The 60,000-nt window shown below is 36.5% G+C and overlaps 4 protein-coding genes across 7 annotated transcripts in view; 3 read left to right on the top strand and 1 right to left on the bottom strand.

Annotated features, from left to right (window-relative positions):
- The window catches only part of LOC144969887 (uncharacterized), a 16,175-nt gene extending 4,728 nt beyond the window's left edge, over positions 1-11,447 (top strand). Inside the window, exons 1-2 of one of the 2 annotated variants that reach the window (XM_078908947.1) lie at positions 7,716-7,959; positions 10,099-11,447. In XM_078908947.1, the coding sequence (XP_078765073.1) occupies positions 10,187-10,513 (327 nt within the window). In that variant the 5' untranslated portion in view covers positions 7,716-7,959; positions 10,099-10,186 and the 3' untranslated portion in view covers positions 10,514-11,447. Of the gene's footprint in view, positions 1-7,715; positions 7,960-10,098 lie in introns of those variants that run through there. The other variant, XM_078908939.1, reaches the window with a different exon arrangement.
- Positions 11,448-20,634: 9,187 nt separating this feature from the next.
- On the top strand, positions 20,635-20,967 carry LOC144963038 (uncharacterized). The gene has a single exon (XM_078896683.1). It carries the CDS (start codon positions 20,635-20,637, stop codon positions 20,965-20,967), a length of 333 nt encoding a protein of 110 aa, XP_078752809.1.
- A 9,991-nt stretch (positions 20,968-30,958) lies between these two features.
- Positions 30,959-45,766, bottom strand: LOC144969864 (delta(24)-sterol reductase-like). The gene is made up of 9 exons (XM_078908909.1): positions 45,030-45,766; positions 42,055-42,210; positions 40,443-40,548; positions 39,476-39,594; positions 38,479-38,742; positions 36,667-36,807; positions 35,879-36,076; positions 32,460-32,638; positions 30,959-31,747 (listed from the first exon to the last, which is right to left on the bottom strand). The coding sequence occupies exons 1-9, from the start codon at positions 45,270-45,272 to the stop codon at positions 31,594-31,596; spliced, it is 1,560 nt and encodes a 519-aa protein (XP_078765035.1). The 5' UTR covers positions 45,273-45,766; the 3' UTR covers positions 30,959-31,593.
- Positions 45,507-55,131, top strand: LOC144969827 (uncharacterized). Of its 3 annotated transcripts, none has more exons than XM_078908906.1 (2): positions 45,507-45,626; positions 50,456-55,131. In XM_078908906.1, the coding sequence occupies exon 2, from the start codon at positions 50,475-50,477 to the stop codon at positions 54,633-54,635; it is 4,161 nt and encodes a 1,386-aa protein (XP_078765032.1). In that variant the 5' UTR covers positions 45,507-45,626; positions 50,456-50,474; the 3' UTR covers positions 54,636-55,131. The 3 variants fall into 3 exon arrangements, with proteins under 3 accessions (XP_078765032.1, XP_078765034.1, XP_078765033.1); XM_078908908.1 differs by lacking the exon at positions 45,507-45,626 and adding an exon at positions 45,880-45,985 and having other exon boundaries at positions 50,456-54,734; XM_078908907.1 differs by lacking the exon at positions 45,507-45,626 and adding an exon at positions 47,154-47,496 and having other exon boundaries at positions 50,456-54,734.
- Positions 55,132-60,000: the final 4,869 nt, after the last annotated feature.

The following is a 60,000-nucleotide window of genomic DNA, read 5'->3' as shown; positions in this document are numbered from 1 at the left end:
CTTCTTCTTCTTCTTTCTTCTTCTTCTTCTTCTTCTTCTTCTTCTCTTCTTCTTCTTCTTCTTCTTCCTTCTTCTTCTTCTTCTTCTTCTTCTTCTTCTTCTCTTCTTCTTCTTCTTTTCTTCTTCTTCTTCTTCTTCTTCTCTTCTTCTTCTTCTTTCTTCCTTCTTCTTCTTCTTCTTCTTCTTCTTCTTCTCTCTCTTCTTCTCTCTTCTCTTCTTCTTCTCTCTCTCTTTTTCTTCTCTTCTTCTTCTTCTCTCCTCTTTTCCACCTTCTCTCACAACTTCTTCCTTCTTTTACTCTGTTCCATATCTTCACGGCTTGTCATCACAGTCACGTCCTTTTCTGTTCCATTCGCTGTGACATAATACTCTTTCGAGGGACTTAATCAGGCTTTTGGTCGCCTCGGCTTGAATAAATCGAAAATCAGCCTTGGTGTGTAGATAGGTGTGTCCAGGAATTTTAACTCGTATCCTGTTTGCATTTCAGACGATAAGAGACCCTGGCTAGTGTAGACAATTCACTTTGCCCGGACATATAAGCTTAAAGCTGTCTGTAAACAACGCATCAACACATCGACAAGGCTAAGGGCATAATATGTCAATGCCGACATATAGGGTACTTGCCCGTAAGAACAAAATCCTTTCAGAAGTGATAAGCATTGATACCAATGCTGTCAGTAATCCTATTTCGCAATGTTTTTATCTCATGAATGAGTAGTTTGAACCGGTGACCATTGATGGGCGTCGTCACAAGCAAGCACCATGATTCATTTGCTGGCGACAACGTTTGTAACCTTCGTTAACTTATAGATAGAACGAAGTTGACGTCACTCAGGTCTATCTATAGCCTGACACTAAAACTATCTAAGACCCATATTTTGACATCATAAATTGTAGATTTTTGGACCGTCTAGTGAGTTGACTTTAGTAGTGGTCAAGGAAAAAAGTGATCCCATTAGTTGAACTATAGATAGTATGCACTTGGCTAAGAAACTCATAACATTGCCATCCGGAAGTATAACGGACCAACACACAAAACTGTGTGTAACCAAAACGTTTATAGTCTGGTTATAACTGATTAGTGAGAAGTACTCATAAACGCGGATGGCAAAAAAACAATAACAAAGACCTGAGTGACGTCAACTGCATACTATCTATTGAATGCAACTCACGATTTGTTGTCTTTTGATGTCATGCTTTGGTCGGTATCAGGCCATGAGTTTATGAAGGCCACGATGCAACTCGCGATTTTGTTTTCTATAGATAGAATGAAATTAACGTCACTCGGGTCTTTGTTATTGTTTTTTTGCCATCCGCGTTTATGAGTAATTCTCATTTAACTGAATTAACCAGACCATAAACGTTTAAGGTTACATAGAGTTTTGTGTGTTGGTCCGTTATACTTCCCGACTTCCCGATGCAATGTTGTGAGCTTCTTGGCCAAGCGCATACTATCTATAAGTGGCCTAGCCTTGTATTATGACGTAATTCTTGTTTTTGGGCAGTGTCAGGCTTCGGCCAAATCCGCTTTGTCCGACACGAAATTTAATGTTAAGCGGTTAAGTAAAATACTCACAACATATGCCCACCAGCTGAAATATCTCAACTTACAAAACAATGGCTGACCTTAAACCCCCTGCGAAGGATCATCACGTTGCCGTACAGGAGCTTGTGCGCTGCCATGACCCTGAAGGTGATGATACCGGCCTCGATCCAATCTGCTGGAACAGCTGAAGATAAGTAGTAGCCAGGCCAAGAATGATTCAAACCGGCGTCCAGACAAGGTTCTTCCTTCTCCTGGACCCACACCTCCAACTCAATAAGAGACAGTTCTTAGGCGGAGAAAGACTTTCGAAGCTGGGTTGATGAAATGAATTTGGAGGTGTAGCCATGCGCTACTATTACTACTACCTTAAACATTTAAGAAGCTAATCAACAAAGAATGGCTAACACCTTAAACATTTTTAAAAGAACACGTTGCTGACGAGCGTCTGACAACCGAAATTGGATCCAATAGCCTGATGTCACGTCGCCCAGCAACTGCGGCCATCGTGGTTCTAAACAAAGAAAATCGGGTCTTTTTATTCTTCATGTTGGCTAGAACTTTTCATATGTCTTCTGATCAGAATGTGTAAAAGTCAAAACATGATCAGATTTATAATATTTTTTCCCCTCTGGATACGCTTTCATGCTCGTCGGAGAAATATTTCATAAGGGCGTCCGCCATTTTTCCGATAGTTTAGAGCCAGTTACTAAGTTACCATGCGTCATTACGAAGTGACGTTACGACTGTTGAAGTGTATTACTACTACCTTAAACATTTAGTAAGCTAATCAACAAAGAATGGCTAACCTTAAACTTTTATTTTTTTTAAAGAACACGTTGCCGACGAACGTATGATAACCGAAATGGTTATGGTCACATTGTCGTTGTGGAAATCAATGCAGAATATTCTCGGTTACACCTGAAACTAAAATGAAAACGGAGACAACGATAATATTATAGAGACGCGAAACTTCTGAAGTGGCAATAGTATGGTTATAATCGCTGATGATGCGTATCTATGCGTAGCCATCGTTATGTTGTAGCCTGACACTGAACGTAGCCATCGTTATGTTATAGCCTGACACTGAAACCCAAAAGGACTGGCAGTTTGACGTCGGTTTTTGCACCGCCTAGTGAGTTGTCGTTAGTAGAGCTCATGGAAACAAGTTATTTCATTGGTTGAACTATTGAATACAACTCACGATTTGTTTTCTTTTGTGGCCAAAGACTGGCATTTTGCCGTCATTTTTTGGTCAGTGTCAGGCCATAACTTTACGAAAGCCACGATCTATCTCGGGTCGAGTCAAGTCGGTAAACATCCTCTCACCTATAATGTTTATATTTGTGTGTAATCTACTTGAAATTTGGCACCGGTTTTTGCAGCTTTCTCTATTCGGTTGTTTGATTTCTAAATAAAGACCACCCATCCTCGCTCTTTCACGTCCCGTAATCTTAAGAATCTACCCGTACATCCCGCTACTAGAATTAACAGTAGGTAATAGTTATGCCACCTTATTATTCAGTATGTGACGTCACGACTTTTCTCTGTTCTATTGTCTTTTTTCTAGTTCATACTGTTTTGAGACGATCAGTGCGGCTATGTGGTCTAGTGGTATGACACTCGCTTTCGGATTGGAAGGTTTCGGGTTCGAGCCTCGCGCTCGGCGTATAATTGAGTCCTTGGAAAAGGCTCTTTACTCACATTCTCTCACCGTACTCAGGTGTAAAATGAGTACCTGGCCGTTAACAGCATTGTCTTTGTCCGAAAAATTGTAATATCGCCTAACTGGCGTCATGTCCCGTCCTACATGTTAAATGTTGCTGTTGAGATTGGAACCAGAAGAGTATGACGGTGTGACGCCACGACTTTTCTCTGCTCTATCGTCTTTTTCTAGTTTATTTCGATATAATACCGTTTTGAGACGATCAGTCAGATTTAATCGTCTGACTCAAAGTCATTGGTTTTGACCGACCTGTTATCAGACTGGTAAAGAACACGTTGCCGATGGATTTCTGATAACCTAGGAGCCCCGACCGTCTAGCTGATAAGCCTAAATCGCTATGGTCACGTTGTTCTTAACAAAATACTTACTTCCAAAACAACGGAAAATATTTTGGGTTAGACAACACAAAGTTTAAACAACGAAGTTGACGTCACTCTGCTCTTAATATTATATTTAGACTAGACAGTCTGTTAAAAATTAGTTGTAATACAGCACGACATAGATTTGCGTGTTGGTATTTTTAATGGATGGCGGGTGCTATGAGTTTGCTTTTGTTTGCTTTGTGTTGTATTTGTTTTGTTTTGCTTTGTTTTTTTAGGGGTTTTTTTTTTGTTTTTGTCTTTGTTCCTTGGGTGGGGGTGGGGGGGGGGGGGGGCTGGAGCTTTTTGGATAAACGCAATACATCAGTAAACAGTTAACCCGTAGATTTTTGACCAATCGGATCATGGAATTTGTGACACACCTTCACACGCGGTCGGACAAACAAAGTTGGTTGTTTATGAGCAATAAAGTGAATGAATTCGACCTTTCTCTGACCATTGTTATTGTTTTCATACCGCCAAATGGGTGACTAGTTATCATACGATTTTCTCGATCATATTATTATAAACGTTTAAGTTTTCACTTAGATTTCTGTGTTGGTTTTATTCATCATGCGGTAGGACAGTGGGCGTTTTACTTGGACATATATCATCAATGTTGTGAACTTCTTAGCCAAGCGCATACTATCTATAGATAGTATGCAGTTGACGTCACTCTCGTCTTTGTTATTGTTTTTTGCCCCCACGTTTATGAGTAATACTCACTAAACGGTGTTATCCAGTAGTGCCGCGCTGAGGACCGGTCCTTGGACCGGTCCCACGGTCTTTTAGCTGTGAACCGGGGAACGGTCCCATAGGGGACGACCGGCGGCGGTCCTCACTTCTTATCACCTTTCAACGGTCTCGCGCCATAGCCTACTACTTCCCCAGCGATTCGTTGCCTCGGTTGCCTCTCTTCCACCAATCACCACCCATCCCACTTAATTAATCGCACCCACCCCCCTTTGTCATACACTAAACGACATAGACGACCATAGAGGCAGACGACCACCTCCCTCCACTCCGCAAACCGCCCTTTCGTGTGTGAGATGGGGGGAACAGGAGGCGCACGCCTTGGACGATTCCATTATACGGGGTAAATTTCAAAATTTACTACACCATAATGATCGCAATGACAATGATCTATGATGAAGGCATGACCCCTCTTTCTAATGGGTTATTGTTTGAAATGCATGTGACTACTAAAGATGTGTGTGTTTGTGTGTGTGTGTGTGTGTGTGTGTGTCGAACCTAGCAAGTAGCAAGTCCGATTTTTTGGTTTTTTTTTGTCCATCTCTTGTCACCACTCCTTTCTATCGCATTGTTGTCATTTAAAATAATACAATAATATTAAAATTTCGTTTGGTGTTTTAACTAATCAAATAATATGAGTTTCATTATTTTCTTCCTTCCAAAAAACCCAGTTTTTACGTCTGTATTTTAAAAAAGTCCAATAGAATATTTGGGGACCCCGATAACTCAGTTGATAGAGCACTCTCTTTATACGCAAAGGGCCAGAGATCGATCCTGGGTGCAGTCGAGTTTTTTCTGAATCCCTGTCTACTCAGCAGTGAATGGGTAGCTGGGTTTGTTAGATCTGGCGAAAAGTCACCATGGACCCCACTTATTAATTATTAACTTATTACCGCATCCACCCCCTCTTATTATAACTTCACGTCTCTCTCTTACTCTTCAATGCTCGCTGCCCTCTAATGTGTGTCTGTGTGTGGGGAGGGGGGGGGGGACGGGTAGGAGTTGCGTGTGTGTATCAACGCCACGAACAACTCGATCAACGCCTTGGGCGATGCCATTATCTCCGTTAATGGGGATAAATTTCAAATTTTATTAAATTATCGAAGTAACAATGAAGTACGGTGAGCAAATAAAGAAGGCATCACCCCTCTTCTCTAATTAGGTTACAATTTGAAATGAGTGTGACTACTCCGTGTGTTTTACTCCTGTAGACCACGGTTTTCATCGTGTAGCGGTCTTTAACGGTTCAAGAATGAACGATCCCACGGTCTCAAAGGTCAAAACGGTTCGAACTTCCAACAGTCTCTCAGGAATGTTCAATGTCGAAAAGGACCGCCGGTCCTAGGACCGGTCCTTGCGGTTTTCATTTCCCAGGGACCGTAGGACCGTGGTCCTTAAGCTTGCCAAGGACCGCCCCGCACTATTATCCAGACTATAAAAGTTCATGGTTACACATAGTTTTTGTGTGTTGGTCCGTTATACTTCCGGATGGCAATGTTATGAGCTTCTTAGCCAAGGAGTTCACAACATTGCCATCCGGAAGTATAACGGACCAACACACAAACTCTGTGTAACCATGAACTTTTATAGTTTTGTTAATACAGTTCAGTGAGAACAACTCACAAACGCGGATGGCAAAAACAATAACAAAGGCCTGAGTGACGTCATCTGCATACTATCTATAGAATGACGGGAGTTTATATCCCTCTGCTCTTTGTTATAGATAGTATGCGCTTGGCTAAGAAGCTCATAACATTGCCATCCGGAAGTATAACGGACCAACACATAAAACTGTGTGTATCCATGAACGTTTATAGTCAGGTTAATACAGATCAGTGAGCATTACTCATAAACGCGGATGGCAACAAACAATAACAAAGACATGAGTGACGTCATCTTCATACTATCTATTTATTCCACCGCTAGTTGGCGTGATTAGTTTTCTCGAGATTCGCCCAATCAGACAAACGTAAAAGCTAACACAGTTTTATGTGATGGTGAGATTGATCAGGCGTTTAGAACTAGTTAGTATTTTACTTAAACGCATACCATTGATGGTAATACCGTGTTGTTTGCCGAATTGAGCTCTTACTGCCACTGTTTACACTCGCAAGACTGACCGAGGGACCTGGTTATGTTCCCTTCCACATTAGCTGGCACTAGATAACCACGCCTCTCGGATAGTCGTCATAATGTAAACAATAACAGTGGTTGGTAAACATAGCAAACTACACAGGTTTTGCAATCGATGAAATGTTTCTTTGTAAAATGCCCACTGTTCTACCGCTTGATCAATAGAACCAACACAGGAAAACTATGTGCAAACTTAAACGTTTATAATCTGATCCAGAAAATCGTGTAATAACTAGTCACTCATTTGGCGGTATAGATAGATAGTGTGCGCTTGGCTAAGAAGCTCACAACATTGCCATCCGGAAGTATAGATAGTTCGAAGATGACGTCACTCAGGTCTTTGTTATTGTTTTTCGCCATCCGCGTTTATGAGTAATGCTCACTGTACTGTATTAACCCGACTATAAACCTTCACGGTTACACACAGTTTGTGTGTTGGTTCGCGCATACTATCTATAACGGACCAACACACGACAATAAAATGTGTAACCTTAAACGTTTATAGTCTGGTTAATACAGTTTAGTGATGATTACTTCTAAACACGGATGGCAAAAAACAATAACAAAGACCTGTGTGACGTCAACTGCGTTATATCTATAAAACAATAACAATGGTCAGAGAGAGGTCGATTTCATTCAATTTATTGTTTATAAACAGCCAACCTTGCTAGTCCGAACATGTGTGAAGGTGTGTCACAAATTCCATGTTTTGATTGGTCAAAAATATATTGGTTAATTGTATTGAAGCATTGCGTTTATTCAAAAAGCTCATAACATCCGCCAGCCGTTATAACGTACCAACACACAAAACTATGATTGAATTTTTATAGTCGGATTGATACAATTTACTGAGAACAACTCGTAAAAAAGGCTGACTTAACACAATAACAAAGAGGTGAATAACGTCAACTTCGTTCTATCTATTCGGTTATCAGACCTGGTTTTTTCCTTTGCCCCCCCCCCCCCCCCTTCCCCCTCCCCCAAAGTCCAATCTGTCGATTTTCCACTTTGCCAAATCTGTATGATCGGTAATCAGATCCTTCTCCTTCAATAATGACATCTAATCAAACGCAAATTACTCATGGACGTCATCCGAAAACCATAAATACATTTATCTCTGCAATTCAGTATTGATTGGGACGATCTAAATTATTTTACCAAGTGCTGAGGCCATTTGTCACATTGCAAAAGTGTTCTCAAAATGACATATATAATAAAAAGTGTTCACAGTTTTTGGAATATTCAATTTTCACAAAATGTCGTTTGACCTACATGCATGTTTTCAACTTTCATAAACAAAGTCGCGTGTCTACGTTTATTAAGAAATATCGAATCATTTGATCGATGACTCGAATGGACGAAAATCTGAATACAGTTTGACTGGTTTTTCTGCGCCTTCCAATAAATAAAGAAAGATTATGCAACAGGTCTTGAGCCTATCAGAGGTCAGTGATATTGATCCTGGAATGTCAACAGGGTGGCACCGATGACTCAGCGGTACTGTGCCTTGTATCGTTACAATTCAAGCGATATTGGGCGTGCTTATTGACCTGACGAGCTTCAATTATTACAATTTCATTGTCCTAGCATTAAGCCCATAATTCACAATTTCCCTGTCGACTTGCGTGTCGAATGACTACCTGGTTACAGGCAGTTGCGGATATTGCGAGATTGTACAAAACTTATCTAACAGGCGTCTTGTCTTCTTCTTCAAGTACCAAATCTGTGCCAGACATCGGTGATCATGATACGCCATTCATCTCTCTGATCAGATAACCTCAGAAAACTAATATTACTCTTCTCTTTCTTTGTCACCCAGCTGTTCAAACTATTCAAATATGTTTTTCTTGGTCTACCTTTACTCTTTTTACCTTCTATCTTTCCTGTGAGAGCAAGATGTTCAATACATTTATGTCGATTTAGGTGTCCTAAAATTGCATTTGTATTTTTCTTATTGTACGAATTAATAGCCTTTTAGTTTGTTTCAGCTTGCTCTAATACTTCTTCATTAGTTTTCTTCTCTGTCCATGAGATTCTTAACATCCTTCTAAGAAACCACATTTCTGCTGCCTCCCGTTTCTTTCTAATGTCTTCTGTAATTGTCTTGTCTTCTATGAAAGGAAAATTAGATTTCATTGAATTTCGTAAGTCTACTGAAAGGCTTTATATAAATGTTTATGTATGTTGAAGTTTCATGTTTATCAACGATGCAAAGGATTATAAGAGGTTCACCTGTCTAGAGTCTACATAAGTGCATTTGGAGCTTAGAACAAAACAATAAGGGCAGCCTGGCTCAGCGGTACGGTCTTTGCTTCGTACCTGAAAAGTACCGAGTTCGAATACCAGCTGCGCTGTGTGGCCTTGCCCTAGCTCAATTTGCGGCGCTGCACTGCGGCTGACGCCTGGGTTATTCCAGTCTTCCCTTGGAATAGACCCTAGAGACACACTTCCCCTATGGGATGAATAAAGGGAATTTTGTCTAATTTAATTTTTTTTAAACACAAAACATAGTTCTTGTATGCAAAGGCGACGTATGGCTACATTATGTATAGTATAGTGTCCACCATTTGTGTATTTCTTGTTAAGCTGCTAATTTCAATATAATTTGGCGCCATGACTAATGGATATTTCTTAAATATATTGGGCAGTGTTGTTGTTTTCACTATACTAAGATAATATACTGAAATAAATAAACGTAAGTGAGAAAAGGAAATGTTTTTGACTGAAAAGAGTGAAAAACGAACTATTTACTCTATTTTGGCGAAAGACATGAGAAATGAGAACTTGTGGGTTGCTTGGTGGATTGATTTTCTTGGAGGAATTGAAGGACTAGAGAAATATCAAGGACAAAAAATGTTGATGAAAATCGTTCCAAAATAGAACGAAAGTGATCTTAGCAGCAAAACGCTTCCACATCAATTCCCTGTAATGTTTTCCGTTACCTCTCCGAGTTTCATCGACAACTCTCAACTTCGGGACTTAACCTTGTTTCATCAACATTGGATGGACAGTTACTAAGTCTTTAAATTCACTTTGATTTTAAGAAGTAACATGTTTTCATATCTGTCTATCTCGTGTTTGAAATGATGTGCCAAGCTTGGGGTAAGTAGAAGTGGCGCAGTTTCATTTTTTAAGTCATACATTCAATACGTGAACTGAAGATGTTTGATAGCGTTGTTTACCAAGAACAAAAGAAACGCTATGTACATGTTATGTTGGATTAATAGATTGCTCTCGCATTGTATTAAGTGTTCGATTATTTCACGCGTACTCTTGGCGTCCCCGCACATTCGTGAATAGATAGAACGAAGTTGACGTCACTCTGGTCTTTGTTATTGTTTTTGTTTTTTTTTTTTATTATTATTATTTATGGTTACACAGAGTTTTGTGTGTTGGTCCGTGATACTTCCGGATGGCAATGTTGCGAGCTTCTAAGCCAAGCGAATACTATCTTTGTCGATAAAATTATGAAGTGCCCCCGATAGTCTTGTCGATCGTTAGGCACTTTGCGAACTTTAATATCAATCCATTTTTCAAAGAAATAAATGACATTTTATATATACGTATATTTTTTTTCATTTCAGATCTTTACAGATCAAGCATACTGAATTTCTCTACAAACTTAACCTCAACCAGTTGATCACACCAGTGATAATATAAAAAAACCTTACCATGTCCAACGAATTCGAGCACGGTCTTTTTGGGTGTTTCGACAACTGTGGCCTTTCCATCATCACCTTTCTGTTCCCATGCTACACTTTCGGCAAAGTGGCCGAGTCTGTTGGGGACTCATGCTGTCTGTGCGGGCTCGTCTTACTCGTTCCAGTCCTGGGATTCTTCTCCATGATGTCAGTTCGTGGGAAAGTTCGAGAGACCAAAGGCATAGATGGTAGCTGCCTTGGTGACTTGTTGAAAATCATGTGCTGTCCTTTCTGTACCTTGGTCCAGGAAGCCCAAGAAGTTCAAGGACCTGGAAGACAATATATGACGAGAGCATAACTCTTTTCTTTGTATGGATTTATTTTGAGTTGCATTGACTGCAATGTAACTAGATATGTGACCCAACGTCTCAAAACTGTATTATGTCGGGATGAACCAGATGCTAAAAAGTCAAATTAAAGGTAAATTGGACAAAATTATGAATGATTGGTATTCAGCAATCTGAAATATGTTATTTATTTTCCTCAATAAAGTTTATAAACTCAATCCAAGTCTGATATTTCTGGCTACAAATTAAATTTTCAGCATCTTAGTCATCCCGGCTTAATACCGTTTTGAGACCAGGGGTCACAATTATAATAGAATAAACAAAAAACAGATAAAAACAAATCGGCTTAAAAATTTAAATATTGTTTTTAGAAAGATGTGCCAATACAGACGAAGTTCAATGAGCTTAGATGGATTTTACTGTAGTTTATTACCAATTGAAGCTTTTGTATTCCATCACTATATAATAAGAACTGTAGAACTTAACTTGGTAATCTCAAAACATGCCGCCTGAAGTCATGAGATCAAATGAAATAATATGTCTATAATTTAGTTAAAACTCCATCTTAATCCTCAGATTACTATTGCTGTGATCTCATTTGTGTTTGGTTTCAATACAGCTTTATTTATTTCTCCCTTTTACTCTTGTATACATTAATATTTAAAAAAACATTAATCATAGACCGTCATTTAATTGTTCCATACGCAATGATCATTTATATAATATTTACTTTATAACGATATTTTCTTTTGATTATACTTATATATTTGTATACACCGTATGCCTTACCAAATTTGTAACATTCCTTTATGATATGCATTTGTTTTGAAGTGGAATAATATATTCAATGCAAACCACGTTTGCCATCACCAATAATATTATGATCACCTTGTTCCATTTATCCTTTAGCGAAGATACTAAATTTCATTAAAATCGTAAGTTTTCTTCTCGTTCTTTTATTTCATTATAATAGCAGATATTATGTTTTTATCCAGAGTACGATGGTAATCTTGTGAATTTAGTTGTTTGGTACGACTGGTCTCTTGGTGGAGGACAATGAACGAGATACAGTGCCAGGCTCAGTTAGACTCCAACCTCGTTGTTAAGGATTGATAAATTTTGTGGCGTTATTATTTATTGTTCTTGGAAAAGACTCTTTACTCACATTCTCTCACCGTACTCAGGTGTAAAATGAGTACCTGGCCGTTAACAGCGTTGTCTTTGTCCGAAAAATTGTAATATCACCTAACAGGCGGCATGTCCCGTCCTACATGTTAAATGTTGCTGGCCGTTAACAGCGTTGTCTTTGTCCGAAAAATTGTAATATCGCCTAACAGGCGGCATGTCCCGTCCTACATGTTAAATGTTGCTGTTGACCAGGGACCCATTGTAAAGCGCTTTGAAAACATTTAGTGGATATTGCGCTATATAAAAGCTCAATTTTAGTTAATATAATAATTCTGTTTGTCGATTTGATTTGGTTTCAATAGTTTAACATCACTCGCAATATTTTCAGGTTTAATGAGAGAAATAATTGATGATTGAAATTTCAGCGGTTTTATAGAGTTTATAACATAGTATTTCTCCCATAGTGGGCAGGGGGTACATACTGTGTCTTCTATCCCCTTATATCGGTTCTCCAGCATGCTTTCTGTCTTTGTCTTGGAATGAGATTACTTGGTTTTGTACTGGCCCTGGCCGGATACTCTAGCTGAGAGGAAAACAGTCAAATGTATAGTTAGTTTTGGGAGATGATATTTTTTTCCTTGTAACTCATCTCTCTGTTATGAATTGTATTATGTTTTCTTTATATTATATTATACGGTTTGTCAAACATTTGATTGTATTCTTCTTAGTGGGGACCTGTGCTTGTGTCTGGATGAGACTTTTAGGTGATCTCAAACTAAGTACTTTGATGGTGTGCTATTGGAATCTACATGTTTCCTATTTGAACAAATTCCCCTTTGTCTTCCCTTTTCTTGGGTACTTTAATTGTAATTCTAGAATTCTTGACTATCCCATTTTCTTCCTTTTTACTGGCGCTGATATGACCTTAATGTGTTGCAAGCGCCGTAAAATTCTTAAAAACATAAAAATATAACATAGTATTTACTTTCAAAAACACCGACAGAAGCGAAAGACAAATTAAGTAAGATTCACGCAATTGCTTCACTTGGGAAATTCTCTCTCCTCAATCTTTCCGACAAAGTCCGTATCTGTAATGGCTTCATGTTTACAGTGTCATACAAAGCACAAGGATAGTCTGACCTTGGTGATCTAGTCCTTTTCTTAACATAGGTCCCTTGTCCTGCATTTTCATTGTAATGTCTTTGCTTTGTACTCAAATGCTGTCGGTTTTAATTACTCGCCACATTGTGTGACCTTGAACATGAACAAGTCACCACTGTCCTAGCTCAATTTGCAGCGATGCACAGCGGCTGACGCCTTGGATATTTCAGACTCCCTTGGATTAGAATTCCCTTCGGAATGAATAATCGGACTATTCTATCTATCATATTTTCTTTTGCTGATATTACGACAAAATTTGAGATTTCATGGTGTTTGGATGAACTTAAAAAGACCTATCTACTCTTGTAGAATTTATTTTGATTAAAATAAGTTTCACGAAAAAAGGGCTGACCAAAGAACACCTGGAGAAGAGATGTAGAGGCAGATTCTCGGAGTTCTGGACAGACATGGAGAAGATTAGAAGTAATGGCACTGAACAGAAAAGAATGTAAGGGCAAAAGACCAACGTAAGTAAGTAAGTAAGTTAGTAAGTAAGTAAGTAAGTAAGTAAGTTAGTAAGTAAGTAAGTAAGTAAGTAAGTAAGTTTCACACCGCTTGCAACACCTTAGGTAAGAAAAACAAAGATTGACTTCTCAGCACGCTTGATAGTTGGTAGACTGCCTCGAAAATAAATAGCACTGGATCAAAAGCGCCGAAGAAAAACATTAAGACAATGAAAATAGTTCATTCGTCTTCCTACCACACGTAAAAGAAACCGAGTTGGGTCTGTCTAAATGGTATGAATATTAAATCGCTTAGATGCCTCGGAGACGAAAAGTAGTAAATTTCAAATCATTGACCTCAGCTGGGGAAACAGTCGAATGAATATCTCAGGCCAGACAGAACTGGACTCCCTTTCTAGCTGGCCAACATGACAGCCGGTATAAAGGGCAGTAAGTAAGTAACACCTTCTCCTCTCCTCCTCCTCCTCCTCCTCCTCCCACTACACACACACACACACACACACACACACACACGCACACACCTTGAAAATGAGTTTTTAAAGATGCATTTTATTTTACGTAAGCAGCATCCCCCAAAATATCTGAAACAGAAAGTACGAACCTATTCAATGAAAATCGAATCAAAATTACAACTCGCAATAAGAAAGGAAATGTTGTTTTAGCAAATGATTACAAAAATACCTAAGATCCCCAGCAAATATTTCCCAAATCAAAACATCCCTCCAATAAGAACAATTCATCTGTACGAGGTGTAAATCCAATTCCCACAAGAAATGCCCACAGCAATGGACAACAGGAAGTTGCACCAACATCCCTTGTGGAAGAAGAATCATTTCTGTCCGACGGCATGTTTTACAAAAACAATAAACATACTGACAATGGAAGTGGCAATTAATTGGTGATTTTGTTTTGTTTTTGTTTTTTGTTTGATTTTGTTTGTTTTGTTGGGTTTTTTTTTGGGGGGTTTGGGGGGGGGGGAGCGGGGTTGTTTTTTGTTAATTTGTAGTTGTTTTTTTCTGAAGCAAATGAGACCCATTAGCCCATCTTCCAAATTCCCAGTAATGTTGTTTATGATTACTATGAACCTAGGTGTTCTCATTCTCGGTACACGTAGCTATGAACAGAATCTAAGAGCGAGTAAATTACCGCATCACAAGTGGCATCTCGGCTTCAAAAACCCCCAGTTTGATCAAAGTATTAAACATGAGTATGGAGATGCATACAGTTGTTAATTAGAGTAGATAGGCATGAATTCTGAATTCTACATCAACAGCAAAAGTCTTATTGATCCTAATGATCACAATATGTCGGCCTTTTATTTCGTACGTTGGACATAGAGATATTTACTCGGCTTTGAAACAATTGCCTTCGCCGAAACGACAAGTCCTTTTTTCGAGTCTCGCTGTGGGCATCATAAATTGAATCCTTGGCAAAAGCTCTTTACTCACATTCTCTCATCGGACTCAAGTTTAGAATGAATACATGTGTGGCAAAAGCGTGGTCTCCGTCGAAATTTTTAAAAAATCACTATAACAGCAGACTCCAGGCGCTGTGTCTCATTTCACACGATTAGTGTAGCTGTTGGCTTGTAAACCGCGTTGAGCAAATAAGTTCTTGCGCAATATGAAAGCTCACGTTTTTTTTTCCTCCTCCATTTAAAGGAATGATATTATAGGTAACCATTGATGCTAGATGTCATAAAATAGAAAATAACTCAAAATCAGTACTTTGATTGGTAATACGATTCAATAGTCTGATGTCACGCCGCCCGGCAACGGCGGCTATCTTGGTTCTAAACAAAGAAAATCATTACTTTTTATTTTTCATGCTGGCTAGAAATTTTCATATGCCTTGTGATCAGAATGTGTAAAAGTCAAAACATGATCAAATGTATGTGTTTTTATTTCCTCTGGATACCCTTTATGCTCGCCGGAGTAATATTTCATACGGGCGTCCGCCATTGTTCCGATAGTTTAGAGCCAGTGTTACTAAGTTACAATGCGTCATTAGGAAGGAAGTGACGTTACGACTGTTGAAGAGTATTGAGTAATAAAATTAAGACATTGCGCCACGGTCGACCTTTCACGGAATGACACTTCAGGCGTTCACACGGGTTCCGATTGTACCAGCGACATCTATATGTAGTCCTAGGATTGTGCCTTTATCAACAAGTCGTAATGCGTAAAATAGATTTTTGGGGGATTAATTATTTGTTTGATACTAGTTAGTAAGTCACGCACTAGAATGCCTAAAACATGTAGGCGAGTGAAGTAAAACATTACCTGTTGGCTTTAAAGATCTGAAAACTTTAGTTTCCTGGCCGAATAGGAATTTGCGGGGGGAGGGGGGGGTGGCCCAATGAAATTAGAAATGAAACTCTGAGAGAAAAGACAGATGCAATGAGCATAGCTACAGATATTATAAAGAGACGCAGGTAATGATAACTTAAACATGTTGCCATAATGGAAGAAAGAGACAGACCCAAAGAAACATGGAGACTGCCCATGGACAAAGCTAAAAGAGGCTGGCCTTACCTAGGAAACCACCGGTGTCCATACAGCCGACATACAGATATGGAAGTCCTTGATATATAATATATTATGTCTTTTGCGCCCTATGGCTCGATGAGGAATGAATAAGAAATTAAGTTTAGAGATCTGATGGAACCTCTTCTTGCTAGTCCAAGACAATCAATCGTAACGTTTCGGTTTAAGGCCTTTATTACAGCTATATTAAACAAGGAAAATAACTGCGTATATACATATATTTTCTTCATACTCATTGTATTCGGGGAAATTGGGCTAAAACCGTGCACATTGGGTAGTCTGCTATATAGAACCACTCTCGCAATTTATTATATTATAAAAGTGCGGTTTTAGCACTTTTCTTTTTTCCTATATAACATTACTTATCCAATGAAAATAACAACGAGAATACAACAATGTGCGTTCGATAACTTAAATAGTATATAGTTGACCATTTACAGTAGCTGACAATGGCTTCAGGTGGAAACAGTACAGACAATGGACGTTTCGGGGGAAAACCCTTCGTCAGCAAAGGAACGTTGAAAACATAAAACAAAATGTAGTAGGAATTGTAGCGTGCTTATTCCTGGGTGGTTGGAACATGAGACGTTAGCGTGGTGTTATCTAGTTGACGCACTAAAAACGAAGTTGCTAGCCTACTAAAAACTTGTCCCATCAGTCCCTGTGAGTTCTTTTTGCCATTGTAATTTTATCTGAAAACATGCAAACGCATTACTTTTTTAATCATTTGTAAATTCTTCTACCTCCTCTCTCTCTCTCTCTCTCTCTCTCTCTCTCTCTCTCTCTCTCTCTCTCTCTCTCTCTCTCTCTCTCTCTCTCTCTCTCTCTCTACTTTCTTTCTTTCTTTTAAAGACTCATCAACATTCATTTATGAATAATGAGAATTTCACATGGAATACACAAGTAATGCTAGAGTTTTAAAACGCTACATTAACTGCACAATGGTTCACCAGCAAGACACGTAAGACCATTTTCATACCAAACAAGCCATCAGTACATAATAATTTTTTGGACAACAACTGATAGAACAGTCGCGGGTGCTTTTAGCCGAGCACTCAATTATACCTGAACGAGCAGGCAATTTGTGTGCAGTGCCTTACACAAGGACACAACAGTACAGATAGAACATGCTCCCATTGTCACCATGCGGTCAATAACGTAACGTCAATAGCTTGATACAATGGTGCTTCGTAACTGTTGATGATTATCGTGATGATGATGCGGGTTCTCTGCTAGTTTTTGGGGGGTTTATCTATTAAAAAAAAGAACGTACGTGCCCTGTTTATTAACAAAGTCAGCTTGCTGGCATTGACAATTATTGAGTGTGAATGCACACAATCACAAAAGGAGCAAGCGGAAGCCATTATGTGAGAGTGCACGAATGTCACACTTTAAAAAACGAAGAACTTGCTGCCACTTGTTAGATGAAGACCGCAAACTCTATTAAGTTGAATTTAGGAAGGTTGTTACATTCACCAATAGGAGCCTTAATTCAAAGGTGAAAAAAAAAGTCTTTGTCATATTATATGTCACATTATCTAATCAATTTACAATGCAAAATTATGCAAATATTGACGCGTGAAGCACAAAAATTTGTTTTGTTTTCGAAATAAATTTTGAAACAATTTTTTTTTAACGGAGGATGAAAAACTTGAATTAGAGCGTCAATTTTTTCACAAGAATAAATTAATGATGTGAACATTTCGGATTTCCGTTATGTTACAAAATAGAAAATGAGTAAGGCAAAGACGAATATGATGAAAGTGAAAGGATAATGCTGTTTATACGGGGGATAAAAATAAAAACCAGTAATACTAATGCAGTAAATAATTGAAATGCTACCCCTTTAGAAAGCGTGAATTAAAATCAAAATTAAAATTAAATTATATAATGATTTTTTGTACTTCCACATGAGAGAGCAGGGCTAGAGCCCAGCCCCTCTTTGGCGTCTGGTTTTTGTTCTTGTTTTTCTCTCCTTGAGTAAGATCAAGAAACGTTGCGTCAAGTGCTCACTTTGAGGTACTGCACTGCGGATGACGCCTGTGTTTTTTTTTGTTCGATCCTATCTTAAGATAAACCTTTAAAAATACTTGCTCGGGAAGAGATAATAACATTTTAGTAATTTAAAATGAAATGATTTAATTTTTAAGTGTGATTATACTGTGGATCCAGCTACTAAAACTAAAAGTGTCAAAAACTAATTTTGGCGATAGATCTTTTTATGGAGCAGGAATTGGAATTCGCTTGCATTTGTCAATAAAGCATTCAATCGGTGTCGAGGATTTTAAGAAAAATCTGAAAACCAATATTTTCTATAATTTCCATTATCGATGTTTTCTGCTTGATTTGTCTATTATTTGTTTTATTGTTAGTTTTAATTTGTCGAATATCACATTTTCTTTATAATGTAAAACATGTATATTTAGTGTGTACGACTGCTGTATGGGTCTTTTGGCACAATGTGAGTGTATTTATTTACAGTGATTCAAGTGATTTTGTAAAGCGCTTTTTGTAAAAAATACATTTATTTTAAAAGCTTTTGATTATAACGAGCAATAGGAATAGATAGAAACAGTCACTAATCAACGTATGCATTTTAATAATAATGATGATAATAATAATATAATAATATAATAATAATAATAATAATATAATAATAATATAATAATAATAATATAATATAATAATATAATATATAATATAATACTTATAATAATAATAAGAACAGAAGAGAAGAAGAAGAAGAATTGAAAAGAAGAAGAAGAAGAAGAAGAAGAAGAAGAAGAAGTAAGAAGAAGAAGAAGAAGATAGAAGAGAAAGAAGAAGAAGAAGAAAAGAAGAATAGTAAGAAAAGAAGAAGAAAGAAGAAGAAAAGAAGAAGAAGAAGAAGAGAAGAAGAAGAAGAGAAGAAGAAAGAGAAGAAGAAAGAGATGAAGAAGAAGAAGAAGAAGAGAAGAAGGAAGAAGAGAAAGAAAGAAGAGAGAAGAAGAAGAAGAAGAAAGAAGAAAAGAAGATGAAGAAAAGAAGAAGAAGAAGAAAAGAAGAAAGAAGAAGAAGAAGAAAGAAAATGAAGAAGAAGAAAAGAGAAGAAGAAGAAGAAGAAGAAGAAGAAGAAGAAGAAGAAGAAGAAGAAGAAGAAGAAGAAGAAGAAGAAGAAGAAGAAGAAGGAAGAAGAAGAAGAAGAAGAAGAAGAAGAAGAAGAAGAAGAAGAAGAAGAAGAAGAAGAAGAAGAAGAAGAAGAAGAAGAAGAAGAAGAAGAAGAAGAAGAAGAGAAGAAGAAGAGAAGAAGAAGAAGAAGAAGAAGAAGAGAAGAAGAAGAAGAGGAAGAGAGAGAGGAGGAGAGAAGAGGAGAAGAAGAGAAGAAGAAGAAGAAGAAGAAGAGAAGAAGAAGAAGAAGAAGAAGAGAAGAAGAAGAAGAGAAGAAGAAGAGAGAGAGAAGAGAAGAAGAAGAAGAAGAAGAAGAAGAAGAAGAAGAAGAAGAAGAAGAAGAAGAAGAAGAAGAAGAAGAAGAAGAAGAAGAAGAAGAAGAAGAAGAAGAAGAAGCACATTATTTCTAATGCGCCTTTCGTCGAAACCTCAAAGCGCAGATTATTAACAAAATCAGCTTGCTGGAATCAATAAATGATTTAGACGATATGCGATCAAAAAGCACTTCTTAAATTCTTTAACTCTCGATCAATAACAATTTCGAAACGATCAATAGAACATGCATTTTGTCTTAAACTGTTCTTTATTCCAGGTAAGGACTGAATTGTTGTCCATATTACTTGTAGTATCACATCTAATTACATAGATATAAACCTTCTTCAATGAATGTTAGGGAATGCAAGTAGAAAATTGTATTAACATGTTCCTCACCATGACGAAATCAAGATAGCCCTTTTATGTTATGTTACTTTTCACATTTGAATTCCATTTCGCTGATGAGTTTTTGAATTTATAATGCGCTAGTGATATTAACAATAGATTCACAATCGTCCATGAGGACATGCCATTATATTTATAGATTATAGGGAAAAGGCTGTGACGCTACAACGTTTAGATAAAATACTCACAACATCCGCAAGTCAGATTCAATATTATACCAAGACAAAAAACTATGGTTAGCCTTTAACGATTATAGTCTGATCGATATAATTTAGGGAGAACTAATCACTAACAGGCTTTCAAAAAGATAATTAATAACAACGAGCTGAATAACCTCGGCTTAGTTTATTTCTATTCCAACGTAATAGTACAAAAGATAAATAGAAAAATAAATGAATAAATAAATGAATGAATAAATAAAGTAGAATAAATAATTTTTTTTAACGAATGAATAAATAAATAATATATGTGACGATGACACCATATTCTTATTTAGTGATTCATTTCGCAAGCAGTCATTTCGAACCAAAATAATCATTGCAAGTTGCTAGGTTGGTTTGAGCGAAGGGTACGGGGATGAGACATAATATTATGTTTTCGTAGGATCACTTTTATGATATCCACTATCCATTGATACTCGAGTCAAGTCGGGTAATATTTATAATAAATATCTTTTTCCCAGTGCTGTGGCCAGCATTTAGCCAATGTCACTTTCCAGCCACTGAGTTTGCTCCATATTGCTAGAGTTTGTAAAACAGCAAACTGTATTCACTGTAAACGTTTTTGTTTTGTTTCTTTTTTTTGTTTAAGCTATTCTTCGAAAACTGTTTATATCAAAAACCAAAGAATATATTGTGTGTTTATGCTTCTTTTCATTTCAGATATTAACAGAATTAATGCATTTTCCTCATTTGGAATACAAAAACAATTTATTGATCACGTGAGGGACAAACTAACATTATCATCATGTCCAACGATTTCACGCACGGTTTATTTGGATGTTTCGACAATATTGGCCTATGCATCTTCACCTTCCTAATCCCGTGTTACACTTTTGGCAGGACGGCCGAATCTGTGGGAGAGTCTTGCTGCCTTTGCGGGCTCTTGCTCTGCACTCCATTTCCAATCATAGATCTTATAGTTCTGATGATAATTCGTAAGAAGGTTCGACAATCTAGAGGCATTGGTGGCGGCTGTATTACCGACTTTTTGAAAATATTTTTTTGCCCTATCTGTACCGTGATTCAGGAAGCCCAGGAGATCCGAGAGCCTATGCCACAAAATGTGGCGAGAGCATAACTCTTTTCTTCGTTACCAGATTGTCCGAAATGTAATAACGTATGCTTGTTGAGGATAAATACAACGTTCGACGCTTGCACTTCAAACATCACACATAGAAATCGGCAATAAAATGCAACATCCCATAATACCGTACTCTGTGTGTTTTTATTATTAATGTATTATAGATTTTTTATCCGGAAGAGCCGTCCTCCCAAACATCGATCAATTAAAAAGGCCCACATCTTGTCAAAAAACTCACAAACATGAAACATTATTAACGTCCCAAGTTTGAGAGTTTTTTTGACAACATCGGGCTCATTTTAATCGATCGCTATTTGAAGGACAAATTTTCTGGCCAAATCTAAAATAAAATACGCGTGTCTGTTTATATCCGCGTACGTCTGCATAGATTCAACAAATGACCCAGCAACCGTAGCCATCGTTAACTTATAGCTTGACACTGACCAAAAAAGGACGTCAAAATGCCAGTCTTTGGCCACGAAAGAAAACAAATCGTGAGTTGTATTGAATAGTTCAACCAATGGGACCACTTGTTTCCAGGAGCACTACTAAAGACAACTCACTTGGCGGTGCAAAAAACAAATAATGACGTCAAAATGTCAGTCTTTTTGGGTTTCAGTGCCAGGCTATAACTTAACGATGGCTACGCTGCAACTCCACCTGGCTCGATGTCACTTTGAAGTAGTGCCGCGCTGAAGACCGGTCTAGACCGCGGTCCGACGGTCTTTTAGCTGTGAACCGAAGACCGGTCCCATAGGGGAAGATCGGCGGCGGTCCTCACTTCTTATCACCTTTCAACTAGTGCGGGGCGGTCCTTGCAAGGACCACGGTCCTACGGTCTCGCGCCATAGCCTACTACTTCCCCAGCGCAGGGTTGCCAGATTATTTTTCAACAAAATGCCAGGGGAAGACTCAAAAAATGCCAAAACACTCAAAAAGATGCCAAAGTCTGTTGACTCCCACCCCCACTAAGAAAACTACTCACTTTTGATAGACAATTTACTATCATATCCTGGTGGCTTGCGTGTTTTCTTTTCTTTTTCTTTCTTTTTTTTTTTTTTTTTTTTTTTGTTTGTTTTTTTTTTTTTTTTTTTGAATTATACTAAATTTCCTGTTGGGGTAATTATTTACCTACTGACTACTAAGTGGAGTGCTAAACCACTACACCAAGGTTGGATTTTAAGATGAAAAAGAAATGTGAAGATGTTTGTTTTTACGCGTTTAAAATAATTAAGAAAAGGTGTCATTTGAAGTATAATATACAAGAAAAGAAAATGCCAAATGAAAATGCCAAATGAAAATGCCAAATGCCAAATGATTTTTCTAATGCCAAACGGTTTTCAAAAATGCCAGATTTTTGGAATCTGTCATTTAAAATGCCAAACTGGCAACCCTGCCCCAGCGATTCGTTGCTTCGGTTGCCTATCTTCCACCAATCACCACCCATCCCACTTAATTAATCGCACCACCCCCCTTTGCCATACACTAAACGACACAGACGACCATACAGGCAGACGACCACCAACCTCCACTCCGCAAACCGCCCTTTCGTGTGTGAGATGGGGGGAACAGGAGGCGCACGCCTTGGACGATTCCATTATACGGGGTAAATTTCAAAATTTACTACACCATAATGATCGCAATGACAATGATCTATGGTGAAGGCATGACCCCTCTTCTCTAATGGGTTATTGTTTGAAATGTATGTGACTACTAAAGATGTGTGTGTTTGTGTGTGTGTGTGTGTGTGTGTGTGTGTGTGTCGAACCTAGCAAGTAGCAAATCCGATTTTTTGTTTTCTTTTGTCCATCTCTTGTCACCACTCCTTTCTATCGCAGTGTTGTCATTTAAAATAATACAATAATATTAAAATTTCGTTGGTGTTTTTACTAATCAAATAATATGAGTTTCATTAGTTTCTTCCTTCCAAAAAACCCAGTTATAACGTCTGAATTTTAAAAAAGTCCAATAGAATATTTGGGGACCCCGATAGCTCAGTTGATAGAGCACTCTCTTTATACGCAAAGGGCCAGAGATCGATCCCGGGTGCAGTCGATTTTTTTCTGAATCCCTGTCTACTCAGCAATGAATGGGTAGCTGAGTTTGTTAGATCTGGCGAAAAGTCACCATCGACCCCTCTTATTACCTCATCCACCCCCTCTTATTATAACTTCACGTCTCTCTCTTACTCTTCAATGCTCGCTGCCCTCTAATGTGTGTGTGTGGGGGGGGGGGGGGGTAGGAGTTGCGTGTGTGTATCAACGCCACGAACAACTCGATCAACGCCTTGGGCGATGCCATTATCTCCGTTAATGGGGATAAATTTCAAATTTTATTAAATTATCGAAGTAACAATGAAGTACGGTGAGCAAATAAAGAAGGCATCACCCCTCTTCTCTAATTAGGTTACAATTTGAAATGAGTGTGACTACTCCGTGTGTTTTACTCCTGTAGACCACGGTTTTCATCGTGTAGCGGTCTTTAACGGTTCAAGAATGAACGATCCCATGGTCTCAAAGTCAAACCGGTTCGAATTTCCAACAGTCTCTCAGGAATGTTCAATGTCGAAAAGGACCGGTCCTAGGACCGGTCCTTGCGGTCTTCATTTCCCAAGGACCGTAGGACCGTGGTCCTTAAGCTTGCCAAGGACCGCCCCGCACTACTTTGAAGCAAAAGACAATAAGTGAATTTGAAGTTCAACAAACAAATTTGACGGATTTCTCGTTCCAAAAGTATTTCAAATAAACAGAAATGTGAAATCCGAATCGTTTGCCGTTAAGAAAAGCACCAATAAAAAGGATTCCATTTTCAGCATCTAGTCAACCTCGGATATAATACCGTCTTTATGCGCTGGGTCACATTCATAGGGAAAATTATGTCCTGTGATTTCTCCAAGCTTCGAGGTTTTTGTCGAATGGCTCAGAACTGGAGGGTAACTTTCGTAAACTTATAGCCTGATACTGACCAAAAAATTAAGCTATAAGACAGTCTTTGGCCAGGCAAGAAACCATTCGTGAGTTGAATTCAATAGATAGTTCGAAGTTGACGTCACTTGGGTCTTTATTATTGTTTTTGCCAACCGCGTTTATGAGTAATAGACACTTAGATAACCACGCCTCTCGGACAATCGTCATCATTTAAACAATGGCTGGGATGGTAAACATAGAGAACTACACAGGTTTTACTATCAGTTGTATATATATATATATATATATATATATATATATATATATATATATATATATATATATATATATATATTATATATATATATGCGTAAAATACCCACTGTTCTATCGCCTGATCAATAGAATCAACACAGAAATTTAAACGTTTATAATATAATCGAGAAAATCGTGTGATAAGTAGTCACCCATTTGTGTTATTAAAACAATAACATTAATCAGAGATAGGTCGATTTCATTCACGTTATTGCTTATAAACAACCAACTATGTTTGTCCGAGCACGTGTGAAAGTGTGTCACAAATCCATGGTATTGATTGGTCAAAAATCTACTGGTTAATTCTCACTCAACTGTATTAACCTGACCATCAACGATCATGGTTACACATAGTTTTGTGTGTTGGTCCGTTATACTTCCGGATGGCAATGTTGTCAAGTGCATACTATCTATAGTTCAACCAATGGGATCATAATCTGTTTCCTTGAGCAAAAATAACGACAATTCACGCACAAACCTAAACATGGCGTAAAAAATATACTAAATAGTGAGTCCGTTAACTTGTAGCGTAGCCATCGTAAAGTTATAGCCTGACACTGACCAAAAAAATGACGTCAAAATGCCAGTCTTTGGCCAGAAAAGAAAAGAAATCGCTTGTATTCAATAGTTCAACCAATGAGAGAGTGAGAGAGAGAGAGAGAGAGAGAGAGAGAGAGAGAGAGAGAGAGAGAGAGAGAGAGAGAGAGAGAGAGAGTTGATGAAATGATTTTTAATTTTAATTTTTTTTATAATTAGACAAAAGTTGTAATGAATTCTATTAACAAGTTCAGAACAATCAAACAAAAACAAAAACAAACAAAAATTAAAAAGGAAGAAAATAAAAAAGACGCTTATAAAACATATAAAATCGCCAAATGTACTATCATGCTACAGATAAAAAAGTACACAAGTGTTTACACCCATTTGCTCCATCCCCTTCCCTTTCGATCATCTTCTCATCCATGGCCACCATCTGTCTTGTGATACTTTTTGACATTTGGCGCCAGTGTGTCTAGACTTACGTCATAAATAAAGGAGTGTCACGAAAATTCATGCAACTGAACAGAGGTGTCAAAAAATGATAGAAGGCATATTGTTTGGGGGGTTTTTTTCCCTGAACTACCACTTAGCAGAAAATGTTTGACATGACAAAAACAACGGAACATTTATGAAAAAACCTTAAAATCCCAGCATTCCGCGGAAGATTATCATCACTGGTCCCCACTATATTTTTAAAAAGAATAAGAAAAATTTTATTTTTTATTAATATTTTTCTCGAAAATTTGCAAAAAAAATGCAAAATTTGCGGCCGCAATGCAAATCTGCAATTTTTTGCGGCCGCGTTGCGATGCAAAAAAACTGCCATGACAGGATTCTAGTATAGCATGCGAGCCACACTACTTGTTTTGAAATTGCCGAGCAGTGATCAAGCTGTCCTCAATTCAACTCAATTTGTGTTATGTTTGATTTTGCTGGCTCATAAACTGCGCTGATGTATTCCATTATTGGTCAAACTAATGCTATGTAGCAGCTTGATTTAATTTCTTTTGGACATGTTCAGATGCCTCGGTTCAAATAGGCATTTATTTTATTGACCTTGTTTGTTACTTTGGCTATATTGTGGCCATTCCATTATAGTAGTAGTATTGTTCGGCTACACTTCTATGTTCAAGGTATCAATCCAGGTTCGGAAGTCATCATCACATTTGTTGATGGTTTCAAATCCCCCTTCAAGTTTTGTCTCTGGGCAATCTAGTACGAGGTGGTTTGCATCTTGTGGTGCTTGGTTGCACTTTAGGCATGTTGGTGATTCTTGGACCCCCCATTTGTGAATGTTGGCAGCTGTTCTTGTATGTTTTGACCGTAGTCTATTTGCAGCTACCCAGTATTTTCTTGGTTGATCCTGTAGACCTGGGAGACTTTTACAGGGATCTTCGATTAGTTCCCCTCCTGTTGGTTTATTCCTTTTCCATTCCTCGCACCAGGCTTCTTGCGTGTTGTAGTTTTCTTTCTTTGATAGGTAGAAAGGTGAACGAGATTTTAGTCTTGATGTTCCATGATAGATATTGATGTATAGTAACCCCAAAATATTTTGCCGATTGACAACATTGAGTTCTTTATTGTGTATTCTGTATGTTGTATCTATTGACTTTCGCTTGTCTATGATACGCTTGACTTCACAATTTACTGGGGTTGATCTCTATAAGCCATTCTTGTAATGAATATAAATATTTTTGTGATGAAGCCCCATATTCATCATGCCTAACTGTTTTGTAAAGTAAGCAATCATCTTTAAAAAATCGATTGGGTGTCGCCTTCACCTTTTCTGGCAGGTTGTTGCTATATCAGGATTCCACTAAGAGGAACACATTCAAATGTTTACAAGATATGTTCAAATGAAAAATATAACGATCAGTACATAACAGAGAGATGATTTACAAGGTAAAAAATATCACCTCACAAAATTAATATGATACATTTGACTCTGTTTTCCCCTCATCCAAGGACTTCGGCAAGAACCAGGACAAAACCAAGTAATCCCATTCCTAGAAATAGAAAGCAATTCAGAAAATAGATATACAGTTATAGAAGACACAGCAAGTGACCTCCTGCCTACCATGGGAGGTCAGAAGACCCCAACCAGGAAGAAGAACAGATTAAGGTACTCAGTCACCCATTGGGAGTCGAGAGCAGTCACTCATTGGGAGTCAAGAGTCCCACCAAATGAGATATTGGAATGTGTTGGCAGTACATAACAATGAAACCAATTTTTTTTTTAATTCTCAGATCCTCTCCTTTTAGTAAAAAGGCATAAGACAAAATAATTATGGAAGATACATACACAGGTACGAAATATACCCGCATATCCTCGAGAAAAATAAACAATCTAATATACTGTTTCGAATCCACATGTAAACCATTTTATTTCAAAACCAACTTCCAGGGCTTAATCCTCATAAATATGTGATATTGTAGTAATCGAAAAATGTTCAATGTTCACACAACATTCTCCTCTTCAACAATTACAATTAATAAATATTTGCTTTCCATTAACAGAATAGTGCACATGAACATGGCATCTAAACTGTGTATATTTTGTACCTTACCACAAAATAAACCTTTAAAAGATCAGCATTTTTTAAAAGAAAATAATTTTAAAATCAATGTTATCACACATTTCAAATGCAGTTTCCTATGAAAATCCTCAAATACATCGGTAGATGCTGTCGCCTAGGCAGTCCATGAGAGAATAATATAAATAGTTCATCAAACAAACGTCTGGTGTCAACAGGAATCACCCATACTGTCCAAGATGAACAAATTGGGGATTAATAATGTTGCCAAGGGAAAAAAAAAAGAAAGTGCATGAAGCACGGGTCAACAGCAGGACCTTTTGGGTCACAGTGCAATGCCTTAACAACTTGGTCACTTGAAATATATGACACATACTATATAAATACCATACCAAATCAGTAAAATATTTTTCAAGGAATAAACAGAATTCAACATAAATTTACAAAATAAGCACAGAAAGTAAGCAAAACGTTTTTTACAAATCCCCTCTTTTAAAATCATTTGCCAACTATATGTCCTTTTAGACCATAAAAGTTTTTTTTGCAAGAATCAAACATTAATATCAAAATTTTGAAAGTGAAAAAATAAATAAGCCTATGATTGTAAGTCTTTTAGATCATTCTCAAAAATTACCCGTAGAGTCGAACAATGAGATCAAAATTTTGAGATTGGAAAAGTAAATAAGCCCTTAACTGCAATATGATATCAGACCTGCAAAAAGTGCACATCACTCTAAATCAAACAAAACTGATATATATCAATTAAATTAAAAAACAAATTATGTCTTCTGAGAAACTGGAAAAAATGGTTTGGGACCCCGACTTAGAAATCAAGAATTTCATTCAGTTTTGACAATGCTTGCGATACTTTTAGGTCACAACATCGCCTATGAAAAGTTACTTGGTAAAAAGCAAACAGGATAAATTCATAGATTTAGAACCCAGTGTCTGCAAAATGTTTGGGAGAAAAAACTTAAAATAACGTAAAGACACAGATGCAGATCCATTAACAATCTGTCAAGCATGAGGCCGACCGAATTCTCAAATATGTTTGTTTTGTTTTTAAGGGTTTTACGGCGCTTGCAACACATTAAGGTCATATCAGCGCCAGTAAAAAGGAAAAAAATGGGAAAGGAAAAAGTTCCAGAATTACAATTAAAGCACCCAAGAAAAGGGAAGACAAAAGGGGAATTGGTTCAAATAGGATACAGATGTAGGTTCCAAGAGCACACTATCAAAGTACTTTGAGATCACCTAAAAGTCTCATCCAGACACAAGCACAATTCCCCAGTAAGAGGAATACACTCAAATGTTTACAAATCATATATAATATGTATACAAAACATAATACGGTGCATAACAGAGATGATTTACAAGGAAAATAAACAACATAATATGGCGCATAACAGAGAGATGATTTACAAGGAAAAAAATATCATCTCCCAAAACTAACTATACATTTGACTGTTTCCCCTTCAGCCAGGGCCAGGACAAAAACAAGTAATCTCATTCCAAGACAAAGACAAAAAGCAAGTTGGAAAACATATAGGGGCATGGCAGATAAAGTAAGTACCTCCCTGCCCGCTATGGGAGGTCAGGAACCCCACCCATAATTCTCAAATAGACACCAGAAAAGGAACCAAAGGCAAAGATGGTCACTCAAATCGCTTCTAATTTACACTCACTCAAAGAAACGATGCAAACAAGGAAAATAAAAATCCACATGCACACATACCACAACATCCCTCAATTATAATTCCCCAATGCATTCATTATCTGAGAAAAACCTTGTAATTGTAATCTAATTTGAAGTAAGGACAGAAAGCTTGAAAAAAAAGAGGAAAAATTGTATAAAGTAAAAATCTAGCAATGGACCGAACGATCATCTCTGAAAAAGGAATTAACATACCTGAAAATAGCAACTGGATGTTTCATTTGACCTTTCTGAGTAATATAAACACTATTTCCCAAACAAATTTATTCATAATCGTATGGGAATACACTTTGATAAGAAAATGATACCCACCAAAAGTTTTCAATATGAATAAATTGCAAATTCATTTTTAAAGCAAAAAGAGAGATCAGCGTCTCTTTTTTTAAAGTACCCATTTTATTCAATCAAGGCCTACCCATTATGCTGTGATCAGCAAAAAAAAAAAAAAAAAATTAAAATAATTAAATATAGTTAAATTAATTTATTTATCAATTAATATTAAAATAAAACAAATTCTCTTGATTCATCCCAAGAGAAAATACTTCTTTAGGGTTGAGCCATCCAGGCATCAGCCTCAAAGCAGCGCTGCAACATCAGTAATAAAAGCAGCTCCTTGCTCAAGAAAAAAAATGAAATGCTGACATCGGGGTTTGAACCCAGATCCTTCAGGGGGAAGGGGTAAGTGCAATACCTAAGCCACTCAGCCATCTCATTCTCAACCACTCTGATTAAAATGTTTTGTTTTGTTTTTAAGGGTTTTACGGCGCTTGCAACACATTAAGGTCATATCAGCACCAGTAAAAAGGAAGAAAATGGAAAAGTAAAAAGTTCTGAAATTACAATTAAAGCACCCAAGTAAGGTAAGACAAAGGGGAATTGGTTCAAATAGGAAACAGATGTAGATTCCAAGAGCACAATATCAAAGTACTTAGTTTGAGATCACCTAAAAGTCTCATCCAGACACAAGCACAGGTCCCCACTAAGAGGAAAACACTCAAATGTTTACAAATCATATACATAATACAGTGCATAACAGAGAGATGATTTACAAGGAAAATAATATCATCTCCCAAAACTAACTATGACTGTTTCCCTCCCAGCTAGGGTATCCGGCCAGTGCCAGGACAAAACCAAGTAATTTCATCCAAAGACAAAGGCAGAAAGCATGTTGGAAAAAAGATAAAAGGGGATAGAAGACACAGTAAGTGCCTCCCTGCCCACTATGGGAGGTCAGGAACCCACCCAGTCTGATTAATATCAAAACACGGAAATTCCCACATAATTCACAGGCAGTGGCGTAGCATGCTGACAGTATAAGGTGTTGCCAGAAACCGAAGAAAATGACTTTAAATACGCTATATTTATAAATACAAAAGAAAGAATAAAAATTAAATAAAATGCTCACTTAAATAAGTAAGAGGCGGTATATGCCATTTCTCAGTTTTATTATTTTTTTTTAATGTTGTAATCCATTTTTTAAAAGATGGGTGTGGTGCCAGGCGCCAAATCAACCAATATAGCCACGCCCCTGTTCACAGGTGAGAAATATGTGTGGTATCATGAACACAAAAGTTGGCATCATTTAGAAAGACAATTTGAGAACAGGAAACAAGTTGCTTCTTCTAGTACGTGAGCACAGTTTGTACTGGTAACCAACCTTTATGAGCGGCTCACCAATTCATCTGAGTGCATCATTCCATGGTTTCTCAAACCTCTGTATAACATTTGAGAATTTGGAAGTCATTTGCATTCTCATAATCAACAATATATTTCACAACAATATAATATATATACAATTCAATCATTCCATAGTTTCTCAAACCTCTGTATAACATTTGAGAATTTGGAAGTCATTTGCATTCTCATAATCAACAATATATTTCATAACAATAATATATATTTACGATACAAAAATTCTTATATTATAAAATATATATAAACTGGAAATTCTAAAAGAAGCAATATTGTAAAGGTTGCTGTTTTTTTTTTTTTTGTAAAGAACAATCAAAAATGACTGAATGTAAGGAAGTCTAAAGTGATTGAATGTGAAAAACAATTAAAAATGATTGAATGTAAATAATATCTGAGCATCTCCTCCTTCGTGTATAAATAAATAGTTCTTGACATTGTCACTTGTAAAGTATTCAAAAGTTCTAAACTAATCTGGTATCAAGTTAAATTATATTGACTTCATCCATTGGAATCAAAATTATTAAACATTACAGTCCACCAAACATTAAACAAACAAAATACTACTAAATATGTAAAATTTTATGACAAGTAACGTTGTTTAAAAAACAAACAACAACAAACAAAAAAACAGACAAATAGAATCTACAATTAAGGCAATGATCCTTAAATATGTTTTTTTTTCAAAAAAGAAATATTGATGAATATAATGTCAATATTATCATTGGAAATGGTCATCTGGATGTAAAACTTGATAGTAAAGCATTGTATTATACTCTTCTTAAACTTTTTAAAAATCAACAATATAAAAAAAGTGGTAGTTGTGATCACACCTCCATGCATTACGAGACAATGGTAAACGAAACAATAATATCATGTGGAAATAACAATGACAACAAAAACTTGAAGATGAAGATGGCAAAAACTAGTTCCTGGCTCTGCGATTGACTTTGTCATAGATTTCTGGGAAAGCTTTTTCACAGTTGAGCTCCTTTCTCATTTTATCATAGAGACTGTGGTCAAACATAGTACGGAACTGAGCCATGCTGAGATAGGAGTCTGCATACAGCATTTGGAATCTGATCAAAGATAAGATAATATACATTCTGTAAATACTCTCCATGAAAAGATTTAAAACATCCAGTTGCCAACAAAACAAACGAGGATCTTTGGACTAATAAATGGTATTAAAGTTAGGCTCGTTAAAGTTAAACTGCCATGACAACACTAAATCCCTCTAAATCAATGGTCTTGAAAAATTATATTTCAATGTCTTTGTTTATTTGCATTGAAAGTTCATTTCGACTAGATGAAGAAATCTTTCCACAAGTATAATTCATATTTTGAATTTCCATTCCAATCAATTTGTAAATACGCAACTAAAAATGTGTATAATTGTATATAACCGTCATATACATTGTCCATAGTTATCGGAGATCAAACAACTTCTTAAACCTGAGCTGTTTAGGCGGTTTGGTAAAATAGAGCTAGAAAATCTCTAAATGACTGTGATGTGTCTGATCTGGCCCCCTGTAATAAGTTTTATTCCCCCTTTATTATTATCATCATTTTATATAAGGCTATGTATGTAGGTGTGTGTGCCTTTGTGTGCATGTATATCATATATGTGAGTAGATATTTATTATTAGGTATGTATTGTGTATATTTGTATATAAAGTTTAATATTTAATTGTTTATAATATATGTATTATATATTGTGAAGCACCAATGAGCATTTATAATGTAAGTGGACGCTATAGAAATTTTCATTATCATCATCATTCAACTTACCCATTGGTTTTGATAACAAAATCCTCCAGACTCCGTGTTGAAGGCACTGTGCTAAAATCTTTGTTTTTCGGAGTACCATATGCTCCAATGTCAACGAACATCTCATCTCTACCAGTGCGAGGATGTACTAGCCCTGGCTGGTTAAATAGTTTGAAGGGACATAGCCATAAAGGATACATCTGTATAAATGAAATGAAAAGAATTCAAAGAGTTATTTACAAGTACATACCATAAATAATTTTAAAATAGCAGACATGCATAATACAGAGATGAATGAGGCTGCGTGAAGCAAAAATGTGACCCTCCGCCTCGAAACGGTATTAAGTCGGATTTTTCAATTTTGGGTTTTTGATACCAATCATAGCTTATTTTATGCTTTAAAATTTGATACCAAATTTATACAATTCTGATTGTTCATTGCCGAGATATGACCGTTTGAAGTAGGGAGAGTGTAAAAGCCAAGTTTTGAGAAAATCGACTTTGAAGTGAGGCACCGTTTTCACGCAGTCAAATCAATGGGCAAAGATAACTCCTTAGATACAGGCATTGAAAATTTGACGATAATAGTGAAATTTGGCATGAGCTTAGATTATACATTTAAGAATGTACCTACATATTTTTGAAACAATCCAATTATTACTTCTGTAGTTATTCATTATTATGTAAGATGTTCTTAAAATAAATAAAACACCAAAAAAAAAAAAAAAATGCCGACAATTTTATGACATTGCTCACTTTTTCAAGAATTTTTGATATCTAAATAAAGAATCAATGAAATAAGAATTATTAATGTGAAATTTTTGACTTATTTAATAGAGAAAATACGATTTCAAAATGCCAAAAGTTAAAGAAGGATTTATAATTTCAAAGTACAGTTTTGAAACTACGTGAAGCTGGGTGGGCAGGGAATTATCAAGAAAGAGGATGAGAGAGGAAGAGAAAGAATGAGAGAGTAAAATACACACAAACGCACACACACAAAACACACACACGTGAGAGAGAGAGAGAGAGAGAGAGAGAGAGAGAGAGAGAGAGAGAGAGAGAGAGAGAGAGAGAGAGAGAGAGAGAGAGAAAGAAATAGAGATGGAGAAAAAGAGGAGCGAGAGGGGAGGGGAGAGAGACTGCTTGTGCAGAGGACGGGAGGGAAATAGCGTAAAGATTGAAACCTGTATAAGTGTGTGTTTGTGTGTGTGTGTTTGTTTGTGTGAAAGAAACAAAAGGGAGACGGAGAGAGTGAGGTTGACATGAAGGAAGGGATGGAGGCGGAGCAAAGAATTGTAGGGATAGTTTAAGAAAGCATTTTGTTTCAAAGTAAGTCTTAGTCAATCGACTGGAAACATATTGACCAATGAGATTGCAATTAAAGAAATGGGCTGGTCAAATCATTCATTGCATGGTTTCCATTTTGAGTCAGATGACAGCTTGAGGAGGAAGGGTGGGGCTTATTGTGTAGTGACTTACATGAAAACATGTTATTGAATCTCTCAAATTTTCCTTTGCGTTCACCCACATTGTTGATTGTCTAAAAAGACTCCCCCCCCCCCCTCTTTCAGTATACAGAGAAAGCACGACCAAACGAACATCTCTCTCTCTCTCTCTCTCTCTCTCTCTTTTGTCTCTCTCTCTCTCCTCTTCATCTATCTATCTATCTATCTATCTATCTATCTATCTATCTATCTATCTATCTATCTATCTATCTACTTATCTATTCATTTATCTATCTATCTATTTATCTATCTAATCTCTCTTTCTATCTATCTATCTATCTACATATCTATTTATCCATTAATAGGTTTGTCTCTCTGTTTATCTATCCATTTCATTTTTTAGTTACAGTTCATTAATTGTTGAAGGCTCTGTCTATTATTCTGCTTTTGTACTTAAAATTAAATGTTTATCCTACAACAATCTCTGTAAGTGTAAGATTAGGCAACTGTTGTCCTATTAAGTCTTAGCATGTCCTATGATTTCTTGAATAAAAAAAGAGGGACAAAGGAGGACCCTAACCTCGATCACAATGCAGCTAGACAAAGAAATACATAGCACGTGGTGTGTATCAAAATGCACAAACACACACATATGTAACACACACATGCTGACGTCATGAAGCATCCCTCGAGCATTATGGGCGACAGCGCATGTGATGAGCGTTGACCAATCAGAATCATTCATTTGTTAGGTTGTCAGGGAAAAACCTAGACTTGTTTACAGTTTTTAAAGTTCATTATTGGTTGAACCATGAAATTGTGGAAACAGCCATGCTTTCTCTGAGATAGATAAAGACACGCCCTTTGCTGTGATATCTTACATCTTATTGGTGGAGAAAAAGACTCGGTATTACTAAGCCTTGGAAAGGGTGGCTATCTGAGAGAATGTCAACTCTCATTTTGAATGTTTCACTGATAGTTGCATTTTTAAACTTGAAATTTATATAACTTATCGTCAGTATTTATGTTGAATTATTATGTTTTCATGTAGAAAAATGATTGTAGTTTCTGAAACAACCAAAAACTGAAATTTGATCATTTTGACCATTTCCACTTTAAAACCGGTTTTCTTCGTTTTCCAAATCACGACTTAATACTGCTTCAAGGCGGAGGGTCACAAATACTAAACAAATATTAATACAATAACGTCAAAAAGGAACAAAGTGCACAACAAAACACTTTTCAGGTTCAAATGTGTTTCAGCCAATCAAAAGACACCCAAAGAACATAAAATTTTAACTTCTGTATGAAAGGTCATGTTCCAGTGTATTGCTCTCGATATTTCTGTTCGCCTTTTTGTCTCTTGGCTGGAGTAGCCATTTTTAAAAATTGCTCTAGAACTGGTAGGCCCAGTAGATTTCTTGATCTAACCAAAACACGGATCACAAATTTAACAAAATAAACGTAAATCTATATCTAACAGCTCACTTAAGATTAAAGAATCAGGATATCCCAGAGTGAGTGAAGTTGTGAGGAGAACACAAATAGAGGAACAAAGGCAAATATGCACAAAAGAAAGAAAATGCAATTTTAAAATGCGCGACAGGAAAAGGAAAGTAGTCACAGTCTGTAAAAAATGTCTATGGATACCACAAGACGATTCAAATCAAATCTGTGTGCATTATCACAACGTACATGACTATAGATGCTGCGCCTGGCTATGGTTATGTTTACATGACTGATTCATTACGATCTGAGACACTATTTTATCCCGCACGTGACATCCGTGATTTCATAGCCTACATTTGCTTCTTTTGAGGGATTTTCATAACACTGTGCGGGATCTGACATGCTTTTGCAGGATAGTTCCGCAAAATGCGGGATGGTAGGCAGTCCTGGAATATCAGTACCTATTTAATCTTCCAACACTGGTTACACCAACCATTTTTTTTCCTAATCAAACAAATAAATAAATGTGAATGGCCTACTCACATTCAGATGCTCATCAAAGTAGTCTAGACTTTGGCCGAGGTCCTTCATGGGCACTAGCATATCTTGTATCATCTGGTACTTCTCATACATCCTTTTCACCGTTTCTCCCATTGTAAGTTTTAGCAAAGAGACCTTAGGAGGTACCATCCAACCAAACAGCAGACGGAATAGTGGGTTGTTGCCAAATGGGATAATGTCCTGTTAGAGGGGGTATTTAATGCCATATTTTATAAATATCCAGGCCAGACAAGTAAATATGCATGTTTTATACATAATTTACATTATTTTATTTAAATAGGAATATCTAAATATTATTTCTTTGCAAAAAATCTGAATTAAAAAACAATAAAAACCAGTAACAACTCAAGATCCAATGTTATGACCTTTTTGTTTTTTAGAACTTACAGACTTTTAGGTCTTAATTATGATTTGAATAATAATATTCATGAATTATAGAATCTTCTCTGTAAATGGAGTAAGTATGAAATGAACAAAAAAATGATAGTTTATCAGAATGGATTCGGTTAATATATTCTAGATATTTGGTCGATATCGCTCTATAATTATAACAAATGTCTAGCCGGTTATAACATTTGGCTAAGTATGTAAAATATAAATAAATATGAATACCAGCATTATAATAAAGGTGAACTCCTCAAAAGTTTTGAAGCGCAAAACACTCAAATCACATTATAATGCGAGAGATGAACAAATAAACCATTATGAGAATTGTCCTAATAAGGACAACATTTTTTTTTTTCAAAGCAAAAAAGATAGCTTTTATTTACCCCCAACATCCAGAAAATGCTTCTTGTGTGTCTGTGGTAGTAATGACGCAATGGAATGTACTCCACACCAGGGCCTGTCTTCAAGTAGCTCTCAACATGCTTGAAGAACCAAGGCTTCCAATAGTGGCCTATACTGTTAATCTGTAAAGAATTAAAGCAGATGCAATTGTGACCCATCAAGTCAATCTGGTATTATACATGGGTGCAAGCAACTGGACTTCAAAAAGCCTGCAAGTCTACTTATGACCAGACATATAATCTGAAAAAGCCTGCAAGATTCACGGACTTACCTCGTCATTTGAGGTCTTGTTCTCAGCATCTAGTCTTCATAATAGTAGTCCACAATTGTTGTATGTTTAATCCAAAGGTTGTAATGCAGTAATTTGTTAAGTCTCTTGTCACAAGTTGCACAATTTTAAAATATACAAAAATAAACTAAAAAATTTAAAAAGTGTACTATCACAGTCTCAGGGGATAACATATGGTTATGTTTATTTTGGTTTTTTAGTGAAGAAGTCCATGATAGGTGTCTGGTGCTTCCTTTTCATGGACTGTCTTAGAACAGATATGGTGGGATCATTGGACCAAAAAAAAAAATAAATAAATAAAAATAAAAATCAATCCAAATCGCAAAAAGCCGGCGACGTTTTTTTCTGTAATCCAATCGGCCGGCAGGCCGGCTTTAGCCGGCACTCTTGCATCCATGATTATATCATAATCAATTAGGTGAGGAAAATTGAGTTTAAAGTAAGAACGATCAATAATACACGAATTATTAAAGTTAAGTTTTTTGTTAAGTTAAAAACAAAACAAAACTTTTTAAAAAACCTCAATCTCCATATTGGAGGTTAGATGGCATGGTCTTCCACAATTCTCTGTCTAGTGCCATCTCTGAGCTCTCCTTCATCAATCTCCCAGTCATTTCTTTAATATTTCCCAACCATTGTCTGCCTCTCCCTATTTTCCTATTAATCTCTCCTTCAAGTAATGACTTCTGGAGACTTTTGTGGCGTCGTATATAGCCATAGTACGCCAACTTTCTGTGCTTTACAGTCACCAGAAGTACTTTCTTTCTTATACTTTGTCCATCCAATACCATTCTGTTTCATTTTTTGCTCTTTCCATGACACCTTTCCCTCCGTCCATAGCACCACATTTCAAAAGCAAAAACTTTTTTTCTAGCCCAGTGTTCATTGTCCATGTCTTGCATCCATAACAAAATATAGACTAGGTGTTATACTTTAGAACCGTTAAAAAGAAAAAAAAACTTGCTTGTGGCTATGAAAGTGATTGAAATTGTTACATTTGGCTAGAGTATGAAAAAGCAGACTAGTTGAAATCTGACTGAGGTTCACAATGCCATTACTAAATAGAATATAGTTCTTGCTGACCATATGAATATTTCATACAAACAAGTACCATCACATTTTGTGGTTTAAATGGTTCAAAACACGAGAATGTATGACTCGTATTTTTATTTTTATTAATATTTTGAGTCAGCAAATAAAAGAGTTTTATTGATGGAACAGCTAATAAAAACCCTTATTTTACAAGTTTTCATTAACTTGTAGTTTTTCTGGGGGCAACTTTCCGGCCTTGCTTTTATTTGGTGAAGCGTTGATTTCATCAATTTATCCATATCATTTATTTCTTCTTTGATTTGTCTCTCGATGTCTATTTATCACAAAACAATAGAAAGGTGATCAAACTTAGACATTAGCTAACTACATTGCGGTCTTGTAGTTGCTGTGCCAAACTAACTGATTTTATCCATTACCAAATAAAAGAAATATTATTTAAAAAATCTGTTACCTTGCTATTTTCCACCTCGTCAGTCATGGTGCCCCTCATCAATACTGATGTACTTCTTGAGTAGACCAATGCCTCAACAAATTGACTTTTTGCATTTATTTCCGTATCATTCAAGGCTTGCACCAGGTCATGCTGTGTTGTCATTGGTGTATACTCCAATCTCACATATTTTTTAGCAGGCACAATGCACATTTCTGCTGAGACTAGGAAGCCTAGGGTACCATGAGACCATGGAACAGCATAAAACAAGTCTGGGTTTTCATCCTGAGAAAAGATATCAAGATTATCTAAATTGTTGCATAAGTAATGGTAAAGGAGTGTATCTGTTTGACTTTTCTTTTTCTTTTTCTTGTTTATTCCACTTTTATTTTCTCAATAAGTTGATTAAAGTTACATGTCAAGTTAAGATAATCGATATTTTCAGAAATAATCAAGACCTATTCTCTTTTAAAAGTATGTAATATTTTGTCAAAATATTACTTTAAATAAATTATAAATAATTCAATTCAATTTTATGCAATCACGATATATATTTTGTAAAAGAAGTCACAATCTCTCCCATTGTACACATACTACATTTGTTATTCCTTTCCTTCAATCCGTAATTCTACCCTTCCAACAGCTGAGACCAGTGATTATAAGATTAAACAAAGGAACTACAGTAACACCCACTATGACTTTTACTGATACGCATTACAAGATTGACACTACTGAAAAGAGCTTATTGATTCCATGGGGAGACGCCCAGATGAGTCCATCTTCTATTCTCTCTTGCTAAAGAACCCATACACACATACACACATACACACATATACACACTCTCTCTCTCTCTCTATCTCTCTCTCTCTCTCCCTCTCTCTCTCTCTCTCTCTCTCTCTCTCTCTCTCTCTCCACCAAAATGATATTCTCCATGTAGTAAACAAAAAATGTCTATTGACAACAGGAATCGTTTAGTGGTAAATATATCTTTAATCATGTACAAAAATCTTTTACCAACCTTGGAGCAAGTGACGACACTACCATCTGCCGTAACCAGTTCATAGCTAAGACAACAATGCTGAACAAGCCCATGAATATGTGACGACGTCTCTATGCCGACCCCCATGATTAATCCACCTGAGAACAACAAAGTGTATTATTTCTCTAATAAATAGAGGTGCCTAAATGAGTCAATAAATTGGAGATAAAGATAAAGGGAGTAAATCTGACTCGTGAATGAACAACACAAAACAAACGATGTTTCGGCCCTTGGCCTTTATCAATCTTTGACAATCTAATATAAATATATATGTATTCTGTGTTTACTTGATAAAGGCCAAGGGCCGAAATGTCGTTTTTTTTGTGTTGTTCATGAGTCAGATTTACTCCCTTTATCTTTATTTCCATTGTATTATTTCTCCCAAACTTACCAATGTTTCCCAGGCCTAAGACTAACCAAAAGTTAACAAAAGTCAAAAAACAAAAAGGAAATCATTTTTGTACAAAAGAGGACAACTAATTTGATTATCTCTGGAAATTTACAAAGGACGTAGAGTCCTCTTATATTTGCAATATATGGGGTCATACAAGCTATATTTATTATAATCATTATCATCTTTTCATACGTGACCTCCCGTTTCAATCTAGAATTACATGACAGTGGCCTAGACACTAAAAAGTAAATTTATGGTTGGCCAATGTTTTGTTTATTCATCTTAACTACGCCACTACCACATTATCTCAATCATCTGTGGTGTTTCATTCACCTTGTTTTGTTGATAAAGGGGAAACCCGAAACATTCATTTGATCTGTTTTTGTAATTAGATTGAAGCTTACATTCCAATTTCACATTATCATTTAGTTCTTCGAGCTTCGAGCAGTAACATTTACTTTATACCACTGAGGTAACCAAATCAATCAAGAGGGTTTAAGAGTGCTAAAGTGAAGAGGGACCGGTGAGACCTGAATTTAATTTGGTACTGACCAACAGTAAGATCGTCCAGCTCTGGCAATATGGGAAGTGTCCATCCTAGAGGATTCAAACAAGCTGTCACTTGACCCATTGTGGCCAAAGGCTCTACACGAACAATCTGTGAAATAAATTATCTTATCTTCTAAAAGGCTAACAGGTGAACATGTCCTTTCAATACCTTATACATGATATAATATTGAAGCAATCGTAATAAATTACTTTTTAAAAAATTATGCCAAACATTAATCATATTCTTATTTAAATTAATTATATAACTTTGTCAATCAATTTCAATTTCTTAAACTGATCAGAACTATCGTTTTTTGTTTTAAATTTAAGGCTATTCCAATTATTAACTTTACGACGAACTAGAGACTATTTCTGAAAAAAAATGTTTTTCTTTCTTGTGCCATATTACTTGGGATTAGAAAGAAAGAACAATATGTTATATAAAAAAAGATGTTTAGATTACAATCATTGTCAAGGGATCATTGAAAGATTTTAGTCAAATATTGAGCTGTTTCATTTATGCAGTTTCTTTCATAACTCGATTTGGTAAGTTTCTGTATTACTTGAAACAAATCATCCTTCATAAATAGCTAAACATGAAAAATGATATATCCTCTTATATATTGAGAGACAATTTCAGGAACTGTATTCAAGTACATGTGTTACACATATGGTCTTGGAGTCCTATCATAATCTAGTCAAATCCGTGGTTCAAGCATGTGATTAGATTCCTGAACACTATGCCCACGGGAAAGGCATTTTGTAGAGTTTCCCCCAAGGAGGGAAAGGAAGAAGAGGAGAAGAAGAAGAAGAAGAAGAAGAAGAAGAAGAAGAAGAAGAAGAAGAAGAAGAAGAAGAAGAAGAAGAAGAAGAAGAAGAAGAAGAAAGAGAAGAGAAGAAGAAGAAGAAAGAGGAGGAAGAAGAAGAAGAGAAGAAGAAGAAGAAGAAGAAGAAGAAGAAGAAGAAGAAGAAGAAGAAGAAGAAGAAGAAGAAGAAGAAGAAGAAGAGAGAAGAAGAAGAAGAAGAAGAAGAAGAAGAAGAAGAAGAAGAAGAAGAAGAAGAAGAAGAAGAAGAAGAAGAAGAAGAAGAAGAGAAGAAGAAGAAGAAGAAGAAGAAGAAGAAGAAGAAGAAGAGAAGAAGAAGAAGAAGAAGAAGAGAAGAAGAAGAAGAAGAAGAAGAAGAAGAAGAAGAAGAAGAAGAAAAGAAGAAGAAGAAGAAGAAGAAGAAGAAGAAGAAGAAGAAGAAGAAGAAGAAGAAGAAGAAGAAGAAGAAGAAGAAGAAGAAGAAGAAGAAGAAGAAGAAGAAGAAGAAAGAAGAAGAAGAAGAAGAAGAAGAAGAAAGAAGAAGAAGAAGAAGAAGAAGAAGAAGAAGAAGAAGAAGAAGAAGAAGAAAGAAGAAAGAAGAGAAGAAAAGAAGAAGAAGAAGAAGAAAAGAAGAAGAAGAAGAAGAAGAAGAAGAAGAAGAAGAAGAAGAAGAAGAAGAAGAAGAAGAAGAAGAAGAAGAAGAAGAAGAAGAAGAAGAAGAAGAAAAAGCGTTATTTTCAGGATATATAAATCATGTAATAATATGCTTTTCCTTACTTTTAAGACATCTTATGAGAGCATTTTTTAAATACCTGTATTTCAGTATCCACTTCCAATATGTCAATAAGGTTGACTTCAATATTTGTCATGGTACTTTTATATAACCCCTGACGGAAACTCATTGTAGCCCAACCAGGCCTGGCAGTACACATCCGATTCTTCCTGCCACTTGTATTCCATTCTCGCACCTGTTGTGATTATCAAAAAGAATTATTATTATTATTACAACACCTAGCTTTAAATGTATATATATAGTGGAATTTTTACATAAATTAATCATCAGAATGAGATTTTATTTTTTTCCAAACTGTTAAACACCATCTGACATAACATTGAAGACGCCATATCATTTCAACATATCTTTCACATGCCTAGAACAGAAGATGAATTTATGACCTGTCCCTTCAGGAAAATGCGGCCGCATCGGCATCCGATGCAGCCGCATCCGACTCCGCATCCGTCAGCAAAAAGCAAAAAAAAAAAAATTTTTAAATTGCCTCTTTTTTTTACAGAAAATGTTGGCCTTGTATTTTTTTCCTTGTAAATCATCTCTCTATTATGATTATCATAGTTGTTATTTTCAATGTATAATGTAAGCATTTGAGTGTATTCTTCTTTGTTGGATTTTGTGCTTGTGTCCGGAAGAAACTTATAGATGATCTCAAACTCAGTACATTGGTGGTATGCTCTTGGAATCTACATCTGATCCCGATTTGTTCCTAGTTCCCCTATGTCTTACTTTTTCTTGGGTGCTTTAATTGTAATTCTAGAACTTTTTACTATCCCATTTTCTTCCTCTTTACTGGCGCTGATATGACCTTAATGTGTTGCAAGCGCAGTAAAACCCTAAAAAAAACACACAATAGTCTGGTATATATTTCTGCTTTTTAGTTGTTTTTAATGAAAATGTAGCTTTTAAACCTATCAGTATTCATATTTATTTTGAAAATTAGATTTTGGGGATTACAAAAGTACGCAAGAACATGCACAAATGTCGGATTTTTGGCATAATGTCGAATTTATGGCATAATTTGCCTTTTTTGGGGGCATAATATTGGCATAATTTTGCCCCAAAAATGGCATAATTCCGCGGGGACAGTATGACAATACAAGGGATTCTTGTGATATGATAAATGTGTTACAAATTTGCTATGATGGGCACAATGTGTCTTTTGCAACTCATAGACTTGAACCTGAAAATGGTAATTTACCATTTTCATCCCAGACAAATCTGAAGTTTTTATTTTTCCTCTCTCAGATTCAACTGGTAGGGCAATGAACTGCAAAATGATTTTAATCTGTCACAGTGTCAGTTGAGTTGTTTTTTTGTTTTTTTTTTTGTTTTTTTTTATTTTTGGGGGGGGGGGGTTTAGACCCCATCATCAACTGCATAGTGATTTTGAGGTCTCTTGAATCTGGTGAAAAGCACTTTGATATAGATTAATAATTGTTTCAAATGATGAAGTTTTATCATTTTGCTCACTGAATATTGCTCTATCTATCCATAAAAATTCTAGATTTAATCAGCAGTAATTAAGTAATGGCGTGCTTATTTGCTGTATTACTGCAAATAGTGATTTTCACAGTAAAATCGCTATTTGCAGTAGTAGAAACCATCTCCTGACCTGAAACCAGTTCTTTTTTCCCTCACTGAACACAACTCACAACACTGTATTTTCTGTTCAAAATGGCAGTGTTGTAGAATGGCTTGAAGTTGAATTAGAATGTGTTAGTTTCATAAGGAAAGAAAAGGAGGGATGATTGTAACATTTAGTGGGACTGAGAATTGAGATTTTTAAGATTTCAATTTTTCCTTCAAGTCTAAAACTTGACTAGATCGTGTTTTCTTTTGTTACTCCAATCCAATTCATGAAAATAGCCCCACTTCATCGACTTGATCATTCAATCACATCTTGGAATCTTATAAAAACTTATCACTTAGATTACTGTAATGACTAGTTCTGTCCCCATTCATTGTTTAAAAAAATATTTTATACAGGTCCCAGAAAGCCCTCTCTCTCTCTCTCTCCCTCTCTCTCTCCCCTCTCTCTCTCTCTCTCTCTCTCTCTCTCTCTCCTTAGTAAGAATAGTAACCATAAAGCATTGATTGCTTTCTATTCTGTGCAAGCTGTTTATAAACCTTGTCTCCAATCTCAGCAAATTTGGTATATCATCTGTCAAGCATTCTTCTGGGATAAAGCGGCGTACCGTTTGTCCAGCACGTCAGGTTTTTCAGTGTTTGTCGGGGGTGGTGTGTACACTCTGATGACTCAGCCTCATTTACATTATCCTGGCATTGTCTTTTCTGTGGCTGGATGGAGTCCAGTTGCTCCTGAGATATCAGTTCACCGCTGGTGCGTGGCGTATATTGTTGTCCATTCCAATAAATCGATTGAATCATTACTTTTTTGTGTATTTATTAGATATTTTTCTCCAATCAAGGTGTAGCGATTAAGCTGAGATGGTGTGCGATTAAGCAGAGTAATTATATAGAAAAAATTCTGTTTTTCGGGAAAGTTTAGCATATAAGCGGAGCGAATTGTACCTCTAGACCAAGATGCGCATATTGGCAATTCTGATGACTGCACGAAATGAAGGGCTTGATTAAACGTAAGCTGTAGTCTAATGGACAATATTTTGTTAGTTCGAGAGTATTCCTATTACAAAAATGAGCCTATAATTTGGATTATCAGATCTGCAAAAAAGTACTCGTCGTCGCTAAAGGTTTTGTTGATTATTCTAATGACCATCTTTATTGTGTGAATATTTCTCAAATTTCTTGATCGAAAAATAATGTGTTGGCTGCTAGGACTTCATAATAATCTCTATAGGTCGGCTGCCAAAGATAAGATTTGGCAACAGGACCTTCATTTCTTAACCAAAACAGTACATTTTCCATCCATTAATAACACCACTCGTGGGTGATATCCCCACCATCCGATGCAGAAATACCATAAATACGTTTCACAATTCAATATCTACATGACATAACCTACGTACTACGTACCTGTCTTTGTACACTTTTCACTCGTTCATCGTGTTGTTTAGGAGCAGAGCTAAGATGAAAAACCACACGATTTCTCAAGTACATAAAACCATCATACATCACCGAGATGGGAAGCAAAAATAAACAAACAAACACCCATCTATAGTGAATGGTGACATATTCAATACCCCGGTACTTTATCCATGATAGTGTTAGAATTGCCGGCACGGTAAAGTAACATAAAACCGTAAATAAATCTTCCATATTGCTTCGACAGCCCCAAGTTATGTTATAATTGTTTTTGATTGAATGATTTCTTCAATCTATTTATCTTTAATACAAGAAATGAGAGGATATTATAGTTCTGTTCTTCTCTAACTGTTCAGTGTTGATCTCTCCACAAGTTGTTGCTGCAAGCCGCTCGCTGCTGCTCCTAGGTACAACAAACTATCATCTGCAGTTCATCGGTCAATAAAGAACTCGATGAAAATCTCGGAAGGGAAATGCATCGGGGGTGGGGCTGAGGGCGGTTGGAGGAAGCTCGTGAAACTTATTCGCCATCTTGTTTGATCCCATCGTTAAAACAATATGATTAAATTTCTTTAATGCAATTTGAAGGTATGTACTTATTATATGATTTATTTTATTCTTGACAGCAATAAAGTCAGCTTTATATATTTTCCATAAAGGAAAAGAATATATGATTCATCGCAGTTAATTTTACTTGAGCATCGACATTATGAGTTGCTATTTGATTCAATACAAAATCAACTAAACAGCAGAATTATGATCGAGTCTACTTTTACTTTCTCTTTTATTTTATCTCTGATTTCAAAACAAACTGCTGTGAAACACTAAACATATTTAAATAAACTTTTCAAAAACTATTGACGATAGCAATGCATCTAAAAACATTCGTCACTTTAAACTTTGAACAGTGGTATTGGCACTGATTGGAAATTTTTCACCCAGTGCCCGTTGGTCTCCTGTTCTGTTAAACTGTTAATTCTTATTTATTCTTCTGCCCAAGGCATGGTCTGTAGTCTGCACTACTGAACTGTGTTGCAAATTCTTAGTCTTTAAACTTATACTTATACAATTTCAATGTCTTTTTTTATTAAAAGTAAAAGTCATTGATAATAAAATCAAAACGTTTTTTTAAAAAGAGTTTTCACTTACTCTACTTCAAAGGCTTCAAAGTTAATCTTATCTAGATTATTTTAAAAAATTTTAGGGCCTACCACCTGGATACCTCTTCTTCAGGTTGAAGGCTATGCCTGTAACTGTAATACCCATTCTGCACTATCTCTGATATATCTACGCGCACCTGCATGGTTGGGGCGGAGGAGGCGGTAACGCTTGTAATGCCAGTCCTTGTCTAACTTGTCTTTGAACTCATTCACTGTCCTCGCTTTCATTATATCTTCTGGAAGGCTGTTCCAGTCACTCTGAGTCCAAAGGAGCATTTTCTTACATTAATCTAGCCTATCTTTTTTTTTTTTAATTTATCGCTATGTTCTCTCGCTCTATTAAATGTGCTCTCTGGTAGAATTTGCTCTCTGTCTCTATCTACTCTGTCTTTCTCGTTTATTATCTTATATACTTGTGTCATGTCTCCTCTTTGTCTCCTGTAGTAGAGTGATGGTAGGTTGAGATGCCTCAGTCTATCTTCATACGGTAGATACTTCAAGTCTGAACAAAGCTTCATCACTCTCCTTTATACCCTTTCAATTTTATCATTGTCACCGACATGCTGTGATATCCTCGGTGCATTAGCATTCAAGTGTTGGTCGTACCAGAGCAGTGTAGAGCTGCCTAATAATCTCATTATTTCTCTGCTAGTGAATGTTCTTTTAATAATTCCAAGAGTTCTGTTTGCTTTATTTACTGCACAGTTGACATGATAGTGGAAGGATAGTCTGTTGCCTACATGCACTCCTAGTTCCTTTTCTACTTCTGTTTCCCCTAGCTGCTGGTACACTCCGTTATTGTCCCTCATTCTGTATGTGTGCTTTGTATTTTTGTATCCAAGATGCATTACGCTGCATTTGCTTGCTTTAAACTTTAACAGCCACTTATCTGACCAGTATGATAATTTTTCGATATCCTCTTGTATAGTACGTCGGTCACTCTCCATTCCTACAGGTCCGAACAACTTTGTATCGTCAGCAAATATTCTGACCACATTACAACATCAAGTAGATCGTTGATGAATACCACGAATAATACTGGACCTAGAATACTCCCCTGTGGAATGCCACTGGTGACATCCGACCACTGTGATGTATGCCTGTTCAGTGAGACTCTCTGTTTTCTGTCGCGCAGGAAGCTAGATATCCATTCGTTGATCTTTCCTCTGATGCCATAGCTGTGTAGTTTTTGAATGAGCCTTTCTTGGGGTATAGTGTCAAATGCCTTTTTAAAGTCGAGGTAGACCACATCCATCGGGTCCCCCCTATCCAAGGCGTCTGTCCATTCTTCAATGCAGGTAATTAGTTGTGTTATGCATGATCTCTGAGGCACAAAGCCATGTTGCTCGTCACAGAACAGATTGTTTGTGACCATATGCTCCATCATGTGTTCCTTAATTGTTGCTTCCATCACTTTGCACAGAACTGCCGTCAGACTCACATGTCGATAATTGCCAGGAGTGTTTCTATCACCTTTCTTAATTCTCACCCCTGATCAGGATAAATAATTAGAGAAATTATTTTATGGTTAAATTAAAGTAATCTCAATTTTTTCCATCAAAAGAGTCAATTATGCTTCATTGCTTCGTTAGCAGTTACAAAATTGATTTAATAAGAAAAGATAATTGATACTTTTGTATTATCATATAAATACAATGTCTAGAACTAGAATGACCTCTTTTTTTCCTTGGGAGCTTGCTACTTACATTCAGCATTTTCTTGTTTTTCTATCTCTGCCTGTTTAACCGATAAGGCCCCGTGTCGCCTCCTTCCGCCCGCTAGTATGTGGCCCCAAGCCGCCCGCTACCGGCCGCTAGAAAATTTGTACTGAACCACTACATAAATAGCTATTTCTACATTTCCGCCTAAGATATCAGTGAGTATCGATACAATAAATCGAAGCAGAAGAATTTGCCCGTTTTTTGCTCTTTAAAGCATGAAAATCGATATAATGGTAATGGAACTATGATTTTTTGAAAACGAAAGTAGTTTTCTCTTCAATTTGTCAACAATGGCATTCAATTATCTCAATCGCCTCATTAGTGAGCCCCATTTTAATGAAAATTTGACTGATAATGTTGCTGAAGAAGCTGGTTTAGATGATGAAAGTGACATAGAAGCCGATTTTGATGAAATTGACCATGGAGATGATGCAGGTGAAGGTCAAGAGAGTGAAATTGATGATGACAATGTGAGTAGTGATGAACGTGATTTTACTTGGACTGATCAGCTCAGAGATATCGAAATGGGTATCTTTACTCGCCGTAAAGGTCCTATTCTGACTGATTTGGATCTTTCTCATGACAGTACACCCATGGAGTTTGTTGATTTGTTCTTGCCACCTTCTTTCTATGAACTTATTACTACTCAAACCAACCTCTATGCACAACAAAGAAATGCTCCAGAATCAATGTCAGCTATATCAGAGGATGACATTCGAATCTTCCTTTACATAAACATGATGTTTGGCATACACAAAATGCCTGGATTCAAATGTTATTGGTCAACTGATCCACTGCTAGGTGTACCATGTGTCTCTCAAGCCATGTCAAGGAACCGATATGAGGAGATTAGCCGGTATATTCACCTTGCCGACAGCACGGCTGCGATTCCACATGGACAACAGGGTTATGATCCCCTCTACAAGATTCGTCCCATGATAAACATTGTTTTAAACGCTTCTCAGAAACACTACTACCCTGGTCCTGCCTTGTCTTTTGATGAGGCAATGATTCCTTTTACAGGTCGCCTTTTTTTTAAACAGTATATCAAAGGCAAGCCAAATCCCTGGGGAGTCAAAGTTTGGTGTTGCGCCGACCCTTCGAATGGTTATTTATGTAACTTCTCCTTCTACACAGGGAAGGAAAACCACCCTTTGGACAAAGGACTCGGACATCATGTTGTTTGGTCTCTAGGTCAGAATTACCTTGACAGATATCACCATTTTTTTTACGACAACTTCTTTTCTTCTGTTCAGCTTGCGTATGACCTCCATGAACGGGACACATACTGTTGCGGGACAATTCGGCCAAACAGAAAATTCTGGCCAAAGGATTTAAAGAAAATTGTGCTGAGCAACGGCGAGACCAAATTCAGACAATGTGGTGATCTTTTGGCATGTGTGTGGAAGGATAAGAGGCAGATAAATATTCTATCAACGGACAGTTCACCCAACTGTCAGCGCACCGAGCGACGCACCAAAGATGGAGTTGTTAGCAAGGACATTCCTTCCGCTGTTGTTAACTACAATTCAAACATGGGTGGAGTGGACTTGAATGATCAGCTGAGATCATATTATGGGATTGGTAGAAAGAGCAGAAAGTAGTGGAGGTGCCGCTTTTACTACTTGTTGGAAGTGGCAGTGCTCAACGCCTATATCGTCTACAAGGAAATGCCTCGACCGGATGAAGCAAAGCCAATGGACCACTTCAAATTCCACCTAGAAGTTGCGAGGTCCCTACTCTCAAGTCGCACTACAAGACAGAGACCTCCACCTGGGCAAACAGCAGTCCGTGGGATGGCCTGTCATGATCCTGAAAAGCATAAGCGTGTGCGATTGCCAGGACGCAAAAAGACTTGTTTTGTGTGCCGCAAAGAAAACAACCGCACAGAGTCTGGCAGGCAACGAGAGACTTGTTTTGGCTGTTTAATTTGTAACACATACTTGTGCAACGAGTATTGCTTTGCAAAATATCATGAAAACATTTTAAATGAACAAAAAGCAGAAAAAAAATGAACAAAATCACTTGAAAATGTGTGGTATTTTACATTTTATTAATTTTTTTCAATCATTATTTTTTTATCTGTTGTCAAAACAATTAAATGTACAAACAGAACAATTATTCAGCTTCAATTTAGCTTTTATTTCATTAAGATATCTTGATTTGTTGCAGAGTTATGATTTTTTTTTCTTGAACGGGGTGGGATTTTTTAGAGAGTTACCTCCCCTCTGCTGGGGTTAGGTTGAAGTGCTTGGCCGGAATCTATGGGGCTTTAACGGTTAAGTGGATATGAAATCCATAATTAATATTTCTTCTCTCCTCCCCACCCTATGGTACTCAAAGTGAGTGTACATGGGAAAAGGGATATATAGTTGAAATTGCAGTTTTCTGGCCCTTCAAGGACTGTGTATTTGCAACTATTTTGCAGGCTGTTTTATACTTTATACGACAGTCATTTAGCCTGAGTGAAAATTGACTAAGCATGTACAATTAGAATTGACAATGATTTTATCTCTTTTTTTTTTTCAATTTTTAGGATTGAAGACCATCTAGCAATGGAGTGTGAAAGTTCAACAGCCTCTGATGATGTAACACTACCAGTAAATTTAAACTCATTGAAGCTTGATGATCTATTCATAACTTTACACACAAAAGGAGGATACAGCTCACAACAGTTTCCTCTAGTCCAGTATTTAGAGAGGGTTATGGGTAGGAAAGTTGATAGTGATATCCAATCAAAAACAGTCTCATTTTTGATGTCGCAAAATAAATCTAATTCTGAGAAAGAAGCTGACACTGATCCTAAGAGCGATGAAAGTATTCCTGAAATTGAACCTAAAAGCTCCTTAATTAAACCGGAATTGAAAGAGGTTGGTGAGAAGACTAAGGGACGTGGCAGACCTCGAAAAGTCAAGATAGAAGTTAAAGTAGATGATCAATTTTCCATGAGGACATGCCTCAGCCCGACTTCATCTAAACAGCAAACGAAGGTTGAAACCAGTTTACCATTATCTAATGTAAAAGACCAATCAGCTGCAGCTCCATCTTTAAGGCGCTCAAGCAGGGTACCCACTAAAAATTCCAAATTTAAAGATGACTATGTGGACAGCTCAATCATTTCCTCAAAGAGTTCAACATCTGGAGATACACGATTGATGACACTTGCATTGGCTGCAGAATGTCATACCACAAAGCCAAACAAACATCCTATCCCACTGACAAAGCCCCAATCAAACTCAAACCAAGTAGGTACATCCTCTGTTTTGCCTGACAGTGAAAGCTCGATAGTTGAACAAGGTGATATTTTCAGCATAGATAAAAGTGATGTAGAAAAAGTTATCAAGAAAGAGTGTGATGATGATCAGATCCAATGTAAAGAAAGTGTGCCTAGTACTAGTACAGTTGATGATTGTGTTTTGGAACGTAATTTACAATCACATTTGAATGTGTGTATTACTGACACAGAATCTGATTTGTCAAATGAACCAGTCATACAAGACATTGGAAATGAAAATGAGTTTTCATCTTCTCTTTATTATTATGTCCTATCTGAACCAAAAGATAAGTTTGATAACAATGTTCTAATGGTACAAAAATGTAATGAGGGAATTAAATTTAATATAGCTGAGCTGTGTGAAGATATTTCAAAGGGAATAGCAAACAAAATCTTAAGCTCTTTCCCATGTCCAAAATATTTCACATGTAACTTGTGCGAAAAGATATTTGTATCAGCATCTCAATGGCAATTACATTCGAAGCAAGAACATTCTATTGAACTCGAACAGGTCACCAATTCTTGGAAATCTTTGACTTTGGAAAAAGAAATTCATTCATGCATCCACTGTAATCAGAAGTTTCCATTTAAATTCATGCTTGATAATCATTTACAAAAGCAAGGAAAGTGCAATACAATGTTGTGCTCAATCTGCAATCAAAAGTTTTGTTCACAAGAAGAACTACAAGAACATCAGATGTCAGCACACCCACTTCAAAAATGTGCAACTTGTGGCAAATGTTTTGATGATGTAGTTTTATTAAGAAAACATTCTGTTGATTGCCAGGAAATAATCTCTTCTCATGATTTACGTCAGAGCCCTGTAGTAAAAGAAAAGTTGCTGATCGATCCAGCTAAGAAAATTGAAAATATTTTAACTAGTCAAGAGGAGGAGGTGTATCGGAGGCGTGAATATAATGACATGTATGGTAATATAGAGTCCGACAGCGTTGATAGAGTAGACATTAAAGTCGGGTGTGAGCTATGTGGTTTGAAATTCTCAACATATTCTGGGCTTTGGCATCACAAGTTAGAAACCCACCAAGAATTCTTTCCACCTGGTTTGAAAGAAAAATTAGAAGCTAAATTAGAGAAAACTCAGCAAATATTAACCTTAGTTTCAAGCTTAAATTCTAAAACGTCAACTTCAATGGTAAATAAGACCAAAAACAATTATTTTGTGGTTATGAAACCAAAATGGCATCCTTCAAAAATGCAATTAAAGGCCTCCATGGACAGCAAGGAGATGAAATTTATGTCGGCTAGTTCTAAGTATGAAAATTCAATTGATGAACCTTTCGTTTCAGGCCAGCCTCTGTCTCTTTTTGAAAAAGGAATATTGTTTCATTGCCTTCAATGTTCAACTCATTATCAGTCTGCTTCAGAATATAGGGAACATAGAAGTAAAATCCATAATGAATGCTTTGAAACAGTTCGATATTTAGGGGCATTTCAGTGTACATATTGCTCGGCTACATTTCCATGCCAATTCATGTTACAGGAACATTTAAAACAACATTCCGGTAGGCGACTACTGCCTTGTACATTATGTGGATTAACATTTCACAAAATTCAAGAGCGTCGTCTGCACTGGAAGCAAGCTCATCCTGGTGTAGGTTGTCCCAACTGTGGTAAAATGTATGCCAGTATCAAATACCTTCAAAAACACATTTCACTGAATTGCCAAGACCATTACCCTGCCACAAAGAAATTTATTGCATTCCGTAAGAAACAGCACAACGATTTTCACATGGAAGAGAAAGATAAGCGTGTTGAGAAGAGACTAATCAAATGTCATCTTTGTTCTAAAATTTGTTCCTCAGTTCATGGCTGGAGGAGGCATATGTCTGAATGTCATGAAAATGAAGGTTTTTCTAAACTCTCAAATACGTGTATTATTTGTAATGAAGTAATTTATGGATATAAAGCTTTAGAGAAGCATCTTTTGGAAATTCATGCTGAAGATTCAGGTCTTCCTATCGAAGAAGAAAACACCATTGTTAAACAAGCAGTCGAAAAAAGTAAAGTTCACATTCAGGAATATAAAAAAGCTGGCAAATCTTATACCAATATTATCCAGGATGAAGAGGGTATGTTTCATTGTCCAGAATGTCCAAAGACACATTCAGACATAAGGGCTATTAATAATCATATTAAGACGCACGTCAACATGCAACTTGAATGCAGTCTCTGTAAGAAATCATTCAAAAATCCAACTCTTCTTAAACAGCATGTCATGCGTCATCGCACTAAAGCTGTTTACAGCTGTGATACATGTGGCAAAAAATTCTTGACTCTACAAAAATTAAACAAGCATAATAAAGTACATCATTCCAAAGAGAATTTTGTTTGTGAATTGTGTGGTATGTCTTTTGCCCTGAATGACTATCTCCTGAAACATAAAAAGTCTCATACCGACAATAGACCTCATTCATGTGCCGTTTGTGGGAAGACTTTTCGTACTAAACCCGAGTTAAGAGTTCACATTCTCATTCACACCCAGGAAACACCCTATGTTTGTGAACATTGTGGTCGGGGTTTTACACAAAAAGGAAACTGGAGGATTCATTTGGCCCAACATACTGGCGTAAAGCCACATAAATGTCATCTGTGTGAACTTAGCTTTGCTCTTCCTTCTCATCTAAAAAGACATCTTGCCACTCACAACCAAAAAATCAACTATCGTTGCATGTGGTGTGATAAAGAATGTACACAGCGGAAGCATATGCAAATGCATGTCCATCGGGTTCATAAAGAGGATTTCTTTCAATATGAAGAGCAGATGAAATTAGATAATCCTGTTCCAATTGCACCATCACAAATGAAAATTTACAATAGACGGCTGGGTAAGGCTGGGCAAGTGAGAAAAGCATATAAAACCCGAGCCAAAAAGTGTAGTTCTAGTATCCAAGACATTTTGGATGGTGTTCCTATTCAAGCTTCAGAGGAGGAAATTTCTGAATCAGTTGTTGATATTAAGCCCATGATAGTAGAGTCCAGTGAAGAGACAGTTACCTCTGATATAAGTATACCTAACCAAGACATTTCTGCTGACAATATGCAAGTTCTTATCAGCGAAGACCACCAAAATTATGTTAAACAAGACATTCCACCTGGGCTAATTGAAGAAGATGGCTCCAATGTTGAAATAGTGATGGGTGATAATAATGAAATTAACATCATCATTAACAATGCAGAGAATGCTATTGGCACAGATTTAGCTCTTCAAGACGGCCTGGACGAGTCTGGGCCAGTTTCTTTAACCTATTTTACTGATGCTTCTGGCCAGTTGCCCAGCTCACTGCAGCAGGCAGTTAATGCCCTGGTAGCTGGTCAGAAGGGTGAAGATGGGGAGGTGGGGGATGATTCAGGGTTGCCTTTGGATATGGATGCAATGATTACAGGGGATAACTATACAATTGTATATCCTTCTGGTTCATAAACTTTAACTCACTCAATCCTAATACCGACTATATCCGTAATTTACCTGGGTTACTTTTACCCCATGCCTATTTATTACATTTTTCTGAGACAAATTATAGGTAAAATTTCAAAGCTAATGTTTTTAGTTGTTGCATGTTAATGATAGTTGAATAAAACATGCTCATTTTTAATACATTATTTTTTTTCCAAGTTTGAAAAACAGCAAAAATCTCTAGGATTGAGTGAGTTAATAAAAATGTTTCCTTATAATACAGTCCCCGTTGGATACAGAACGCCAAAATCCAGCACACTCTGCAATACGCCACACTGGAGCTGGGTGACTGAACATATTGGTTACCTTCAGTACATTTCAGTACATTCAGATTCCTCCAGCATGCTCATTGGCTTCTCCAGGAAACGTGCCAGAATCCAGCAAGTACTGTATGTAAAGAGACTTTGTCACATGTTGACAAGATTTGTTAGGGCATGTCCCATGCATTTCTAAAAAAAAAAAATTTTAAAATTGAGCTTTATATATCGCAATATCCAATAAATGTGATCAAAGCGCTTTACAAGAGGTCAATGGTCAACAGCAACATTTAACATGTAGGACGGGACATGACGCCTGTTAAGTGATATTACAATTTTTCTGACAAATACAACGCTGTTAACGGCCAGGTACTCATTTTACACCTGAGTATGGTGAGAGAATGTGAGTAAAGAGCCTTTTCCAAGGACTCAGCTATGCGCCGAGCGCGAGGCCCGAACCCAGGGCCTTCTGATCCGAAAGCGAGTGTCATACCACTAGACCACATAGCTTGCTCTTAAAACCATTGGGCAGTAACACTGAGGAACTAGTCTTATTTTGATTTACTAGATTTTGTGATTGTCATTCAATCAGGGGAAGAAAATCAAAAGTGTCCTCTTAGCGATCTACTCAAATTAAGCAATTGAGGCTAAGGTAATGTCGAATGGCACAACTTTGGTGCAAAGGGAAAATTTGATTCTTTCGATTTTGTGGGTTTACTAGGGTACCGATTTGAGAGTTCTTATATTTGTTGCAGTTATTTTCTTGACAGAAAATCACGTCTTTTTCAAGGGAAATGTCTCTTACAAATCAGTCCACAAAAATTTAGTCCTAATCGACAAGAGGCAAAGTTACTCAATGTGGCATCTTTTACGTGATAAAAAATGTGTATTATATTTTTTTAGCACTTTGAATCTCATCCCAGATATTTATATATTATATATACTGATATGTGCATGTCACCACATCTTTTACATAGATATGGGAGAAGGTAGGTGTAATAACAGTCATACCTTCCTGCATTTATTATCTATAAATATGCAGACACTTTAAAACTTCTCTAGAAATAAAATAATTTGTTTTGATTTCCCGGCACAAGTTTTACACAAATAATACATTGTAAAATTTAATGGGGGCAGGGGTTGGGGTCATGGGTATCAATTGCTCTAGTTTCTTCTACTTCCTGCATATCTGAAAACCACCCGGGGTGTATTGTCGTGGATTTTGGTGTGCCTGTTGGTGTTTAAGTATATATATATATATATTTATTTTCACTTTCGACATTGCTTTTTGTCCTTGTCATGGAATGTGTCTGCTTGTTTCAAGTTCTGCCATGCCTTTCAGGAATGGAAATAGTCAAATTTATTTATTTATTTATTTAAGGGGGGGGGGATGGGGGCGGGGAGAAGATGTTTGATTTGCTTGAAAGCGCAGCTGAATTTGTAGATCTTATTCTCTTTTGGCTGCACCTTTCTTTATCTTTATTTTTGTGTTCTAAGATTTAAAAAAAATATAAAATGATGAAATTGTGATAATGTTTTGTTGATTTAATTGAATAAATTGTATATCTTATTGTTCAAATTTTATTTTCAATATCTTTTCTGTTCATCACAAAATATATTTTTTTGATTACAGATCTTTATTTTGCAAAGACCTTTTTACATCTCTTCGCGTTACCCAAGGTGCCTGAATGGGTCATGAGTCATGCTAAAGTAGTGTGGGCCCGGGTTGGCCAAAGAGTAAAACAAAACCATTCAGGGTTGTTGTCTGGATGGGGTTTTTTGACCTTCCATCATGGGCCGGGAGGTCACAAAATACAGATAAATGGGGATGGAAGACACAACAAGTGTCTTCTATTATCCCGCTTTGTCTGTCTTTTTTCAAACATTTTTCCTTGTCTTTGAATGAGATTATTTAGTTTTGCCCTGGCCCCGGAAGGGGTCCTTGACTTAGAGAGAATCAATGGGATTCTGTTGAGACTTTAAGAAGATCTCATACTAACTGATAGTTTGCTCTTGGAGTCTACATGTTCCCAATTTTAACCATTCCCCTTAATTTTTCTTGTGTGCTTTTACTTCAAATAGTAAATCAAGATTTTTTAACTAATTAATTGTCTTCCTTTTTACTGGCGTCAAAAATGACCTGAATGAACTGCAAGTGCTGTAAAACCCTTAAGAATAAAAACAAAGCGTATCCAAGGCGACTGTCACCCTTGGCATTTGCTGGCACTAAAAAGTCTTAATTTGTTTAAACTGTTCTGTTTCTTGCTCGTCCTCAATCCTCCCTCTCCTCGGAGAGTCAATGTTTGTTTCTTCATCTCTCCACAGTTAACATCATGAGGTCTGCGACATATCCTGTTCGCTCTCTATCTCGGCTCTCTTTTTACATTTTTCATTATTTCAAATGCTTGTCATGTGTTTATCCTAGTCAGCATCGACATCAGCTTTACTCGAGAGTCCATCTATTCTATACTTCAAACTTTCATCCCAGACCATTAAAAAAAACGTGATCTTTTTTTATTTAAAAAAAATGTAATCTGTAATTTTCAATTGCATGTCATACAAATGTTATGTTGTCTATTTATTATTATTGTTATTGTTATTATTTATATTATTATTATTATTATTATTATTGGTATTGTTATCTGTATTACTATTATTTGTGATGATTGAATGGTTTTATTATCATTATTATTATTATTATTATTATTATTATTATTATTATTATTATTATTATTATTATTATTATTATTACCATTATTATTATTTGTATTATTATTAGTAGTATTATTTATTATGTTTATCTTTTACCATCTGGGAGAAGGTTTTGTCAGATTTTAAATGTAGAACTAACAATTACAAATCAACGTTCGTTCCATCAGCAATAAAAATGTTGAATATTTCATTTGGAACAACTAAACCAAGGACATGTTGATTGATTGATTGACTGATTGATTTATTTAATGTTAGATTAATTGATAATGATGATAATGTTGAATGTCAGATTACCACAGATGTAATAAATTGAAAACGAAATGCATCTGTCTATGTTGTGTGTATGTGTGTGCGCGCACGCATGAGAGATAGAGAGAGAAAGAGTAGGAAGAAGTGAAATATCTGTTGACTATTATCGTTATCATATAACGTTAAAACAAGTGTAACTAAATGACAAATTGCCATATTTATGAACTATAAAGATCTATTAATAATTTTATTACTATTATTATTATTATTTTCTCTCATCTGGATGGGGTTCTTGACCCGGGAAGGTCATTGCTGTGTTTTCTGTAGCCCTATTTCTGTTTTCCAACGTGCTTTCTGTCTTTAACTTCATGATATTACTTAATTTTGTTCTTTCCCTGAACAGGGTCCTTGGCTGGGAGGGAAACAATCAAATGTATAGATATAGTTTTGGGAGATGATATTTTACGTTGTAAATCATCTCTCTGTATGAATTGGGAGGGAAACACTGTTAACAGTCAAATGCATGGTTATTGTTTGGGGGGATGATATTTTTTTCCTTGTAAATCATCTCTCTGTTATGTATTATTATATTTGTTATTTTAAATGTATAATGTAAGCATTTGAGTGTATTCCTCTTTGTTGGATTTTGTGCTTGTGTCCGGATGAGACATATAGGTGATCTCAAACTAAGTACACAGGTGGTATGCTCTTGGAATCTACATCTGATCCCTATTTGTTCCCAATTCCCCTTTGTCTTACTTTTTCTTGGGTGCTTTAATTGTAATTCTAGAAGTTTACTATCCCATTTTCTTCCTTTTTACTGGCGCTGATATAACCTAAATGTGTTGCAAGCGCGTAAAACCATTAAAAACAAACATTAAAAAAAAAAAACATTCTACTCGTATTTACACATATTGAACAAATACAGTTTATTTCGTGGAGAATAAAAGTTGAGCTTTTATATAGCAGTTAGTATACACTTAATGTTCTTAAGCGCTTTACAAAGGGGTCCCAAGCAGACAGTATGCCTGTAAGTGTAAGAAAAAATTCCAATTTTTTTGACAGAGACACAACTGTTGTTACTGGAGTACTCATTTTACATTATATGAGTAAATACAAACCTTTGTGAACTTTCTCTGTTTCCTGCGCTGTGATGACCTGTTGCAAGCGCCATAAAATTAAAACCTATTAAAAAAAAAACAAAAAGTTTTTGATGGATATTTGTATGCTGTACACATTATCCATCATTGTTAGGGTTTTGATATGATACTTATTTTCTAACTAAATTGGAGCCCATCCCCTTTGGCAGCGCAGAGATCCTGTTGCAAGTTATTTGGTTTGTTGTTTGTTTTTTTGTTTTTTGTTCTTTCCACTGGCAAAAGTATCCACTGCACTGTACATCTATTGCTCTTGAATCTACTCTTGGACTCATCCCCTTTGATTTAATTTTTAAAGGTGTGTACTTGATGACGAAATCGAAAAGTCGGTGCTAATTACATCTGTTCCCTTTTTACTGGCTTTGACATGATCCAAATCGTTGCAAGTATTGTAACCCCCCCCCCCCCCCCCAAAAAAAAAAAACAACAAGTACAGTAGAATCCTCATAAAGCCAACACCGCCAGGCCAGAAAGATTATTTGAATTTGACTTCAAGTTCAAGTAGAATTTGACTTTGACTTTATCCATCATCAATGGAGCACACTAAGAAAAAAAAATTGGGACCAACGTTTTCCTGGGCAGGAGATCAAGCTGTGTCTTCTATTCCCTATATCTGTTTTCCGAGGTGCTTTCTATCTTTGTCTTAGTATTGTCCTAGCCCTGGCCGGGTCCTTGACTGGGACTGGGAGGGGAAACAGTTAAATGTAAAGCTATAGTTTTGGGAGATGACATTTTTTTTTCTCTTGTAAATCATATCTGTCACTGTTATTGTTATGTACCTAAACATTTATTGAGTGTATTCCTCTTAGTGGGGACCTCTGCTTGTGTCTGGGTGAGACGTTTAGGTGGTCCCAACCACATACAGTGATAGTGTGCTTTTGGAATCAATATCTGTTCCCTATTTGAACATTTCCCCTTTGTCTTACTTTTTCTCGTGTGCTTTCAATTGTAAACCAA

The sequence above is a fragment of the Berghia stephanieae genome, chromosome 1 (assembly GCF_034508935.2).
Source record: "Berghia stephanieae isolate SIO BIC M18660-M18661 chromosome 1, UCSD_Bste_1.3, whole genome shotgun sequence".
NCBI lineage: Eukaryota > Metazoa > Mollusca > Gastropoda > Nudibranchia > Aeolidiidae > Berghia > Berghia stephanieae.
Note: the sequence above shows the minus strand (reverse complement) of the source record. Positions and strands in the feature narration are given on the sequence as shown.

Coding starts and splice junctions, on each gene's coding strand:
- LOC144969827 (XM_078908906.1), top strand. CDS start 50,475: ATGGAGTGTGAAAGTTCAACAGCCTCTGATGATGTAACACTACCAGTA.
- LOC144969864 (XM_078908909.1), bottom strand. CDS start 45,272: ATGGAAGATTTATTTACGGTTTTATGTTACTTTACCGTGCCGGCAATT. Junction 36,808..38,478: donor ACGAGGTGGAAAATAGCAAG/GTAACAGATTTT, acceptor AATTCTTTACAG/ATTAACAGTATAGGCCACTA. Junction 31,748..32,459: donor TTTGTTATCAAAACCAATGG/GTAAGTTGAATG, acceptor ATCTTTGATCAG/ATTCCAAATGCTGTATGCAG.
- LOC144963038 (XM_078896683.1), top strand. CDS start 20,635: ATGTCCAACGATTTCACGCACGGTTTATTTGGATGTTTCGACAATATT.